Source organism: Zea mays, chromosome 9 (genome assembly GCF_902167145.1).
Source record: "Zea mays cultivar B73 chromosome 9, Zm-B73-REFERENCE-NAM-5.0, whole genome shotgun sequence".
Taxonomy (NCBI): domain Eukaryota; kingdom Viridiplantae; phylum Streptophyta; class Magnoliopsida; order Poales; family Poaceae; genus Zea; species Zea mays.
Window position 1 is genome coordinate 79,267,719 of NC_050104.1, and position 72,089 is coordinate 79,339,807.

General features: G+C 48.3%; 1 protein-coding gene, 1 long non-coding RNA gene and 2 pseudogenes across 2 annotated transcripts; 1 reads left to right on the forward strand and 3 right to left on the reverse strand.

Moving 5' to 3' along the window:
- Nucleotides 1-30,589: 30,589 nt before the first annotated feature.
- LOC103638580 (thaumatin-like protein 1b) lies at nucleotides 30,590-34,598 on the forward strand. The gene is made up of 3 exons (XM_008661453.4): nucleotides 30,590-30,920; nucleotides 31,039-31,753; nucleotides 34,015-34,598. Exons 1-3 carry the CDS (start codon nucleotides 30,869-30,871, stop codon nucleotides 34,199-34,201), a joined length of 954 nt encoding a protein of 317 aa, XP_008659675.1. The 5' UTR covers nucleotides 30,590-30,868; the 3' UTR covers nucleotides 34,202-34,598.
- Nucleotides 34,599-36,179: 1,581 nt separating this feature from the next.
- On the reverse strand, nucleotides 36,180-37,159 carry LOC103640024 (5'-adenylylsulfate reductase-like 3; annotated as a pseudogene).
- Nucleotides 37,160-37,337: 178 nt separating this feature from the next.
- Nucleotides 37,338-39,652, reverse strand: LOC103640025 (isocitrate dehydrogenase [NADP], chloroplastic-like; annotated as a pseudogene).
- Nucleotides 39,653-40,190: 538 nt separating this feature from the next.
- Nucleotides 40,191-40,550, reverse strand: LOC103638581 (uncharacterized). Its single transcript, XR_558891.3, has 2 exons — nucleotides 40,418-40,550; nucleotides 40,191-40,328 (listed from the first exon to the last, which is right to left on the reverse strand). It is a non-coding gene; the product is annotated as an uncharacterized lncRNA (long non-coding RNA).
- Between the last annotated feature and the right edge of the window lie 31,539 nt (nucleotides 40,551-72,089).

A 72,089-nucleotide genomic window follows, 5' to 3' on the forward strand; every position in this document is an offset into this window, starting at 1 on the left:
CAAAAATTAGCCACCACCGCCGATGGAACCTATAAATTGCCGCCCCAGTGAGCTCCGCTAAGTAATCACACACCCAACACATCAGCCCGTGCCTCAGTTTGTCCACTAGAGCGCTCCAATTTTGAAGTTCCCTCAAATCAGTCAAAACTCCGTCGTGAGTGAGCTTACCATGGCTAGCTCTCTACAGGTCCATTCACATCTTCCTCGCTCTCGTTTCAACGTCCCTATGTGCTATAGATGCTTAGCGCCTCGGCCAACTGAACTAGACCACGCTAGATCGCCGGGAACACCTCGGTTCATTCGAAGTTCGCGCCATCACCGTGGACAGCATGATTGTGAGCAAAAACCTTGCAATTGATTGAGGGATTATGGTCATTATGGGTAGAATTAGGTGTCAGCCACATCGGAGCGTCGGTCGTTGCGTTATCCGGCCGGTATAGGCTCGTTGGAGCCGCTGCTCCGCCGTCCATGGTCGAGGACCTCAATTTGCGAAGGAATAGAAAGGGGAGGGTCTATCTGCGACTCTTAGTGACACAAGGATATAGTGCTACGGACTCTTTAAGGGTTTTTCAAATCGCCAGGTTCCTCTGCGCAAAGTGAACACTGCGGGCGCGCGTGCGGGCACGTTTTGCCTGTCGCGGGCCGACTCGGGCTTAGATTAAGCCCGTTACTGTTTATGATTTTCCTTTTTATTTTTCTGACAGACTTAGGAAATCCATAGAAAATTATAGAAAATGATAAAAATATGAGATCAATTTTGTTGGACTCCTAAATTTCTCTAATATTTAATAAAAATGGTTCCAAGATTTTTAGCCCAAACCAGGAATTATTCAGTATTTAAAAGGGCTTAAACCTATACTTTTGGAATTTTAGAAATTATTTGAAGACTCCAAAAATCATAAAACTTTTTGGATAAACTTAATTTGATAATTAGAACCCATGGGTGAAGTTTAACATGTATTGGATATTGTTTGATTACCAAACCCAAAACCCTAGCTCCTTAGGGTAAAACTGTTTAACCCTATTAGGATGTTGACCTAGAAGACCCTAGTTTTTCCCGATGTACCGTAAAGGAAAGTTGTATTTAAGAGACAACTTGATGTATCTCTACTATCATTGCATATTCATAAGCATCACATGAGCATTCATGGTTATATATGGTTATGTATAGAAAACGAAGAAGAAGTAGATGTTGAAGAAGAGGAGACTGCTCCATCAACAGAAAATCCACCTGCCGGGAACTATTTCTATTTTGATATTTGTGGAACAGAGCCCGACTCCCCTGCAACATAAGGCAAGCCCCAGTGCATTTGCCACCTCGTTGTTGTTTTAAATCTTTATCACCTTATATGATGCATTAGGTGATAGGAGTTGCGTGCTGAACCAATTGCTGCATTTCCTTCCTTGAAACTATTTACCATTCCTTGATTACCTGTTTTATTAAAAGGTTTTCTGATGCTTAGTCCTGCTTTAGAAAATAAAATGTTTTGTTTTAAAACAAAAGGTGATGCTTCACAGTGGATGGGATGTTTTCAAAAATAAAACTTGATGGTGGATCCATCATGGCCGTGATGGGTTCAACATCAGAGAAGATGTACCTCTGCCTGGTACCAAACTTTGGGTTTGAAATGATAAAGCTATGACCGGACAGGTGACTTGCATGAGAAGAGAGTCTCGGTGTAGTGCCTCGGGCAGACTAATACCAGAAAGGCCAACACGCAATGGTAGTGGAGAGATGGCGAGAGTAGTGGGTACCCTCCGTGGCAAGAGGCTAGACGGTGGTGTATCTGTACTCTCGGTTGGCGTGAACCCGGTCTGGTCTTAAGAACCCGGTGGCGAGTTGACATATGCAAGGGTTAAGTGCTACATATGTCGTGGGATTAGAGATTCCCAGCTGGGTATTAATCGATTCGGATCACCGTTACTTCTCGGACATGAAGACTTGGTCACCGCCCTACACGTAGCATTCAGTAAAAAGGGATTGATAAAAGATGGCTAGTATAGGCCAAGTGCTTGAACTAGGGTAGAAGGAATTGTAGATTCAGGTAACGACTTAACTTGCTAATAAAACTGGATTTTTAAGGATCCGCTATTAGTAAGCATTTTTGCAAACAGAGTCTTTGGATTTGATCAGCCTTTCCTTGACTCCCTTAAGCTAGCATATCCTTGAGAGTATTTTCTTTTGACGGGTAAGACTAGCGAAAGTACACTTCATACTCAGGGTTTTCGAACCCATGTTGTTGTAGGTGAGGAAATAGCAGACTTTTACTGCTTTTGCTCTATGGTGGTGCCCAAAGAAGAACCTCAACAGTGAAGCCACGGGAGGATGTCAGCCTCCCACTCAAAAAACAATATACTTTTATGCGGGAGGGGTTTTTGCCTCCCAAGTCTGTAATAATATTATTACTCTATGCACTCTCATAACCTGGTAATGTAATAATAACAATCTCTCTATATTTTGATGAATGTAAATTAAGTTATTGTAATTCGCTTCAGCTTATTCGTTCCTCCGATGTGTTGTAATATCTGCATGACGGGTGAAGCGCTCTTGGGTGAGGAAATAAGGATACAGATACCGAACTCATCGAGTGATTATGTGCACCTACGGGGTTGTCCAAAGTTTGTAGGACAAGGACAACCATAGGTGGGCCTAATAACTTGGGAGGTTCCGTCACAATGACAGACTTCAACAGAAAATGGCGACATGTCTGGATCTCACCTACAGTAGGGATGTCAGTACTGCACTGGCAGTGGAAGCCAAAAATGTCGGGCATGGAAAATCAAAGGGGTTTTGAGGTGAAAGGTCAAATCAAGGGCTTGAGAAGAGAACCAGGTTGGTGATCTGGCCTTTTAATCAGAATCGTTCTTCACCTCGCCCACCTTCCTATCCCTTCAAGCAGCCTGTTTTCATTTGTCCCAATACTGCCCCCACTCCTACAAATTAGCCAAGTGCCCCTGGTGCTCGTTTTCCTGCTCTCCCTAGTTCTCTACTGGTTGCTTCAACTGTGGGAAGTCCAGACACTTTATCAAGGACTGCCCATACCCAAAGCAAAATAAAACCAACTTCCAACAGAACTCTGGGAATTCCAACTAAGGAAAGGGAAATATGGCTAATATTTTAGCAGGCAAGAACTTCAAGAAAACATGATGGATATGTTATACCCAAGTTGCTACAACACCGGAGGGTGAGCCGGTAATGATGGGTACGTACCTTGTTGCCAATTACCCATCGGTTATTCTCTTTGATTCTGGTGCATCACACACCTTCATAAGCAAGAATTTTGTGGAAAAGCATTTCATTCCTTGCACTGAATCAAGCGAAGGATTTATTATCCATTCACCTAGGGGACGGATATTTACTAAGGAAGTAGTCTTCCATATACCAGTAACATTGGCCGGAAGTGAATTCCCTACCAACATGATTGTTTTAAAGGCCAAGACATAGATGTAATTCTGGGCATGAATTGGTTTGCCCAGCATAAGGTCATCATCAATACAGACTTAAGGACTATCAGATTGAGCCATGGCCATGAAGAAATTCAATTGTCCGTCCCTGTAGATATTCCAGCCAGACCATCTGAACAAGTTTATGAAGCTATTGTGCAAGAATTCCAGCATATTCCGGTGGTATGTGAATTTCTGGATGTTTTCCCTGAAGATTTGCCTGGGTTGCCTACGAAAAGGGATGTAGAATTTGTGATTGAACTGAAGCCTGGTACGGCTCTTATTTCTAGAAGGTCGTATCGAATGCCACCTAATGAATTGGCAGAACTCAAGATTCAATTACAAGACCTGCTGGAAAAGGGATTCATTAGGCCAAGTTCATCACCTTGGGGATGTCCCACAATTTTTGTTAAGAAGAAGGATCAGACAATATGAATGTGTGTGGACTACAGACCCCTTAATGAGGTCACTATCAAGAACAAGTACCCCCTTCCCCGGATCGATATTCTATTTGATCAACTTACTGGAGCTCGGGTATCCTTCAAGATTGACCTCAGATTAGGATATCATCAGATCCGTATTCGACCCGAAGATATACCCACGACCGGATTCACCACGCGGTATGGATTATTTGAATAATTGGTTATGTCCTTCGGATTGACAAATGCTTTAGCCCACTTCACATACTTAATGAACTCGGTATTTATGCCCGAGTTGGATAAATTTGTGGTGGTCTTCATTGATGACATTCTGATCTATTCCAAAATTGAAGAGGAGCATGCTAAACACTTACGGATCGTGTTAATGCGCTTAAGGGAACACCAATTGTATGCTAAATTCAGCAAATGTGCATTTTTGTTAGGAGAAATCCAATTTCTGGGACATGTATTGTCTGCAAAAGGGATTGCGGTCGACCCCAGCAAGGTCCAAGACATTCTAGAATAGAAACCACCAACTACGGTACATCAAGCACGAAGTTTCCTTAGACTAGCTGGTTATTACCGCAGGTTCATTCCGAATTTCTCCAAAATTGTGAAACCTATCACAAGTTTATTGAAGAATGATACAAGGTTTGACTGGTCCTCAAAGTGCAATGAAGCCTTTGAACAGTTGAAGGTATTATTGACCACTGCTCCAGTATTGGCTCAACCAGATATAGAAAAGTCTTTTGATGTGTATTGTGACACATCCGACAGTGGACTTGGGTGTGTCCTAATGCAGGAGGGCCGAGTCATAGCTTATGCTTCAAGACAACTACGCCGGCATGAGGAGCACTATCCAACTCAAGACATGGAATTAGCTGCAGTTGTTCATGCCCTCAAGATATGGCGTCATTATCTGCTGGGAAATACTTGTCACTTATATACAGATCATAAAAGTCTGAAATATATTTTTACCGAGTCAGAATTGAACATGAGACAAAGAAGGTGGCTCGAGCTGATTAAAGATTATGACTTAGAAATCCACTATCACCCAGGGAAAGCCAATATGGTGGCAGATGCACTGAGTCGCAAAGCTTCCTGCCATTGTCCTATAGTGAGGGTTTCTGACACCACATTATGTTAAGAAATGAGAAGTTAAACCTGGGAATGATACAACACAGAACTTTGACTCAATTAAGGCTTGAGTCAGTCCTTCTATAGAGAATTATTGATGCCCAAAGAAGTGATAAGGGTATGAAGCATATTCATGAGAAAATAGGAGCTGACAAAGCTAATTGCTTCAGAAAAGATGACCAAGGTATAATATGGTTCAATGATCGCATAGTTGTGCCTAAAGATGTTGAGGTCCACCAACAGATCTTGGATGAAGCTCATCTTAGTCGATATTCCATTCATCCTGGAAGTACTAAGATGTATCAAGATTTAAAGCAGCACTACTGGTGGACGAAATTCAAGATTGAAATTGCATGCTATGTGGCAAGGTGTGACACCTGCAGACGTGTCAAAGCAATACATATGAAGACCGCTGGGCCATTACAATCTTTACCCATCCCAACATGGAAATGGGAGGACATTAGTATGGACTCCATTGTGGGATTACCCAGAACAACTAAAGGATTTGATTCTATCTGGGTTATAATTGATCGGCTTGCCAAGATAGCCCATTTTCTGCCCATCAAGACAGATCACCCAGTTGTTGTCTATACCCAGTTATATAGTGCTCGTATTCTTAGTCTCCACGGAGTTCCAAAAACAATAGTGTCGGACCGACCACAATTTGTATCCAAATTTTGGAAAGAGCTCCACAAGTCTCTGGGTACTAAGTTGCTCCACAGTTCGACATATCATACTCAAACAAGTGGACAAACTAAAAGAGTAAATTAAATACTTGAAGATATGTTGCGAGCATGTGTCCTGGAATTTCCACAAATGTGGGATGAATGTCTACCATTGGCAGAGTTTTCATATAACAATAGCTATCAAGAAAGCATTAAGATGGCACCATTTGAAGCACTGTATGGACGACGGTGCTGGACACCCTTAAATTGGTCTGAACCCGGAGAAAGATGGTTTTTCAGGCCAGACATGGTTAAAGAAACGAAAGAAAAAGTCCAACGGATCATACACAACTTGAAAGAGGCACAAGCTCGGCAAAAGAATTATGCGGATAAGCGACGTCAACCTTTGGTTTTTCAAGTTAATGATCATGTATACTTGAAGGTGTCACCAATGAAGGGTGTGAACCGTTTCAGAGTAAAAGGGTAACTGGCACCCTGGTATATTGGCCTGTTTCTTATTCTTGAACGATACAGACCAGTGGCCTACCAACTTCAACTGCCAGAAACATTGTCTGCAGTGCATAATGTGTTCCATGTATCTCAATTAAAGAAGTGCCTTTGGGTTCCTGATCGAACCATCGATGTGGTAGATGTTGCCTTGAAACCCGACTTAACTTATTCAGAACGTCCCATTCGAATTTTGGATCAGAAGGACAGAATTACCCAAAAAAGGACTCTTAAATTCTATAAGGTACAATGGAACCAACATACGGAAGATGAAGCTACCTAGGAGACTCAAGACTTCTTGGAAAAGAATTTTCCTAGGTTTTTAGCTTCATGTAATCTGTAATATATGTACAATTGTTTGTAAAAGTTGGGATGAACCCCATACCACCCCTGCTCTGTAAAACAAAGAAGGAAATAAAGACGTGACACGTTTCCTTTTCCATTACTTACCCTAGAACCTTAAATCTCGGTACGAGATTCTGTTATGGGGGGAAGGATGTAACACCCCTGGTGTTACTAGCACTAAAACTTGAGCATGACATCATGTGCATTGACATTTCATGTTGCTTGTTACACCTAGAATGCATTCACTAGGCAAAAATTTCAAACAAGTTGTGATGATGTGGCTTGAAGAGTGCTTAACCTAGAGTAGGGTACTTAGCCCTAAGTTTGGGCTTATGGAGAAAAGTGAAGCCCAAACAGATAAAGATCTCAAGAATCATTAGAAACATGTACAAGATATCAAAGTTGATGGGCTTTAGTGGCACCAGAACCCTAATGTGCCTAAAACTCTAAAAACAAACCCTAGAAACCCTAATTGAAACCCTAAGGGGTAGATGTAAATTTTGTGCACTTTGGACCAAAGTGCAAATACCAAAGTGATATAACACCACAAATCATGTGTTTTTCACATTTGAGAATTTGCAAGTTAAATAGTGGAATTTAGACTTATTTGCAAAAAGTACCCCATGAACCATATATGCTTAAGTCTGAATTTCAGTAAATGGGGTCAACTTTGGAGCTCTATATTTCTAAATCTGTAAGGAATTTGCCCTAGGTCAACACATGAAATTTATAGAGCTATGTTAGGAGTATAACTTTGCTTATGTGACTGAGCATTAGTGATATACAACAATAGGAGATAATTGAGCTTGGAGTTGGGTTGTCAGTCAGCTCTTAGACTGAATTATAACCACCTGAGATATTGGCAGAACTTTGGGATCGAATTTGAGCATGATCCAATGAGAATTTGAGTAAGGATGCTATAGTCGAATTATAGCTGGACTATAAGGCAACAACTTTGTTACAGATAGATTAAGTAGTTGCTACATGAAAATCAAAGATCCAGGCTCCTAAAATCGCTCTGTCAGGCGCTCTGATGAGAAGTCTGATGGTAAAGTGTCTGCAGAAATATCTCAGGTACAGCCCCCCTCGCCGCCGGTGACCTTGCGCTCGAATTCGTGCTGATTTGCGTGATTCGTGCCCGGTGGCGAGCAGATAACTACTCGGGGTAAGAAATATCGAGTTAAAGATAAACTTGGGCCACTGTTTCGCCCTGTCGCTGTGCCCACTTGCCCGGCGATGTGGCCGCGTGACCATCACCGTCGTGCCACCGTTCCTCGCGGTTATGCCACACCGTCAGCCATCTTACCACGTCGCAATTGATCACAGTAGACAGCCCATCTATCGCCTAGGGCCTTGCCATGGTGACAGCCACGGTCACCCGCGCCAGTATACTTCTCTCTCCGGCCGCCAGCACCTCCCTTCCATATTCGGAGCCGCCGCTCAAAGACTATAAATTTATGCTCAGCTTGCTCCGCTAAGTAATTGTGCACCTAGTGAACCAGCCCTCACCTCCAATCGTCACCCACAGCTCCCCAATTTGGGATTTCCCCCAATTCTGTTCTCTGTGCCACCGTGAACCACCGCGCCGTGGACTGTCGTTTCCAGGTCCGTTCATACCCTTCTGACCCTCGTTTTGGCACTCTTGTGTGCTATAGATGCTTATCGGCCCAGTCAATTGAGTGAGACCCCATTAGATTATCGGGAACACCTTAGATTGTCCTCGGTGTGCGCCATCACCGTGGACAGGGTGATGTTGAGCTAGAACTTTGCAATTGATTGGGGGTTAAGGTCGTTATAGGTGGGATTCGATGTGAGCCAGGTTAGGGCTCTGATCATGAGCATATCTGCCGGTACGAGTTCACCGGAAAGCATGCTCACCGGCGATCTCCATGGGGGACTTGACGTTGTAAAGGAATCAGACTCCGAGGGCCTTTGTGCAAACGTCAGTGAGACAAGACAATAGTGCCCAAGGTTCTTTACTGTTTGTTCAAAAATCCAGGGTCCTCTGCGCAAAGTAAACATTGCGGGTACGCGCTTGGACGCGTTTCCCTGGACGTGGGCTGACTTGGACTGGTTTCAGCCCATTACTATTCATCTTTTTCCCTTTTCTTTTTCTACCAGACTTGGGAAATTCGTAGAAAATTATAGAAAAATGATAAAAATATGAGACCAATTGTATTGGACTCCTAAATTTCTCTAGTATTTAGTAAAAATAGTCCCAACATTTTTAGCTCAAACTAGAAATCATGTAGTATTTAAGAAGGCCTAAACCTAGCCTCTTGGAATTTTAGAAATTATTTAATAACTCCAAAAGGGAAAACTTAATATAATAATTAGAGCCTTTGAGTAAAGTTTGGTATGATTTGGACATTGTTTGACCCAAAACCCCAAAATCCTAGCTTTCTAAGTAATAGTTGCCTTATTCTAGTGGGATACTAACTCAGAAAACCCTAGTTTCCCTGGTGTACCGTGAAGGAAAGTTGTATTCAAGATACAACTGGAAAAATCTATATTACAATTTCATATTCATAGCATCACATGAGCATTCATGTATATGTATGGTTATGTATAGAAAACGAAGAAGTAAGTGTTGAAGAAGAAGAAGAGGCTGCACCACCAGCTGAAAATCCACCTGTTGGGAACTGCTTTTTATTTTGATATTTGTGGAACAGATCCCGTATCCCGTACAACACAAGGCAAGCCCCGGTGCATTTGCCACCTTCTTGCTGTTTTAAACTTTTATCACTTGAATGATGCATTAAGTGATAGGAATTGAGTGTTAAACCAATTGCTGCATTTCCTTCCTTGGCATTGTTTACCATTCCTTGATTACCTGTTTTATTAAAAGGTTTTCTGATGCTTAGTCTTGCCTTAGAAAACAAAAATGTTTTGTTTTTAACAAAAGATGATGCTTCAGATGGACTGGGATGTTTTCAAAAATAAAACTTGATGGTGGATCCATCATGGCCATGATGGGTTCAACATCGAACAAGATGTACCTTTGTCAGGTACCAAACTTTGGGGATTTTAAATAATAAAGTTGAGACCGTATGGGTGACTTGCACGAGAAGGAAGTCTCGGTGTAGTGTCTCTGTCTAAGTCGATTAAGGACCGTACCGATGTGGGCCTGCTGACCGAGGACCCTTTAACTGGTCACATGCCTCATCATGGGTAAGCTTTGCCTCGGGCAGACTAATACCAGAAAGGCCAACACGCAATGGGAGTGGAGAGATGGCGAGAGTAGCGTGTACCCTCTGTGGCAAGAGGCTGGACGGTGGTGTATCTATGCTCTCGGTTGGAGTGAACCCGGTCTAGTCTTAAGAAACCCGGTGGCGAGTTGACATATGCAAGGGTTAAGTGCTACTTATGTCGTGTGATTGGAGATCCCCAGCTGGGTATTAATCGATTCGGATCACCGTTACTTCTCGGATAAGAAGACTTGGTCACTGACTTACACGTAGCATTCCAGTGAACTTAAGGGTTGTTAAAAGACAGCTAGTGTAGGTCAAGTGCTTGAACTAGGGTAGAAAGAACTCTAGATTCAGGTAATGACTTAACTTGAAAATAAAATTGGATTTTTAAGGATCCACTATTAGTAAGCATTTCAACAAACAGAGTCTTTGACTCTTGAATAGCCTTACCTTGACTCCCTCAAGCCAGCATATCCTTGAGAGTCTTTTCTTTTGTCGGGTAAGACTTGTGAAAGTACACTCCATACTCAGGGTTTTCGAACCCATGTTGTTGTAGGTGAGGAAACATCAAACTTTTGTTGTTTTTGTTCTAAGGTGGTACCCAAGGATGAGCCCCAGTAGTGAAGTCCGTCGAGGGAGGATGTTGGCCTCCCACTTTGAAAACAATATACTTTCGTGCGGGAGTGTAACACCCCGGGATCCACAAATACCCCGAGATGCTACTAAATCTCACTACCAATAGCTGAAAACTAAGAAATAAAAAATTCTGCAGCATCTACTTTGTATTTATAAGCATCGCAGAAGCAAAAGAGATATATCAATACAAAATGAATCATACTAGCATGATATAATTCTCATCAAGGACGATTAACCACGAATGAACTAGCTTATGCCTACATCATACTTTAAAGTATGAACCTCAAAAGTCAATAACCCAAGCTAATTATTTGGTTCTTTAAACTATGCGTGCAACGTGCCGCTACTTCCCACTCTCCTTGATAAGCATCAGGCACCTACATTGAGTAATGCAAGAGTGACATGAAACATCTCAGCAAGCAAATTATTTTGACAAGATATTTAAACCACAAGTTGAATTAATCAACATTTTAAAAGAATCTCAATTAAGATGAGAAATACTTGTAGTATAGAATTCAATAGTTCCAATATAACCAATACTATCTCATTTCCTCGAACAACCACAATAGGTTGTATAACACTTCCCTGCGTCAACAATATCTGCAAATATCACTTCAATGTATGCATAGGAATGCAATGTGTATGTCTTCTGCCTTCACACCTCTGATGGTATAAAACCACATCATCTATAAATATCACTTCAATGAATGCATATGAATGCAATGCATATGTCCTCTGCCTTCATACCTCTGAGGGTATGAAGCCGCATCGTACCCCTCCTCGGGCAACGTACGATGCTAAGTTGTACCGGTACGGTCGGACCATAGGTCACGACAAAACTTCAGATGCAAATGAGTCATGCAATGCATAAGGCATGCTGCATTTATCAATATACTTCACTTCCTTCAAATACAATACAAACCTCAAATAATACTTCATCGTCCTTCAGGTGTGTGAATTAATCACATGGGTCATACTCAAACCATAATCATCATCAATATATGATTGAGCATCAATATAATACCATCAAGTAAAGCATCATCATAAAGTTCAATTATGAAAGAATTCAATAATTCTGAATATTATAGTGTAGGTGATAAAAATAACAAGTCAAAACAGTAGCAACCACCGCTACATTCACTTGCCTTTATCGAAGAAGAAAATGTACTAAGCATGATCCGGAGCATAACCACCTGTTGCGGGGCATAAAACTTAGTACAAATATTTCATAAACATTTGCCAACAATCAACAAATCGTTCCTACGCTTGAAACCAAGACCTGGTGAAAAGACTCTCACCCTAAACCACATGTCAAACGGCAGCAACGCTGTTTGTTAATTTTGTATCTTTAAAATTATAACAGTGGTGATATCAAACAAATACTCAAGGAGTATCTACACAAAATACTCTACAACTTCGGTATTCAATGGATAATTAAATTTTGCAATCTATAAGTTCTAAAACATCCGACAAGATAACTGACTGAATCTATTTCAGACAGCAGCATAATTAAATTTAAAATTCGATATCTCCCAAACTACTCAACAAAAAATTATGAAATGTTTCTGGCAGTAAGAACTTTTATCCCTCTACAAAAGTCTCCATAGTTGGAAGAGCCAATTCGGCAATTTACTATATAAAACCCACCAGTGAACAGACCTGCTCGGTTTTTGCCAGGCAAACAGGAACAGCCACAGTAAAACAAACATAACTGGAGTTTCAAAATTCATATGAATACACTCTTTATCAATCTGGAAAGCTTATGAACATATCTACAACTTCTCTTACTAACCAAAAGTTTAATTCTGTTGATAGAATTGTCTAAAGCTCATGAGAACAGATTCTGCACAGAATTATGAGACTGAAAAACTGTTATAATCAAACTGCAATTACTCTCTGACCTGATGTCCGATTGAGGTGTTCTTTGTGGCCACGAAAAGATATATAAATTATCTACAACTCATAGATAGACTTTTTATTTTTTTGAGGCTTCTAAGAGCACGGAAAACTGGCATGAACAAAAACTATCGAATCTATCATTCCGCATAGACTAATTTCGAGATCAAAAATCTAATCCCCCATCTAATCCAACATAAAGGGCTAATTGGAGGGCCTAAAACTCATCCAAAACAAGGTAAAACATCCATCAAGTTGGGAAAATGGAGAGAGGAAAGGAAATCCAACCAATTCTTGAAGAGGAACGATAACGACGACAGGCGACTGCGTGCCCTAATCTTCCCTCTCTTCACTCCCTTGTTCTTCCTCTCTTCTCTTGGGGCAAGGCACAAAAGGGGATGGCTGCTAGGGTGGGAGGACGTGGCTGCTAGGGTTAGGGCGGTATAAATAGAAGAAAACTCCCCCAATCCTAATATCCAATGGCTCAGATCGACCGACACTTGAAAAAACTCATTCGGACTCCAAACAAGGCAAACTAGTAGTCGATCGGAATCGTCTCGACGATATCTATGCATCTACGGTCTCCGATCATCAGTAGGACACACCATATTAGGATTATAAACATGGTTTAGTTTTTAGGGTATTATATTCTACCCCCCTTAAAAGAATTCGTCCTCGAATTCAGCCACTTCTACAAATCAAGACATTCACCAACGGTAAAACTCGGTCAAACACCCTAAATAGACTCATATAGTAGACTAGTAGCCTTGACGAGATCATGAAAAGAGTTTTTCATGAAACAACCTCTAAGTCAGACTAATTTACCAAAGAAAATGACACACCTTGACAACAATCATAAAAAAAATATAAAACGAATTCCCAAGGCATTGTCATAGGTGCAATCAACACTAGGATTTGCCATCATTGAATTTGGATGCAGCTATACATCAAGATCAATGTCTTAAAACAACAGTCTTTTTATGAAGAGGTAATATGCACTAAGCACAACCCTTACGAACTTCAACAATTCATTTTAATTCAATTGTCAAACATCCACACCAGATGAATGTATAAGAAGATCAAACACCTCACATCAAAGCACCACGAAACAAGTAGTTCTATTGAAACAAAACTCCTAATCTTCCTAAACCTTGTTCTTGACGTCATGAAAAAGATAATCATGTAATCTAACGTTCTTTACACCCCACAAAAGGGAGAAAGTCTACAGAACTAATGGAGCAATAAAGCCAACAAGAAGCCAATAACATTCTGTGCGGCATAGTTCATCGATCAAATGCCAAAAACTCCACAAAGAGCACTGACAGCACAGCAACAACACAATACTTTGCTTAACTAATGTCACTATACTTCATCCAACAACTGAACTAAAAAAATATCCAAACTAGTAAGGTTAACCTACACATAATATAAGTCTTCATCTACTGTAGTTCAGAAACTTACATTTCATTCCATCATACGATGCACTCAAAGTACCAGACATACATGGTCATTAATAACCCTGTAATCCTTCACACACATGACAAACATCTCAATCTGATGTAAGAACCACATCATTTAGAAATAGGTGACTAACACACACAACCAACTCTAGGCTAGGTGATGACTTCATTCAAACAAATAGATAAGTGGTCCAACAATGGCTCCACAAGCATACATCGGGAAGAGAACCATCAGATCCTCAACGTTTTAATACATAATCAATGGATCAAGAAAACCAAAGATTTATTCTACAATAAGCATGACTAACATGCAACCACTTTAAACCACACCTAGGTTTTGTGGCTACTAAAAACACACGATAGAAGAGAAACATGTAAGCCATTCTGGCTATGTAAAGACTTCACCCAAAATCCATATAAAAGTACCAATATTCATTTCTTTTAGAACTAGTTTTCTTGACATAAACAATCATTCTTTGCAAAGATAGTTGGAGCTATCCACCAACCGCTCAACAACTTAAATTCAAATTGATGATTACATTGTAACCCAAAACACACAATTCACACTCCTCTTAGAAACATCCTCAATCAAGCATATATAACAATATTATTGTAATAAAGCTCAACCATGAAAACATGGTGAAAAACAACGTAGGCATACTTGTATAACACAAGCATAATAACAACTTCAATCTCACAAAGGACCAGCAATATCAATCGCATTAAGAAAACAATATCAAAATTTAGAAATAAATTATATCAGGCATTAAGTCATAAACAACTTACCACATTACCGTAAAGGAATAGGGAGGGGTGAAATTATTGTCATCTGCACTTCAAAGACACTAATATATATCAAAGATATTTGAACCCATGCCCTTCCTATATGTGCATGTGTGCAATTTCATGTTCAATTTACCTACAATCTAAAGCCTAGGCTTTGATACCAACTGTAACACCCCGGGATCCACAAATACCCCGGGATGCTACTAAATCTCACTACGAACAGCCGAAAACTAAGAAATAAAAAATTCGGCAACATCTACTTTGTATTTATAAGCATCGCAGAAGCAAAAGAGATATATCAATACAAAATGAATCATACTAGCATGATATGATTCTCATCAAGGACGATTAACCACGAATGAACCAGCTTATGCCTACATCATACTTTAAAGTATGAACCTCAAAAGTCAATAACCCAAGCTAATTATTTGGTTCTTTAAACTATGCGTGCAACGTGCCGCTACTTCCCACTCCCCTTGATAAGCATCAGGCACCTGCATTGAGTAATGCAAGAGTGAGATGAAACATCTCAGTAAGCAAATTATTTTGACAAGATATTTAAACCACAAGTTGAATTAATCAACATTTTAAAAGAATCTCAATTAAGATGAGAAATACTTGTAGGTATAGAATTCAATAGTTCCAATATAACCAATACTATCTCATTTCCTCGAACAACCACAATAGGTTGTATAACACTTCCCTGCGTCAACAATATCTGCAAATATCACTTCAATGTATGCATAGGAATGCAATGTGTATGTCTTCTGCCTTCACACCTCTGAGGGTATAAAACCACATCATCTACAAATATCACTTCAATGAATGCATATGAATGCAATGCATATGTCCTCTGCCTTCATACCTCTGAGGGTATGAAGCCGCATCGTACCCCTCCTCGGGCAACGTACGATGCTAAGTTGTACCGGTACGGTCGGACCATAGGTCACGACAAAACTTCAGATGCAAATGAGTCATGCAATGCATATGGCATGCTGCATTTATCAATATACTACACTTCCTTCAAATACAATACAAACCTCAAATAATACTTCATCGTCCTTCAGGTGTGTGAATTAATCACATGGGTCATACTCAAACCATAATCATCATCAATATATGATTGAGCATCAATATAATACCATCAAGTAAAGCATCATCATAAAGTTCAATTATGAAAGAATTCAATAATTCTGAATATTATAGTGTAGGCGATAAAAATAACAAGTCAAAACAGTAGCAACGACCGCTACATTCACTTGCCTTTATCGAAGAAGAAAATGTACTAAGCATGATCCGGAGCATAACCACCTGTTGTGGGGCATAAAACTTAGTACAAATATTTCATAAACATTTGCCAACAATCAACAAATTGTTCCTACGCTTGAAACCAAGACCTGGTGAAAAGACTCTCACCCTAAACCACATGTCAAACGGCAGCAGCGCTGTTTGTTAATTTTGTATCTTTAAAATTATAACAGTGGTGATATCTACACAAAATACTCTACAATTTCGGTATTCAATGGATAATTAAATTTTGCAATCTATAAGTTCTAAAACATCCGACAAGATAACTGACTGAATCTATTTCAGACAGCAGCATAGTTAAATTTATAATTCGATATCTCCCAAACTACTCAACCAAAAATTATGAAATTTTTCTGACAGTAAGAACTTTTATCCCTCTACAAAAGTCTCCATAGTTGGAAGAGCTAATTCGGCAATTTACTATATAAAACCCACCAGTGAACAGACCTACTCGGTTTTTGCCAGGCAAACAGGAACAGCCACTGTAAAACAAACATAACTAGAGTTTCAAAATTCATATGAATACACTCTTTATCAATCTGTAAAGCTTATGAAATTATCTACAACTTTCTTTACTAACCAAAAGTTTAATTCTGTTGATAGAATTGTCTAAATCTCATGAGAACAGATTCTGCACAGAATTATGAGACTGAAAAACTGTTATAATCAAACTGCAATTACTCTCTGACTTGATGTCCGATTGAGGTGTTCTTTGCGGCCACGGAAAGATATCTAAATTATCTACAACTCATAGATAGACTTTTTATTTTTTTGAGGCCTCTAAGATCACGGAAAACTGGCATGAACAAAAACTATTAAATTTGTCATTCTGCAGAGACTAATTTTGAGATAAAAAATAATCCCCCATCTAATCCAACATAAAGGGCTAATTGCAGGGCCTAAAACTCATCCAAAACAAGGTAAAACATCCATCAAGTGGGGAAAATGGAGAGAGGAAAGGAAATCCAACCAATTCTTGAAGAGGAACGATGACGACGATAGGCGACTGCGTGCCCTAATCTTCCCTCTCTTCTCTCCCTTGTTCTTCCTCTCTTCTCTTGGGGCAAGGCACAAAAGGGGATGGCTGCTAGGGTGGGAGGACGTGGCTGCTCTGGTTAGGGAGGTATAAATAGAATAAAACTCCCCCAATCCTAATATCCAATGGCTCAGATCGACCGGCACTTGAAAAAACTCATTCGGACTCCAAACAAGGCAAACTAGTAGTCGATCGGAATCGTCTCGACGATATCTATGCATCTACGGTCTCCGATCATCAGTAGGACACACCATATTAGGATTATAAACATGGTTTAGTTTTTAGGGTATTATAGGGAGGGTGTTTTGCCTCCCGGGTCTGTAATAATCATACTTTATGCACTCATAATACCCTGGTACTGTAATAACAATACTCTCTCTCTATGAATGTAAATTAAGTTATTGTAAATTGCTTCTGCTTATTCTTTTCTCTGATGTGATGTAATATCTGCGTGACGGGTGAAGCGCTCTTGGGCGAAATGATGAAGGTACAGTACCGAACTTGTCGAGTGATTATGTGCATCGACAGGATTGTCCAAGGTCCTTAGGACAACGACAACTGTAGGTGGGCCTAATACCTTGGGAGGTTCCGTCACAGAGATGAAGGCATAAGTAATCAGAAATTTAATAAAGGAAAACCAAGGTAAAGAAGACAAAGGTAAAAGTTTCATACTCAGTCAAGCAGTTTTCGTTCTTCGTCCCCGACCAGTTCACGCCCGTCCTTTGCCCAAATTTGGGTAATAAATCTGTTTCCTATGCTTCGGGCTTCGACTGGAATATCAATTAGATCTGATGTTGAAAGGTTGAAAATTGGCTTATTAACAGTTTTGGCATGATTGCACCCGACCTTCATAAATGCTGCAGCTGTGCCGCGTGAAGCCACCAGTGCACATAAATCTCCGTGCCCGGTTATACTTCATCAAGGGCTTCAACTTCATTTTCAATATGTTCGAAGGTCCCGGGGATATCTTCGGCTGAAGGGTTAATTTCTTCAGAAGTAGCTCCAACCGAGTTAAATATTCCCTTCAGCCGGTTAATGCACCTAGTGGCAAAGTCAGAGCACTTGTTCCGAAGGTTCTCAATAGCTTCGTGTAGCTTCGTATTTCTTTCAGCTTCAGCTTTGACCTTTGCTTTGAGCTCTTTTGTCTCGTGGTCGAAGCGGTGTGACTTTTCGTTTAAAATTTTTCGAGCTTCGTATAGTTCCTCGCTCAACTTGGAATAAAACAGGCTACCGACAATATGTTGTCGTCGGTAGCAACTAATGTTGGTCTCCAACTTCGGGAATCCAACACTCTTGGATAGGGTGCCAACAATCTTCGCCCCTGCGCGGTCGCGAATGCATCCTAAGATTTCCTCATCGACCCCACCGAAGAGCATGGACTCCAGTTGGTAGCCACAAGATATAGCAAATTCTTTTAATTCCAACTTGTCCTCGTCGGAAAATTCTTGGCCACTCAGGTGCCGAAGATCAAAATCTTTCTTGTCCGAAGGAGTATTATCAATTTCCTTTCCTTTATCTGGCACTGTGGCCATGTTCTCCTCTGCAACTACACTTGTTTTCTCTGCAATCACATCTACAACCACATCTGATACAAGCCTGTCGATTTCCGACATCGTGACTGCAAGTTCTTCAGCTTCGGCATTGCCAGCATCTTCAGCATCCGCATGAATTGTTGCTTTCATCGCCGAAGCTGAAGGTGACGTGCGCTCAATTGCTTGCATTACATTCACAATTCGCCATTTCTTTTGCCCTTCAATCTTCTCTTCTGTAGCCGAAGGCATTTCCTTCCTCTGTAAAATTTTTTGTCAGTTCCAATCCTAGAGGACTTAGCAGCTTGAATGGTGGAGATTCAGTCATTACCTTCAAAATTTCGACCACTTCGGCAGCAGACGGCGACAGAGGGGTTTTCTCTGCTGCTTCGTCTACCTTCGGTTCAGTAGAGGGCATCCGGTCAAGCTTTTGCTTCTTAGAAATTGTTGCCTTTGGCTCTAGCGTTGTTTTTGCTTTCTTTAGGGCCTTTTCATCTTCTTTTACGGACCGGGCAGCCTACCTGCTTCGGATGCTGACAACCTGTTTTCTCTTTACACCCCCGCCCCATTCATCAAGCCTCTCATAATCTGGGTATTCGAAGTTCAACGCATCCATTACCCTATTCAACCTTCGTTTCGGTCGGGTACCGAAGGCAGCAGTCATTAGCTGGTCCTCCTTCTTTGTATAATTGCCAAGAATCTCATTGCACATGGTCTCGATCATTTCTAGCCATTCATTGCAAGACTTCTTGAACTATTTCTCAAATTTGAAGCGATAGGGGAGCCGAACAAGTTCATACTTTTTTCCACCTTCCTTTTTCTTCGGCATCCCTAGCCCCTAGAAGTTGGAAATGTTCTATTTGCCAAATATTCCTGCACTAGGTCCCTAGCGCTAATCTCGGTAGCTACCACTCTAAATTCAACTTCGGCCAACTAGCACGGGGAGCCAAGTTGCATGTGGCACAAGGGCATTGTCATTCCGAAGCTTAGTCTCATCGGACTCATGACCATAGTCATCAATTTTCCCTCTTTTTCTCATCAGCTTTTATATAGAACCACTCACTTGTCCACCTGGTCGGCCACATGGTACGATAGCCAATTACCGGGGCTTTGGTATCCTTTCGATACGCAAAATTATAGCAACCAAATTTTTTGTGAAGGCCATCTGCTCTGGCCTTCGTCTGGTAGTACAACTCGTGCACCCAGCAAAAACCTTCGACATTGGCGCTCATGCCCTGGCTTCGGAGAGCCCGTATGTAAACACTGAGTCTGATGATGGCATTTGGTGTTAACTGGTGAAGATATATATCTCAAAATTCTTTAAAACTTCTCCGATCATGTCATATAAAGGGAACCGAAGCCCCACCCTGAAGAAGCTCTTGAAAGCAACAACTTCGTCCTCTTTTGGCTCCGTAACCACTTCCTCCCCAGCAAAGCGGACAAGTTTGCTCTCAGCCTCCCCAAAATAACCCAGCTTGTTCATCATAATCATGTCCTCTGTTGTCACGATAGATTTTCCAAATTTGATGTGGCTTGGCTTCGACGGGCTCAAAATACTGTAGTCTTCACCATCCTCATCATCACTCCCGTCCTCAGCTACAATTTGCTCAACTTCGGTAGCTTCATCTTCGGAAACAACTTTTTCTGATATCACTAAACCTGATCGCCTCATCATTTCTGATATTGGCGTTGTCTCTGTTGTCTCAGTATCATCTCCCTCGCGGGACACTCTAGCGGTGGATCTCACTCAAACCATCTTAAGTTTCGCGGTTCCTTAAGCCGAAGTTGATTCAGAATGACGAAGCGTGTGTCTGCAAGGAACAATCTAGAAAAGCTTCGGCTTTGGTTAAAAATTTTAACAGCACAACTGTACAATTGCAATGAATGTTGTGGTAACTCCTCACCAACCTGTCTGTTTATATAGTGCTACAGGGGAAGAAGGCGAGCTGCCACACCGCTTACACTGGCTGAGTGGTGGACCGTTTGACGTTCAGAATATTTTAATCGTTTTTCGACAACAAGCTCAGGGAAGGTGTTTTTTGGACCTTCGGCATTCCGAAGCCTTTGTGTTCTTCATGGATCGAGCTCGTTGCGAAAAAACGATCTAGCACCGCGAACGGGCTATTGTTGGGGGTCTTCTTCTCCGCCGAAGGTCCTCAAGAAAAAAACACCTTCGGCAAAATGATACAAAGGATCGCCGAAGCCTCCTTCAGCCTCAGTTTAGCTCCTCAAGATGAAGACTCTGTGTAGATACGACAGTGTGAGATACCAAAGCTCAATGGCTTCAGCCCAGGTAAAGCAAAGAAGGAAAAAGGACTAGATATGCCTTCTTGGTTTTAATTACTTATAAACAAGTGTTCGAGTGCACGGATGTAATTTTACCCGGGCTGCGTCCCGTGCCTATAAATAGATGAACAGTACCCTCATACTGTTCACACTGGATTTTAATCACTCGCGTCATTCTCGCACCTTCGCCTTCTGACAAGCCGAAGGTACCAATGTAATATGAATATTATTGATGTTTATTCATGTTTATGAAATACGATAATATATAGATTATTAATACATAATTATTATTACTTTACCTTTATTCCTTTATGTTCTTTTACTTGCTTATTTACATTCACATTACGATAATATATAGATTATTAATACATAATTATTATTACTTTACCTTTATTCCTTTATGTTCTTTTACTTGCTTATTTACATTCACATTTATATGTTGAAATGATGAAGGTGTTGGGGGGTCTTCTTCTCCTCCGAAGGTCCTCTAGGCAAAAACACCTTCGGCAAGACAGTACAAAGGCAGGTGTGACATGAAGATATAAGCCGAAGATGATGCGGACAAAGCTGAAGCTACGATTGAGAAAGCTTCGGGTTGGTATTATGATAAAGGCGAAGGACGATACTGACTTAAAGAGGAAAAGACTATATAATCCTTAATAGTTCGCATTATAATTATAATTAGTTATCAGGGACATGCATGTAATTTTGTCTGGGCTGCGTCTCGTGCCTCTAAATAGATGAACAGTATCCCTATACTGTTCACGCTGCATTGTAATCGCTCTCGCGTCACTCTCACATTTTCACCTTCTGACAAGCCGAAGGTATCAATGTAATATAAATATTGTGAGTATTTACTCACGTTTATGAAATGAGAAAGTAAATAATTTGTCTATATGTCATCATTATTTACATTCTTTCGTATTTTATGTACCTTCATTTACATTTATTTACTGAGATGATGAAGGTATGCCCTTCGTCTGAGGATCATTATACCTAAAAGGAGATAATGTTTCGAAGGACGAAGGTTTTTTATCATTAACAATTGTGTTTCTTTGTTCTTGATGTATAGCATCTGAGAACAAGGGCCAACATTGGCGCCCACCTCCTGTGAACTCACTTCCACAGTTGTGACGATGGCTTCGCACAACAACCAAGTTGTAGCACCTTCAGCCACGAAGCTGGTGCTCCCAATCATAGGCGGCTCAAGTTCTGAACCAGCCAACAAGAAGGAGAAGAAGTAAGCACAAATAAGGGTACAACATGTTGGGGTGCAAGGACCCTTCATCAAATCCATGTGGTCTCACATTCCAATTACCTTCTCTCAGGAAGACCTTCAGCTCAAGGATTATCCTCATAACGACGCAATGGTCATATCTTGTGTCATCAAGGGATTTCTGGTCCACAATGTCCTGGTATCAACAAAAGGCATCGAAGCTAATCCAAGCAAAATTGAAGCTATCCTTCGGATGGAGCCAACAAATTCAAAGAAGGGGGCTCAACAGTTGGCAGGAAGGTTGGCATCATTGAATAGATTTATATCAAGATCAGCAGAGAGGAATTTACCTTTCTTCGAAATACTGAAGTCAGTCGAAGTCTTCTAGTGGGGTCCGGCTCAACAGAAAGCCTTCGAAGAGCTGAAGCAGTATTTGATAGATCTGACAACTCTAACCCCACCTTCATCAGAACTCCGCTACTTCTTTATGTGGCTGCTTCCCATGCTGTGGTTAGTGCGGCACTTGTACAAGAGAAACAAGATGGCCAAATAAAAAAGCAAGCACAGGTATACTTCGTCTCCGAAGTACTCAGCCCATCAAAGAAAAATTACACAGAATTGGAGAAGGTACTGTATGCTGTATTGATGGCCTCCAGGAAGCTTCAGCATTACTTCCAAGCATATCATATAACAGTGCCTTCATCACAACCCCTGAAAGACATAATGAGGAACAGAGAAGCTACCGGAAGGATTGGAAAATGGGCCGCGGAACTTAACGAATTCACCATTGATTACGTGCACAGATCCTCAATTCAATCTCAGGCGTTAGCAGACTTCATTGCTGATTGGACGCCAGGAGCTCAGGGTGAAGAAGCGAGCCAAAGCTTGGACGGTATTTTGCGATGGATCTTGGGGGACCTTCGGCGCACGAGCAGCTGCTGTCCTAGTCGCACCCTCTAAAGTCAGAACATGTTATGCAATAAAGTTAGACTTTAGTAACATTACCGAGTACGAAGCTCTTCTTTTGGGGCTTCGAAAGCTAAAGGCAATGGGAATAAGAAGGGCAATCCTTAAAACTGATTCGCAAGTTATTTCGGTCCATGTGGATAAGAGTAGCAAGGCAAGAGATCCGAAGCTTGAAAAGTATTTGGATGCAGTCCGAAGATTGGAAGCTTCTTTCGAGGGATTTTTTGTAAAAAATTATCCCAAGGGGAGAAAATGAGCATGCAGATTTATTAGCTAAGTCAGCGGCATAGGGGCTCCCTTTGCCTTCGGAAGTATTTTTTGAAACAATAAAAGCACCTTCAATCGAGCTCATGGAAAGAGTAGTGCTCACAATCTCATCTGTACATAGTGAAGACTGGAGGACCTAAATAATATCCTTCCTCCAAGGCAACTGTCTCAGACGATGAAGCTTACAACAAGAGAATGGAAGCAAGAACAAGACCTTATGTAATAATTGAAGGAGAGTTATACAAGCATGGAGTTTGTTCCCCGTTGCTTAAATGCCTATCTAGGAATGAAGGACAGGAATTAATGAAGGAAATACATGCAGGACTGTGTGGAGCCCACATTGGACCCAGACCTCTACTGGGAAAGGTTTTTAAACAAGGTTTTTATTGGCCGAAGGCAGCTTCGGAGGCAGCGGACTTGGTCCAGAAATGCGAAAACTGTCAGAAGTGTGCCAGAGACCAGAAACAACCTTCGTCTCTAACACAATTGATTCAACCTACTTTGCCATTGCAGAGATGGGGCCTAGATTTGTTAGGACCGCTTCCACTAGCACAAGGAAACTTAAAATATGTTGTAGTAGCAGTGAAATATTTCTCAAAGTGGATCGAAGCTAAACCCCTAGCTACAATAACTTCGGCCACAGTCCAGAAGTTCTTCTGGCAAAATATTGTTTGTCGCTTCGGTGTGCCGAAGGCTATTACAGTCGATAACGGAGCTCAATTTGATGCTGAAACGTTCAAGGATTTTTGTGACCAGATTGGTACAAAAATACACTTTGCGTCAGTAAGGCATCTAGAATCAAATGGATTAGTAGAAAGAGAAAATGGAATTATAATAATAGGAATAATGAAGTCAATCTTCAATCAGCCTAGAGGAAAGTGGCCAGATGAATTAATAAAAGTGGTGTGGAACCACAACACTGTTGTCTCAAGGTCAACAGGTTTTACTCCATTCAAGCTCTTGTTCGGTGACAAAGCAATAACACCAGAAGAAGCAAGAACAGGATCAATAAGAAACAAAGCTTCTACGGAGGATGAAGTTGATTGCCAAATAACAAAAGACACCATAGAAGGGACCAAACATTAGGCCATAGAGCACATCAATAAGTACCAGGCCGAAACAATAAAATGGTGTGATAGAAAAGTTCGATTGAAAAATATCAAACCAGACCATTTGGTGCTTCGAAGGATAGCTAACCTAGAAACAGTGGGGAAGCTTCAGCTGAAGTGGGAATGTCCTTTTCTGGTAGTATCTTCGTCAAGACCCGGTTCTTACAGATTGAAGGATATGGGCGACAACGACATACCCAGGTCTCGGAATGCGGATGAGCCTCGGCAATATTATGTGTAATTGATGTAATCTTTTTATTTTTTCCCTATGGCACCCTTTTCCTTTCAGGAGGGGAGAAAGGTTTTTAATGGGGCCATAGTTTGTAATTTTCATTTTTTGTTTAGCCCAATGCAATACAAGGGCCAAATTCCCCCAAAAAATATAACATGTAACACCAAGAATCTGTACCATCGAATGCAAAAAAGAACAGGGAAAGCTCAAAAGATGTCCCTAAGGGGATGCAGAGCTGCAATGTCACTCCGGAGGCAACGAAGCTACAAAAATCATTCCTGAGGGAGCGCAGAGTAAGTTCGAAGCTCAAAAGTCGTTCTTGAGGGAGCGCAGAGTAAGTTCTGAAGCTCAAAAGTCGTTCCTAAGGGAATGCAGAGCCAAAATACCACTGAAATAGAAGGTGAAGAAGCTCAAAAGACGTTCCTAAGGGAATGCAGAGCTTAAATACCACCAAAATAGAAGGTGAAGAGACTCAAAAGTCGTTCCTAAGGGGATGTAGAGTCTGGGTGTGGTTTCGTGTGTGTTCGGGTCATACATTCGCATATTTCATCGCATCATTCATTGCATTCATACAAACATTCATTAGACTTTTGTAGGATCATCATTATCATAGCATGAGACATGGACAATAATATGAAAGAAAGAGTTGCCCGGCTTTGGCGACAAAATGCTTCGTTGATTACGAAGAAGCTTCGTCTCAGACAAGACGAACACAGAGACACTTTATACAATGAAAAATGCTTCGATGTGCACGAAAAGAAGGGAAGGTGTTTTTCGCCTTCGGCTCAAAAGTTGTAACTGTGGGTTTCGTCCACAACAAAGCAATTTATACATGGACGAAAAGGTAAAATTATATTACAAGGTATGGACAAATATGTACATTGTTTTGTTTAGCTCTCAATTACAATCTTTTGCAAAAATAATGCAAAGAGATCCTAAGCTTTTTACAGGTACAAAAAGAAGCTTCAGCCCAGCAACCTTCGGAACACGCTTCGGCTTATTGATCTTCGAAGCCACCATCCTGCAGAAAGATGACGGTATAAGCTAAATGCAAGTATAATAAAGAAAACTCAAGGTAAAAGACAGGTAAAAGTTTCATACCGAGCCAAGTAATTTCCGAGCTTCGTCTCCAGCAAGCTCTCGCCCGCCTTTAGCCCAAATTTGAGTGATAAATCTATTTCCAATGCTTTGGGCCTCATGAGGAATATTGACTAAGTCTAATGGTGATAGGCTGAATTTTGGCTTGTTCACTATTTTAGCATGCATGCACTCGGCCTTCAAAAATGCAGCAGCCGTGCCACGAGAAGCTAACAGAGCACAGAAATCCTTGTGCCCAGTTATAACTTCATCGAGCGCATCAACTTCATTTTCAGTATGCTCGAAGGTTTTCGAAATATCTTCAGCCGAAGGGGCAATTTCTTCAGAGCTAGCCTTGACAGAGTTGAAAAATCCTTTTAATCGATGCATGCAGCGGGTAGCAAAGTCCAAACACCTATTCCGAAGGTCTTTCAGTGATTCCTGCAGCTTCGTATTCTTAGCAACTTCAGCTTCAGATTTCTCTTATAGTTCTTTTCTTTCTTGATCAAAGCGCTCTATTTTTTTCCTTTAAAGTTGCTCGGGCATTGGAATGTTCTTCGCTCAATTTAGCATTCTCAGCTTGAGCTTCCACGAGAGAACCTTTGGTTGCTTGAAGCAAAAAATCTTTCTTTTCAAGCGAGGCTTCAAATTCTTTAATTTTGTTCTCCAAGCCTTCAATTATTATTTCATTCTTCTTATCTTCAAAATCTTACTGCATTCTTAGCGCCTTGCTTAGCAGCATGCTCTGTGAAAACAAGTTAAGGTTAGAATATTTTAATCCATCACGAGGATAACAAGAATCTAGACACATATTTCACCTTGAAATTGGAGTCAAATAAGCTACCGACAATGTGTTGCCGTCAGTAACCGCTAATGTTAGATTCTAGCTTCGAGAAACCAACACTCTTAGACAGAGTGCCGATTATTTTTGCCCTGGCGCGGTCGCTGATACATCCCAAAATTTCTTCGTCAACCCCACCGAAGAGCATAGATCCCGGCTGATAACCACAAGATATTCCATATTCTCTTAGCTCCTCTTTATCTACCTCAGACAATTCCTGACCACCCAGGTGCCGAAGGTCAAAACCTTTTTCTCCCGAAGAAGCATCAACAACTTCTTTTCCTTTGTCAGGCACTGCGGCCATGTTTTCCTTTGCAGTCACAACTGTCTCTTCTGCGACCATATCTGATATGAGCTTGTCAATTCCTGACATTGTGGTCACAAGTTTAGCAGCTTTGGCAGTAGCTTCGGCTTCGTCACTTGCAGCAGGAACCATTCTGGACGCCGAGGCTGAACGCGGTGTTCGCTCAATAGCTTGCATTACGTTGACAATTCTTTGTTTCTTTTGACCTTCATCCTTCTCCTTTGCGGCCGAAGGTTGATCCTTGTTCAATAAAAATTTCATCAGTTCCGGTCCCAGAGGACTTAGCAGCTTGATGGGCAAGGAATCAGTCATTACCTTTAAAATTTCTGCTACTTCGGCAGCAGAGGGCGTTGACAGAGCTTCTTCTCTTGTCTCAACCACCCTCGGCTCAGCAGAGGGAGTCATGTCAAGCTTCCGCTTTTTAGAGATTGCCGCTTTTGGCTCAGGGGCTGTTTTTGTCTTCTTCAAAATATTCTCATCCTCCTTTACCAGCCTAGCAGCTTGCCTATTTAGGATGCTCACAATCCTTTTTCTTTTCACCCCTTCGGCCCCTTTGTCAAGCCTTTCATAGTCTGGGTATTCGAAATTTAACGCGTCCATCACTCGATTCATCCTTCGTTTTGGCCAAGTGTCGAAGGCAGCAGTCATTAACTGGTCCTCTTTCTTGGTGTAGTTCCCAAGACTTTCATTGCACATTGTTTCAATCATTTCTAACCACTCTTTGCATAGCTTCTTGAATTGTTTCTCAAATTTAAATCTGTAGGGGAGCCGAACAAGTTCATGCTTTTTGCCCCCCTCCTTCTTCTTAGGCATTCCCGAGCCACTAGAGGTCGAAAATACTCTATTTGCCAAGTATTCTTGCACTGGATCCCTAGTGCTGACTTCGGCTGCTACCACTCTGAATTCTACTTCGGCTACCTGGCATGGGGAGCCAAGCTGCATATGGCACAAGGGCCTTGTCATCCCGAAGCTCAATTTCAATGGACTCATGACCATAGTCATTAGCTTCTCCCTTCTTTTCTCGTCTGCCTTTATGTAAAACCATTAGCTTTTCCAACCGGTCGACCATTTTGTACGATAGCTGAGAACCGGAGCTTTCGTATCCTTTCGATACGCAAAGTTGTAGCAACCGAAGTTTTCATGAAGACCATCCGCTCCGGCCTTCGTTTGGTAATGCAGCTCGTGCACCCGACCGAAAGCTTTGGCATTAGGACTCATACCCTGGCTTCGGAGAGCCCATATGTAGACACTAAGTCTAACGATTGCATTGGGTGTCAGCTGATGAAGGTATATTTCAAAGTTCTTCAAAACCTCTCCTATTATAACATATAGAGGGAACCGAAGCCCTGCTCTGAAGAAGCTTTTAAAGGCAACAACTTCATCCTCCTTCGGCTCTGGAATCACCTCCTCGCCAGCAAAACGAATAAGTTTACTCTTAGCTTCTCCAAAGTAGCCCAATTTTTTCATCATAACCATATCGTCTGCCGTCACAATAGATTTACCAAATTCAATGTGGCTGGGTTTCGCTGGGCTCAGAATAGTGTAATCCTCTTCATCTTCGTTCTCACTCCCTCTTTCAACTGCGATCTATCAGCTTCAGCAATCAAGGTACCTTCTGCAACAACCTCCTCTGGCACAACAAGACCTGATTGCTTCATCACTTCTGAGATGGGCGCTGTTTCGGCAGCTTCGGCCTCGTCTCCCTCACGAGAAACTCTAGCAGTGGATCGTACTCTGGCCATTTCAGTGTTTACGCTTTTTTGAGACGAAGCTGATCTCAAGTGCCGAAGCGTTTGCTCGAAAATGCAATACAGAAAGCTTCGGCTATGGTTAAATTTTTTAACAGTGCAACAGTGTGATGGTAATGAATGTTGTGGTAACTCCTCACCAACCCGTCTGTTTATATAGTGCTACAGGGGGAAGGCGAACCGCCATGCCGCTCGCACTGGCTGAGCGGTGAACCGTTCGGCATCCGGAATATTATAATCGTTTCTCGGCAACGAGCTCAGGGAAGGTGTTTTTCGGAAGGTGTTTTTCAGAAGGTGTTTTTTGGACCTTCGACATTTCGAAACCTTCGTGTTTTTCGCGGATCGAGCTCGTTACAAAAAAACGATCTAGCACCGCGAAGGGACTACTGTTGGGGGTCTTCTTCTCCGTCGAAGGTCCTCTAGGCAAAAACACCTTCGGCAAGACAGTACAAAGGCAGGTGCGACATGAAGATATAAGCCGAGGATGATGCGGACAAAGCCGAAGCTATGACCGAGAGAGCTTCGGCTTGGTATTATGATAAAGGCGAAGGACAATACCGACTTAAATAGGAAAAGACTATATAGTCCTTAATAGTTTGCATTATGATTATAATTAGTTATCAGGGACATGGATGTAATTTTGTCTGGGTTGCGTCCTGTGCCTATAAATAGATGAACAGTACCGATGTACTGTTCACGCTGCATTGTAATCGCTCTCGCGTCACTCTCACATTTTCACCTTCTGACAAGCCGAATGTATCAATGTAATATAAATATTGTGAATATTTACTCACGTTTATGAAATGAGAATGTTAATAATTTGTCTATATGTCATCATTATTTACATTCTTTCGTATTTTATGCACCTTCATTTGTATTTGTTTACTGAGATGATGAAGGTATGCCCTTCATGCCCTTCGTCTGAGGATCATTATACCCGAAAGGAGATAATGTTTCGAAGGACGAAAGTTTTTTATCATTAACAATTGTGTTGCTTTGTTCTTGATGTATAGCATCTTTGAACAAGGGCCAACAGAAGGTATATCCTTCATGACCTTCATCTGAAGATCATTATATCCGAGAGGAAATGATGCTTCGAAGGATGAAGGTCTTTAACCATTAACAATTGTGTTGCCTTGTTCTTGATCTATAGCATTTGAGAACAAGTGACCAACAATTCCTATTTAAACAATATCCCAAATACTTGGGTGGAGTGATTATAAATGACTTTTCATCGTATGACTCCACCATGGATAATTCTCACCATCAAAGTGAGGTGGTTTACCAATAGGAATGAAAAATAATTGGGTATTTGAATTGTAAGGAATGCGAGAATAATTAAATAAAGTGCGATTAAAGTTATATTTAACTATCTTTTGTTGGTGATGTTTGGAGGTGGAGTAGCTGCTACTTGATGTTGATGGAGATGTAGATGAGTCGGTCTTGTAGTAGACGACCTTCTTCATCCTTTTCTTTTTGCCATCCTTCTTGCGGTGCGAGTCGATGGGCTTTTCATCTTGCGTCTTATCCACTTCCTTCTCCTTATGGTTGTCCATCTCCTTCCCTTGGGATTCTTCTCCCGACATCGCTTCAGATTGTTAGACCCTCAAATCAAGCGCCGAGCACCAACATCAATTGATAGTTGTCTAGAAGAGGGTGAATAGGCAACACCCTGAAATTTCACAACTTAAAGCACACTTGACTTCCAAATTAGATGTTAGCTCAAAATCTTAAACAATATAAAGTAAGGAGAGAGGGAAGTTCTTGCACTTGATGCTCTTCTTGATTGCGAATTAATACGATAGCAATATCACAAGTCAAGATTATAGAATGAACTTATAGAGAGAGGAAAAAACAAATTGCAGAAAGTAAAGAGTACAAGACACAACAATTTGTTTCTCGAGGTTCAGTTCTAAAGAACCTACGTCCCTGCTATTCAAAATTTAATAGCAAAACGATTTTAGCCTCCTCAATTCTCTCCAATCCCCCTACTCCCAAACATGCCCTAAACCTTCTAAAAATATCATCCTCTCTAATCCCCTTCTCCGAGACATACCCTAAGCCTTTCAAAAATGTCATCACGGTTCGTTATCTTCATGATCCTGTCTTTGACCACTAGCTAGCTTGAGACATATATACCGCGTGAGCATCGCTTACTTGTCTTGATTGGTCGATGTGTTGATGCTAAGGTTGAGGTTGCGTGCAACATTTATTGACTTCGCTATTGTTCACCATTCTTGACGTGGACGGGTCATCTTGATTTTTGTTTGACATATGCGTGCTTGGTTCAAGTTAATACGGTAGCAAAAATCGGAGTGTAGTAGTGGGTCCCGTACCAATTTGCGCTTTGTTATAAATATGAGCGGCTCATGCCCACACCGTTGACAACAAAAATCACGTTTCCATCCATCCTGGCGCACAAGAGGAAGCGGAGAGCGCTCTCTCTCTCCCGCCCGCAATATCATGGCGAGAGCACACCTAGCCCTGGTCAGCTTCTTCGCTGCCTCAATTATTGGTAAGCTAGGCTGCTGCAGGTCTCTGATCCGTTTCTTTCTATTCCAATCCAATGCATGCATGTTTGGTAATCTAGCTAGCTGCGCTGTTTGGTTCGGTGCCGGTTGGAAATGGAACAGGTGCGGCGTCCAAGTCGTTCACCATCGCCAACAACTGCGAGCACACGGTGTGGCCGGGGATCCTCTCGAGCGCCGGGTCCGCGGGGGTGGACACCACAGGCTTCGCGCTGGCGCCGGGGGAGTCGCGCGCTCTGAGCGTGCCGTCGGGGTGGTCGGGCCGGCTGTGGGGCCGCACGCTCTGCTCCACCGACGCGGCCACGGGCCGGTTCGCCTGCGTGACCGGCGACTGCGGCTCGGGCAGGCAGGACTGCGGCGGCGGCGGGGCCGCCCCGCCGGCCACGCTGGCCGAGTTCACCATGGACGGCAGCGGGGGCATGGACTTCTACGACGTGAGCCTGGTGGACGGGTACAACCTGCCGATGCTGGTGGCGCCGCAGGGCGCGGCCGCTGCCGCGGGGGGCAGCTGCGTGCCCACCGGCTGCATGGCGGACCTCAACGGCGCGTGCCCCGCCGACCTGCGCGTGGCGGCTTCGACGACGTCCTCCGGCGGCGGCGGCGTGGCCTGCAAGAGCGCGTGCGAGGCGTTCGGGTCGGCGCAGTACTGCTGCAACGGCGACTACGGGAACCCCAGCACCTGCAAGCCGTCGGCGTACTCGCAGTTCTTCAAGAACGCGTGCCCCCGGGCGTACAGCTACGCCTACGACGACGCCACCTCCACCTTCACCTGCGCCGGCGACACCGCCTACGCCATCACCTTCTGCCCCAGCACGACCAGGTAATACATGCGCATACGATAGATACGACGTTTCATACGACATATATCTATCTATCTACTGAACGACTGAAGCCGGCCTAGCACTTATTATTAATTAGGGATCAAATCACAAGTTTCTTGTTCGTCACTAGTGTAGTGTCACGCGAGAAAAAAAAGATTCACTTTTTATTATTATTATTTCGTGTGCGTAAGCATGCCTATGCGAGCCAAGTTACATGAAACCAAAACGGCTGGCTCCAGAAGCTACAAGTCAGGCACCAGCTCATCACCATTTGTGTCACGGACCCGGTCGGCAACAGAACACACCGCGCAAGGTGCTCGTTGGCGCTCAGTTTAGGGTCTGTTTGGTTGGTTTCTCTTGCCAATCTGGCTGTGTGAGCCAGGATCACTGGAGCCTGGCTCTGGAGATGCGATCAATCTGCTCGTATCTGGTGAGCCTGGCCCAGGGTGCTTTAAGGATTGTGCGAGCCTGGATCTAAATCTACATGCAGGCAACCAAACACAGAGCTTGCACGCGTACAACCTGGCTCACAGCAACCAAACAGCAGCTACTCGCATCCTATGATGCAAGCACGCGCAGATGCAGGACGCGCACCGGTGAGGTGAGGTCCAGCCCAGGGGCGAGCCACCGCGTGCAACCGTGTCCGCGTCAATGGCCATCCGTGTCGGCAGTCGGCAGCAACGGCGGTGCCGCCCGCCCGCCTGCCTGCCCACCCCCATATGCCGAGCGGCGCGTACGCGTCCGTCCATGTCCATGTCCATGTCCATGTCCATGTCCATACTGCAGGCGCCTCACGTCCACATCCCACGAGTCAGCATCGATCCACCGCCGCTTGGTTTGTGTTGTTGGTTTGTGTTGGCCTTGGCCCTGGGTGCAGGTCCACGAATTGATTTTGGTGTTGACCACACTACTTTGTGTGTGTTGCGAAATCTGCACGATACACGCCTCCTTCCCGTGTTCCGTGTATTTTTTTCTTTCTTTCTTTTGCATCATGTGTTGTTTTCTGCACGAGCCCACGCCGTGACTCACTTTTCCTCGAGAATGTCCCGATTCCGTGTAGTTCTCTCCTCTTCGGATCCTACGCTCCTCCCAAACCCAGCCCGCACGAGTCACGACGGCTCCCCCTTCCTCAGATCACCTACCCTTTTACCCGTTTTTACTATCCTCTACAGAATATAAATATCACTCCCACTATTTAATTTATAATTTATTTGACTTTTTTACCCTAAATTTGATTAACTTATCTTATTCAAAAAAATCATTATTTTTTACTGTGATGTCGTTAATGTGATGTCATTAAGCATATAATGTACTTCAAATATGGTTTTTATTTTTTTTAACCAAAAAATTGAATAATAAGAGACGGTCAAACTTAACATAAAAAGTTAAATACATTATAAATTGGAACATAGAGATTAGCACATATAAAACATGAGATGTGAGTCACGTAGATAATTCAAGTCTAAATAGATCCAAGATCTCTCAAGATACGACTTTCTTCACTTTCCTCTTTAACTCTTTCGCAGCTTATTTAAAAATGTTTATATGACATTTAACAAATGAGTACGTTACTATAGATTAAGGATAGCCTTAGGAGAAAAAATGAATTCTCTACTCTTTTAAAGCAATAGTTTTATACGATGAAGGTGAAGAAGTACCGATGAACATTAGATCAGATGTTGTCATTCTTCTCTTTTTATTTATGTGGCCTAAAGGAGGACCGCGACTAAGGTGGTTATTATGCCTCCAAAAAGGATAGGAGAGGTCTAACTTGGTTTCCTGGCCGAGTTCAGATGAGATCAATCTAATAAATCTTGCCTCACTAACTACAAACTTTTTCCAAGGCAACAAGATGCCCTAAGAGCACCCCTACTTGACCACGTACTTTTTTTTTCTAAACTACTTTATACCCATGGTTTCAAGTTTTCAACCCCCTGTTAGAATCACTATGATGACTCTCCTATGATGTTATTTGAGGCTTATGGCCTGTTTGAAAGTACCCAGTTTTTTAAAAAAACTGATTTTGGAAATTGAGGTGATTCCAAACATATCTATTTATGCCTCAGTTTATAGAAATTAGATTCTCAGCTTCTTAAATACCAAGAAGTTGGTCTCTCCTAGCTAAAAACTAGGTTGCTTCTACACATGTCTTTAATTAGGGTCCTAGCTACTCTTTGTACTTGGTTTCAGTGGTTTGTCATACATGTGTGATTACAGACTGTGTGACTTCTTTGTGTCTGTGTTTCCTGTGTAACTGCAGCGTCAAGGCGGCCGGAGGTAGCCCGCAGGCGCAAGGAGCCCTGCCGCTGATGAACGCCACCATGGTGTACCTCGGCGGCGACCAGGTCGGATCCGCCACAGCCGCGGCCCGGCTGCCGAGCGGCCTCCTCCACCACGTCGTGGTCCTCGCCGTTGTGTCCCTCGCGCTAGCAGGGGCTCTGTACTGATGGTGAGCCCCACTGCACAGTGACGACGCGACGCCACGCGGGAGACAATCGTGCTCCTACAGATCGAAGAACAAAAATTGCAGGACAGAAACGAGAAATGGACGCATCACCTGCCTGCCGGTGTGGACGGCGGTGGTCCTCGCGGTCCAGCGAGCCCCGACGACGGTGTGATTATTCACCCGTGCCGAGAGAGACGTGTGTAGCGGCGATGCAGATTTGATTGAAGACATTATTGTGCGTTTTCTTAGATATTTATTAATTACACGATAATACAAACATGTATTTTTATAGCAGTTGAGCTCTTTTGTTTGTGTAAAGGCTAGACATCCTCTTTTTCTTCCATTTTCTATATATAAGTCAGTGGTTACGATAATAATAAGGATACTAGGTATATGCCCGTGCTTCGCTACGTAAGTTAACAATTAGTCCACTTATTCGGTGCTGATTTAAGGACGGTAGCAGCTGCAAATGCTACAATATTTGCTTTTTATATAAATGGCAGATACACATATACCTTCCTTTCTAGGAGAAAGCGCTCTATGGCGGTCTGATGACAACATACAAGAAGCCTGCCAAGAAATACAGCACCCTGCATCCTAATTAGCAACACATGTACGTGCATGCTCTATTCCACAAGCTCTCAAGCACTGGCTGGAACGGATGCAGGGTCGATCATCCCAGCCAGAAACGCGACGAAGATGCACACCATCAGCAGCCCGATTATCGCAGCCCTGATGGCGTTCTCGCAGCTATAAGGTGATGGGATCTCTTCTTCATTCAAGTCGAAGTCCAAGTCTGTGACAGGTGACCCGTCATACGCTGACCAAGCGGGGCTGCTTCTTGCTCCCTTCCCCTGCCTGTATCACTGAATCATCACGAGGACTCTCACATCGCAGGCAGCTGTATTTACCGCCCAGAAACGCTGGCACAGCCTGCAGGAACTCCGCCAATGCCTTCTTGTACGAATCTCCCTCAAAACGCAACTTCTGCTTTGTAGCTGGTTTCAAGACCTGTGTAGAATTTAAGCTATGAGTACCATGTGATATTGCAATCTACCAGCAAAAAGATAAAGTCAAACTGATCCTTCCTTTTTACAGAGCATCTTTAACTTGTAGTCAGCCTTGGTTGGTTTGTATCCTGATTAGGTTACCAATTTTGGTAAAAAAAAAGTGTTGCAGGAAAATTTTGGCATCATACAGAAGTTGAAGTAGATAAATAGTGAGGTTCAAAATTTACAACATACATGCTCATGAAGGAATCAGGTACCAGTCCCACTAACCATAACTGACCAAACAAGATCATGAAAAGCTAATTATTATCTTATCTATACAACATCACAAGACCATGAAAAGCCAATTAAAATATTCATCACCTAAATAAAACATCGGTGGGGCAAGTCTGCAAAGTCCAATCAAAAGTCACATAAACTTCCATAAGACTGCCTTACCTCATCTACGAGAGATTTTAACATGGACACAATTTTTATTTAGCTCATTTTTTCAAGGTCCCGCACGCCAGCCCACAAATGCCTCCGGGGTGCGCACGTGACCCATGATGCGCCCCGGGGAGTAAAGGAACATTTTTATGAGTAGATAATAATGATAATGCCTAAAAATAATGAATTATAAGAAGCACTTAGCATAGGTTAAATTCAAACTATTGACGTGTGTTGCGACGACACACAAACTATACGATAAAATATGTTAGTGTACAATGATTACATGAAGACAAATAACAAAAATTATTTGACATGAGAAATACTATCTCGGTTCTCGAATATTTATCGCTAGTTCATTTTTGAACTAAAATGTGATGGGTCGTAACAACAGCAAAACAACACCAAATCATGGGTGTACTTATTCTAAGGAGGAGAAGATACAAAAGTAATATAGTGGTTACAATAGATTCTGGGTGTTCATATCCTGATGGCTATACTGTACTGTAGATATATCCCCACAGACAGAAAAAGGGTTACACTTCATCTTAGCTCGCTAGTACGGTTTGTCCACCCAATCTCACTTGGTTCTCCAATCTAAACAGATGCTAATGATTTGGAGGCCCAAGCAATAGCGTTCATTGTCCCCTCCTACAGATTTCCTCGCTTCAAACTTGAAAGGTATAACCTATGAAACTTCTGGCTTCCTTGCTCAAGGTAGGTGAGGAAATATCCATGTGCCCCCATCAAGTTTGCAAACTGATTATGCCTGCTCCATGCCCTTCTAGCAAAGAAATATTTGGAAAAAGACGATACTACAACCTTAAAATAATAAATACAGTTGCCAATGCTAGATAAGTATACTGCAGAAGTATTTTCTCTAGCGATCGAGCCCAACAGAACATGCGATTTTCCTGTTCAACATCCTTTTTATGCTTAATATCATCCAATGGATGTACCAAGGCCTCCCCTGCAGTTCACTTAACCGAGACATTGATACCTTCATCACATAAATTTATCTTTCATTAATGACTCAAAGTATAGCAAGTTAGCAACCACCAAGAACAAGGTTAAAATTTCTAGAAAACATAAACCACAAGCAAGCTAGGAAAAATGACGATCTGACAATCATACTTGGATTAGTTGTTGAATATGCAAAGCAATAGGTATAACTTACAGCAATCATGCTACTAAAAACATTCCCAATAAAAGAGAACAAGAGTCATCATTAAGGAAACATTAGTGTAGAAAGCTGCTAGTGATTTTTGAGAAACCATGGATGTGATATCTTGAAATTCTGCTGTAGTTCCAGCATCAGATTAGTATTCCACCAAAATAGATGTATTGTAATAAGAAACCGTTTTTCTTTACACTATATGAGGACAAACCTTGACCTAATTGCAGTTTCCTCAAATGCAAAATGTCGAATAGTTGTTATCTGATCCAAGCTCCGTGGGTTGTTCTTGTTAGCCAGAAGCGGGCAGGAGTTGCTGGAGATCTACTTGCAATGCGACGACGGGCATTGTGAGCAAGGTGGGCAGGAGGCGAAGGTCGGCACAAACGCAAGCGAACAAGACAACCAAGTTATAGCTATCAAGATATGCACTAAAGCAATTATCTCCAAACAAGCCACTTAGGCCAGAAATCGTTAGAGCACTGATCAAACTAAATGTCCAAAAGGGATGATGCCTATAAAGAAATCTAATGACTACCACCAAACTTTTTTTTCCTATAAAGAACACAAACGGGCACATTTGTATGCTGCAAATGGTTAATTGAGACATATGTCATCAAACAATATACTAAAACAGGTACTCACACGCTGAAAACGATGCATCACTTGGAGAACTGACAGTTACCAGTACCGAAGTCATCAAACCCAATGAGCCAAAACCTGCAGTTAAAGAAAGACTCATATAATCAAATACATCACTTTTTTAACTAAGAGCAAGAAAGTAGCAAGTGTTACTCAGAACTTGAGAGTCCAGACTGTAAAAACTGAAGCAAATTGTAACCTTGAGCTAAGAAATCGCTCTGCACATCTCCATCATAATTCTTGCAAGCCCAGACATACCCTCCTTCACTCTTAAGTGTGTATGCTACCATGTCATCGATAAGGCGGTGCTCATACCTACAGGCATCAAAGACCAAATGACAAGAAAAACCTTGGGACTCACACCTTATTAAAGAAAAAGATGGGATATGAAACGGGATTTGAAACTATACCATATGCCGGCAGCTTCAAATTTGGTTTCCAACCAGCTTCATACACCTCCTGGAAAATGTCCTTGAACCTGCAAACAAATCAAATACACAGGTAAACATGCTGCGCCAGAGAAAAGGCACCGTCAGTAAGACCTGAAAAATAATGAGAAACAGTTTAGCAAAACCCTTACATGCCATCATATTTCTTCAAAATATTGTTTTTGGTGCTAAGATACAATGGCCATTTCTTTTCATAAGCAGTGGCCATAGAAGCGTCAGCAAAGGCATGGATGGACTGCATAATTACACAAATACTGAAATGATAAATCACAAGAGGAGCACATTATATATGTCAAGTAGTGGAATAGCAGCAAGCACCAACTGCACCTCGTCAGTGTTGTACATTGATAAGGCAACTCCTCCTGCACCAGTGAAGTTGAACACCTCTAGCTCAACTTGCTCTTCTTTTCCCTCTATCAGTAACAACAAAGGACAAAGGGGAAGATGTCAATTATTTATAGGATTCTCTCAGCAGAATTTTAGAAAATGAATCATAGGACGTTTAATAGGACAAGCATTTCATTGATTCTCAAATGCTGAGTGATTCATACATACATACATACCAAAAACTAATTTAAGCTTCCCTGGCCCCTTGATAACTGCATCAGTTGCCCGGTACTGATCGCCGAATGCATGCCTCCCGATGCAAATGGGCTTTGTCCACCCTGAATTCACAAACAGTTCAGTTTACAAGGCAATTTCATAAATTAGTACTCCTATGATTATGGTCTTCCTTCCATACCTGGAACAAGCTGTGGGATGTTTCTGCAGATGATTGGTTCTCTGAACACATTGCCTACACGCAGCGAGCACATGAATAAAACTGTCAGTCCCGAGGACCCAAGAAATGTTACACTTACAGGCTGCAGCAGCATCTTACCATTCAGAATATTCCTAATTGTGCCATTTGGGCTCTTCCACATAGCCTTCAAGCCAAACTCCTTTACCCTTGCTTCATCTGCCATGGATTTGATGCGATGTCAGTAAATCTAGAATCTATTAAAACTTTGTCAGCAGAACAGTAACCCAAATGTACCTGGTGTAATGGTGGCACACTTGATAGCCACATTGTACCTACAAATAATGGAGAAGCATAGAAAAGATAGGTGCACGATGCAGCAAAATATTCAAAGCCCGCAATACCAGACTACTGAAGCAACAACAGATAAGCAACTGGCTGAGTAGCAAAAAGGCCCTTAAACACGCCACTTTCTCAAGGAAGTCTTTTCCAGTGATTAAATGACTCATGGAAAAAAAGGTTAAATCGATTATGCATATTCCACCACAAACACTTGTTAGACAACGCAACTAAACACAAACTTGAGCATCTGGATTTGATATAAATAACACTGAGCCACAACACTCTTTTCTGTGCTTTGCTTTCCATTTCCACCTTCTTAAGGAAGTGACAGTAACAGTAACATGCAATTCTTACTTGAGTGTGGCCTCCGCAGCCTCCACTGTGACTTTGTCGTCGGTAGCATCACGGTGTGGAAGCCCGAGGTCAAAATATTTGATGTCGAGGTCTACGAAAGGGAATATAAGCTGCACGAAATTCAATGGAAGTGATGCTATCCGCGGCAGGAGCTGTCAAATATTACCACGCAGAACGCGATCCAGGCCTTGGACACGCGTCTACTCGACGACGACGGCGGAGAAGGGGGTGCGGGAGTAGGCGGCGGCGGCGAATCGTCGCAGAGGGCGTCGCAGATCCTGCCGGAGCCTCCGCAGAACTTCTGCGACTGCGACATGAAGCCGCACCCGCGGTAGGAGCTGTCGTCGCTGACGCAAACGCCCGGGCGAATCCTCGGGAGCGGCACCGGCGCAGTTAGGGGGTGTAGCGTTCACAGTATATATCGTGCTGAACTGTTGTGGATTTACAGTTAGGGAACATTATAAGCCCAAAAGGCTCACCTCTTTATCGGCGAGAATTTTCTTGCTGTAAACATTCCGCGATTGATTCATAAGATTCGAAGTCATGGCACTCCAGAATCCAATCCTGTTTTCTCCTAGTATTAGAATCAAATACACAATATTGCTTTGAGTAAATTCTTTGACGCTTTAAAGCAATAAATTACCAGTTGAATGAAACTTCAGTCATCGACGCCAATACAACTCCACCAACAATAGGGACAAGAGAACCCAACACTGGTAGAGAAGGTGTCTGTAGAGACAGAATACAGAAACAGATGTTTATATGAAGGATTCCACCTTTGAGGACAAAGAACAGCACTGCGCTCTCATGCACCGCCGCGCAATTCCATGGCAAATATGAAGGATGCGGTGCAATTCCATGGCAAATATCTCCAGTCTATTTTTATCAAGCAAATGGCAACGGATTAGGACTGAAGTATGATGGGGTTATTACACCAAGAACAGCACTGCGCTCTCATGCACCGCTCGCATACAGGCGAGTCCACTCCTTGGCTGCAAATCATATGAAAACTCCCATTGTCAGCTATGGAAATCGGGGGGCAGAAGCGACAACATTGACTGATTTGTCACCTTCAATTTACCTGTTTCAACAGCTTCTACCTCATTGGATTTCCAGTGCTTTGCAGTGTTATCGGAGAGAGGGTCATCTGGATTTGGTGCACTCAGTAGAGCCTGTATACTGAAAGCCAGAATAGTGTCAGAATAGCAAGCATGTTCATGGATATAACAGGCATAGTAACTGAACAAGGTTTATAAAGTCGTATTTCGGTGCTGCACAAGAGTCGTCGGAGGGGCGGGCGGCACGGTCACCATCAACACTGTCAGCTTCAGCGGACCGGAGGGCCTTGTTGGCATGCGAGAGGAGCCCAGCGGTGGCGGCACGGAGGTCGTCAACGACCTGGCCGACGGACTCAAGCCTGTTAGAGACGACAGACACACCGGCCTCTAGCGCGTCAGGTAGCGCTGAGGCAGCGCGGGCGGCGGCGGCCTAGAGCGCGGCCGTCTCGAGGCGGAGCCCTGAGCCGAGGTCCTCGAGATCGCGGCGGTAGCCTCCCAGGACCGACTCCGACCGCGACGCGAACGTACTCACTAGGCCCCCGAAGCTTCACCCGCCGTCTGAGCTTTCCCCAGCCAGTGCCCCCTCCTCCACATCCGCCGCCGCCACTTCCGAGAAGCTACCCTACCGAAGGGGAAAGAAATCAAGAACCGGGAGGGCAGTGGAGATGGGGTGGAGGCGGAGCACTGATAGGAGGGTGCAGTTGCGGACGGAGCCTGCGACGTCTAGGGTTCACAGGCAGATGAGGACGGGCTCGGGGCTGTCGTCCTCCTCCTCGCATACGGATCGACGGGGTTCTGAGGGAAATGAGGGGATGATGCGACGGAGCTCGGGAGGGGCGCGGGGTTCGGGGGTGGGCGGGGATGATGAGGCAGACGCGGGCAGGGGCATGGTAGGATGGAATGGGGCGCGGCTGGGGTGGATCCGATGATTGCGGCGCCGATGGCGTGGGGAGGAGGGTGGGGCGAAGGAGAGGTCGGCGTGCGTCACGGAGAGGATATCGGCGTGCGTGTGGAGACGATGGCAGAACCGTGCACCATGACAGATGTGGACGTCTACACTACCGTCTTATAGAGTAGTAAAGATTTGCACGGACAAGGAGGGGTACCACAGGTCGCAGTCGACATGGGATTGAATTCTGTGGACATGTACACTATATGCAGTCGGTAATAACCATCAATCAGTAATAATTCAGATAATAGCATCAGTAATATGTACAGTAATCAGTAATAATGATGAATAGTCAATAATATATGACTACAAACATTTTTTATGAGATGTTTTATGTTTTATTGTCGCAAACAATGTCTACATCATCTGACCGCACGCATTCAGACACTCCACGGAACCGGCGGAAATAATCACGCACCTGATGTATCAGGGGACAGGGGAAAACAATCGAAGGTTGAAAAAAAATCCCTGCAGTCGATGTTTCAAGCGGAGATGACTCAGATCTAGAGTTCCCGCCATCGCCGCTTCGGAGGCCCACGTGGGGGAAATCTTCTAAGCGTCGTACAACCAGTAAATCTTTGAAAGGTCAAAATCCGACAAAGCGGCGAGCAGTTGAGAAGGAGGAAAACGTTGCTAGCAGAAAACCCGAGGTAATCTTATTTTTTTGTATGTTTTAGGTGTTATTAGTACGTACATTATTATATACATTTTTTTGTTTTTTCATGAGGGGGAGGAGATGCATGGGTGTAACATTACAATGAGATGTTCTCCGACGACTATGGACAATGCAACACTTATGATGCCAGATTAGTTGAAACAAAGGATAATAGAGTTAGGTTTCAGTACTTTAATGCAAATGGACATTGAGGGACCGGAAGATAGGCACCTGGGGGCATTTCTGTTGTCTAGTGTTAACGATGATCCACTGCATTGAAGTTGGTGACTGCTCCCTATAACAACTGGGGATGTGCATCTTGTTACTGGTTTTCCTAGAGGACATGAGAAGATTCTAGAGCTGGACTATCATTCGATGAGCACCGCCAAATACAGTTTCATGCCAGGATTTTTTTTTAAATGGTTTTTTGTATGTTTTGCCACATGTTAAGTAATTTTTCTTTTTTATTGTTCCTTTCATAGATGACTAAGCGAGGAAACTGACATCGTTAAGCTCTTCAGTGATGATCGCACAAAGCGCATGCCTGCATATAACAAGCTTCGTTCCAATGAGGTCCCTCGCTGGGTTGTTGAAATAATGAGAACCCACAGTGATGATTGGATTATACACTGTTTTTTTGGTTCCTGTAAGCAACTCTCTTTTGTTGCCTTCGGCTAGCTTGAATATCTCGGCGAGCGATTACGCTCCTATTGAAGATTTGGAGGCAGCAAAGGGATATGAATATGATTGGTGTCAAACTATTTATGATTATCTGAATGTAAAGGCAGTCAAATTAATTGAGGACTGACCGCTCCAAAAAACAGTCACACCCACAATACAAAGATGCATATTTTGATAGTAAGTAGTTTGCATCAGTAGTCCTATGCTTTTTTCATACTTCAAAACGGTTTTTTTGATAGATTATATACATTGCGAACAATTTTTTACCTAGTAAGATATTTTTTACAGTTACTTTTTTTAGGTGTATTACCTTGTCACACCCGGATTTAAAGGATAAAGGCGGGTGCATCTCATATGTGCGTCGAGAAAGAATAACGCACATAATAACAAAGTGCATAGAGATAAATGTCAGAAATATCATAAATATACTTATTACATACCGAAAGTCTTACAAAATAAATGATAAAATAAAGTGCACTAATTATTATTCCCTGGTGCCACAAAGCTGACTGGAAAACGCCACCTAGATCAAGTCGAAAGCCTCAATGTTAAGCGGCTCCTCTTCGACTAACTGTTCTTCTCCTGTGGGGGGTGTGAGACAGCAAGAGTGAGCTCACATACGTTCATAGCTCAATAAGTTGTGGTGAATAATGTGCATGAACTCACCAAAGGTGGGAGTTCATGTGAAGTGTAAGACTGATCAACAAAACAAAAGTTGAAGCTGAGCATTGCTTTTATAAGTTGGTCAAAATTTTATTAGCAGTTACTAAGTGTAAGGGAGTACCAAACCATAGTAATAATAAATAAAGTAATAAAAAAATAATCCCAATGCGATGCAAATGACAAATTGAGTTTTAATTCCATAGATTAATCATGTGAGGATCCGAGCTGCTCATAACCGTGAGCACGGCTAGTATACCAGTTTTACACTCTGCAGAGGTTGCGCATCTTTACCCGCAAGTCATGTTACCCATATGCCAAGAGACGGTCAATCCCATACACCTCTACCGAGGAGGCGAGGAAGTGTAACACTACGAGGCCTTTACAAAGTTCCACTAGCTTCAGAAAACCCGCTACAATTTATAGGAAGCTTCAGTGCAGGGATCCCTCGTCTGACCGCCATCGCAGCAAATCAACCCAAGGACCTCCCTACACTGACCACTCCCCTACTGCTCTTGCCCCTATCGGGTAAGGTAGTCATCCACTAGCTTTCCTAGTTAATCAGCCAAGGGCATCCCATACTACCCTTGTGGTAGCACTGTTTTTGGGTGGTCGCTCCATGTTCCCATTAACATAATGATCTTAACATGAACAATAATAATAAACTGATAATAAAAGTGTAATCATGAATAATGTATGTCTCTGTACCCAGAACCACATAAAGCAATAGTGTCGGGGACCATAATTAGGGGTACCCTCAAGGTTCCTAATTCTCAGCTGGTAACCCCCATCAGCATAAAGCTGCAAAGGCCTGATGGGTGCGATTAAGTCAGGGATCAGCCCATTCGAGGGACTCGATCACGCCTCGCCCGAGCCTAGCCTCGGACAAGGGCAGCCGACCCCGGAGGATTTCCGTCTCGCCCGAGGCCCCCCTCCAGCGGCGAATATATTTCCGGCTCGCCCAAGGCCCTGTCTTTGCCAAGAAGCAACCTTGACCAAATCGCCGCACCGACCGACCAAATCGTAGGAGCATTTAATGCAAAGGTGGCTTGACACCTTTATCCTGACGCGCGCTCCCCAGCCGGCAGAGCCGAAGTGACCGCCGTCACTTCGCCGCTCCACTGACCGGCCTGACAGAAGGACAGCGCCGCCTGCGCCGCTCCGACTGCGGTGCCACTTGACTGAGTGAGGCTGACAGGCAGTCAGGCCCGGCCGAAGGCACCAAAGGAAGCTCCGCTCCGCCCGACCCAGGGCTCGGACTCGGGCTAAGTCCCGGAAGACGGCGAACTCCGCTCCGCCCGACCCAGGGCTCGGACACGGGCTAAGTCCCGGAAGACGGCGAACTCCGCTTCGCCCGACCCAGGGCTCGGACTCGGGCTAAGTCCCAGAAGACGGCGAACTCCGCTCCGCCCGACCCAGGGCTCGGACTCGGGCTAAGTCCCGGAAGACGGCGAACTCCGCTCCGCCCGACCCAGGGCTCGGACTCGGGCTAAGTCCCGGAAGACGCCGAACTCCGCTCCACCCGACCCAGGGCTCGGACTCGGGCTCAGCCCCAGAAGACGACGAACTCCGCTTCGCCCGACCCCAGGGCTCGGACTCCGCCCTGGCCTCAGCCGACGGCCTCCGCCTCGCCCGACCCAGGGGCTCGGACTCGACCTCGGCCACGGAAGACAGACTCGACCTCGGCTTCGGAGGAGCTTCCACATCACCCAACCTAGGGCGCAGACCAGCCACATCAACAGGAGGCGCCATCATCACCCTACCCCGAGCTGACTCGGGCCGCAGGGAACAAGACCGGCGTCCCATCTGGCTCGCTCCGCCAGATAAGCAATGATGGCGCCCCGCATACTCTGTGACGACGGTGGCCCTCAGCCCCCTTACGGAAGCAAGAGGACGTCAGCAAGGACTCAACCGCTCCGACAGCTGTCCCTCCGCGAGGCTCCATCGCTCCTCCGACGACCACGACATCACACCAGCTGGGTGCCAAAATCTCTCCGGCTGCCACGACAGCATCTACTTAGGGCGCTAGCTCTTCTCCGCTAGACACGTAGCACTCTGCTATACCCCCCATTGTACACCTGGATCCTCTCCTTACGCCTATAAAAGGAAGGACCAGGGCCCTGTTAAAGAGGGTTGGCCGCGCGGGGACGAGGAAGAGACAGGCGCTCGCTCGAAGCCGCTCGCTCCCTCTCCTGCGTGGACGCTTGTAACCCCCTACTGCAAGCGCACCCGATCTGGGCGCGGGACGAACACGAAGGCCGCGGGATTCCCACCTCTCTCACGCTGGTCTCCGGCCGCCTCGCTCTCCCCCCTTCGCGCTCGCCCTCGCGCTCGACCCATCTGGGCTGGGGCACGCGGCGACATTCACTCATCGGCTCAGGGACCCCCCCGGTCTCGAAACGCCGACAGTTGGCGCGCCAGGTAGGGGCCTGCTGCGTGTTGACGAACAGCTTCCCGTCAAGCTCCAGATGGGCAGCCTCCAGCAACCTCTCCAACCCGGGACAGTGCTCCGTTTCGGGAGTCTTGAGTTCATGTCCCTCGACGGCAGCTACGACATGATACTCATTCCACCGCCGGGCGACAGCGGCAATGGCGGCCGACAGTCCGCCCGCCGGCGGCGGAGTCGACGACGTCTTCCCCGCGTGGTGGAAGAACAACCTTCGAGCTCATCCCGCCCTCTTCCCCGCCGACGGAGGGGAAGGCGGGGCAACCAAGGCCAAGCAGGAGGCAGCGCCTCGTCGGCTGTCGAGCGAGTCGACAGCGTCGGCACCCCAACGGGGGGCGCACCGGGTATCGACTTCGCGCTTGAGACGAAGACGAGCGCCGTCTCCCCGCGACACGCCAATCCCGAGCAAGCGGACGACGCCAGCACGCTCGCGAAAAGCTTGCTGGACGTCACCCTCGTACCTGAGACAGCGGTGCATTCAGTCCCCGACGTGACTTCATCACCGCCCGCCGACCAAGAGGTACCGACCGATTCTCATCCCACGTCATTTGGATTCAGCCTCAACCCGCCTAGCGACTTCGCTTTGGCGGGCGTTCTCGTAGAAGCGAGTCCAAACCCTCTGGGGTTTCGTATGCAGTCACCTTGGGACCGGCTGACGGACGTCTCGACCTACGGACCCTCCGGGTCCGAGGAAGACGACGAGCCCAGCTTCTGTTGGGATTTCTCTGGACTTGGCAACCCCAGTGCCGTGCGGGACTTCATGACCGCATGTGACTACTGCCTCTCCGGCTGTTCCGACGGTAGCCGTAGCCTCGGCGACGAGGACTGCGGCCCAAGTCGCGAATGCTTCCACGTCGATCTGGGGGGTCCCTCCGAAGGCAACCATCTCGGCATGCCGGAGGACGGTGATCTCTCTAGGCCGGTGCCTCGCGTTGACATCCCACGGGAGCTAGCTGTGGTCCCCGTTCAGGCGGGGGGCCATGACCCACAGCTCGAGCAAATCCGTGGGGTGCAGGCCAGGATCGACGAGGGAGCAGGAGCGCTTGAGCCGATCCGCCAGGACGTCGGGCAGGCATGGGCGGGTCAGCCTCCGGCCGGAGAAATACGTCATCTACCCTAGGGCTTCCAGCACCGCATCACCGACGACGTCAGGGTCAGGCCACCACCCGCATCTAGTGGGGTCGGCCAGAACCTGGCTGCAGCAGCAATGCTCCTCCGCGCGATGCCGGAGCCATCAACCACCGAGGGGCGGCGAATCCAGGGAGAGCTCAAGAATCTCCTGGAGGGCGCCGTGGTCCGACGGGCCGAGAGCTCTGCCTCCCGAAGGCAGGGGTACCCCTCGGAACCTCATGCCGCGACTTCCCGGTTCATGCGGGAAGCCTCGATCTACACCGGGCGCACGCGCAACACCGCACCTGCGGCCCCGGGTCGCCTCGGCAACGAGCACCATCACCGCGACTGTTGGGCCCACCTCGATGAGAGGGTTCGCCGAGGCTACAACCCCAGGCGTGGGGGACGCTACGACAGCGGGGAGGATCGAAGTCCCTCGCCCGAACCACCTGGTCCGCAGGCCTTCAGCCGGGCCATCCGACGGGCGCCGTTCCCGACCCGGTTCCGACCCCCGACTACTATCACAAAGTACTCGGGGGAGACGAGACCGGAACTATGGCTCGCGAACTACCGTCTGGCCTGCCAACTGGGTGGAACGGACGATGACAACCTCATCATCTACAACCTCCCCCTGTTCCTCTCCGACACCGCTCGCGCCTGGTTGGAGCACCTGCCTCCGGGGCAGATCTCCAACTGGGACGACCTAGTCCAAGCTTTCGCCGGCAATTTCCAGGGCACGTACGTGCGCCCCGGGAATTCCTGGGACCTCCGAAGCTGCCGAAAGCAGCCGGGAGAGTCTCTCCGGGACTACATCCGGCGATTCTCGAAGCAGCGCACCGAGCTGCCCAACATCACGGACTCGGATGTCATCGGCGCGTTCCTCGCTAGCACCACCTGCCGTGACCTGGTGAGCAAGCTGGGTCACAAGACCCCCACCAGGGCGAGCGAGCTGATGGACATCGCCACCAAGTTCGCCTCCGGCCAGGAAGCGGTCGAGGCTATCTTCCGAAAGGACAAGAAGCCCCAGGGCCGCCCATCGGAAGATGCCCCCGAGGCGTCAACTCAGCGCGGCACCAAGAAGAAGGGCAAGAAGAAGTCGCAAGCGAAACGCGACGCCGCCGACGCAGACCTTGTCGCCGCCGCCGAGTACAAAAACCCTCGGAAACCCCCCGGAGGTGCCAACCTCTTCGACAAAATGCTCAAGGAGTCGTGCCCCTATCACTAGGGGCCCGTCAAGCACACTCTTGAGGAGTGTGTCATGCTTCGGCGCCACTTCCACAGGGCCGGGCCACCCGCGGAGGGTGGCAGGGCCCGCGACGACGACAAGAAGGAAGATCACTAGGCAGGAGAGTTCCCCGAGGTCCGCGACTGCTTCATGATCTACGGTGGGCAAGCGGCGAATGCCTCGGCTCGGCACAGCAAGCAAGAGCGTCGGGAGGTCTGCTCGGTGAAGGTGGCGGCGCCAGTCTATCTAGACTGGTCCAACAAGCCCATCACTTTCGACCAAGCCGACCACCCCGACCATGTGCCGAGCCCTGGAAAATACCCGCTCGTCGTCGACCCCGTCATCGGCGACGTCAGGCTCACCAAAGTCCTCATGGATGGAGGCAGCAGCCTCAACATCATCTACGCCGAGACCCTCGGGCTCCTGCGTGTCGATCTGTCCTCCGTCCGGGCGGGCGCTGCGCCCTTCCATGGGATCATTCCCGGGAAGCGCGTCCAGCCCCTCGAACAACTCGACCTTCCCGTCTGCTTCGGAACACCCTCCAACTTCCGAAGGGAGACCCTGACGTTCGAGGTGGTCGGGTTCCGAGGAACCTACCACGCGGTACTGGGAAGACCATGCTACGCGAAGTTCATGGTCGTCCCCAACTACACCTACCTGAAGCTCAAGATGTTGGGCCCCAACGGGGTCATCACCGTCAGCCCCACATACAAACACGCGTTCGAATGCGACGTGGAGTGCTTGGAGTACACTGAGGCCCTCGCCGAGTCCGAGGCCCTCATTGCCGACCTGGAGAGCCTCTCTAAGGAGGTGCCAGATGTGAAGCGACATGCCGGCAACTTTGAGCCAGCGGAGACGGTTAAGTCTGTCCCCCTCGACCTCAGCGGCGACGCCTCCAAGCAGATCCGGATCGGCTCCGGGCTCGAACCCAAATAGGAAGCAGTGCTCGTCGACTTTCTCCGTGCAAACGCCGACGTCTTCGCGTGGAGTCCCTCGGACATGCCCGTCATACCGAGGGATGTCGCCGAGCACTCGCTGGACATCCAAGCCGAAGCCCGACCCGCCAAGCAGCCTCTGCGCCGATTCGACGAGGAGAAGCGCAGAGCCATAGGCGAGGAGATCCACAAGCTAATGGCGGCGGGGTTCATCAAAGAGGCGAAAGGCCTCAAGCTCAATCCCGAAAAGTGTGTCTTCGGGGTGCCCCGGGGCATGCTCTTGGGGTTCATCGTCTCCAAGCGGGGCATCGAAGCTAACCCGGAGAAGACCGCGACCATCGCGCAGCACCCCGAGCCCTTGTGGGAGACACCCAGGGGCTACACGCACCCCTGGGAAGGGCCGCTTGTCATCGCCAAAGTTCTGAAGCCCGGAACGTACAAGCTGGCCAACAGTCAAGGCGAGGTCTACAACAACGCTTGGAACATCCAACAGCTACGTCGCTTCTACCCTTAAGATGTTTTCAAGTTGCTCGTATACCTCGCTCCCACGCAAGTTTTAGTCGTCAAGGAAGGGTCAGCCTTGCCTCGGCAGAGCCCGACCCTCCCTCGGGGGCTAAAAAGGGGGGAACCCCTCTGCGTCAAGATTGGGGAACCCCTCTGCGTCCAAAATTTTCAATCAAAAAGGCTTTTGCGTTCCCCGGCTATGTCGGAAGCAGGACCCCAAGGAGCGAACGCGGGTGCATGTAAGTGGCAAGGCCGACTGAGCCGAGGTACTCCTATGCCTTCGGGTTACCAACACCTCACTCGTCACCCGCCACGAAAAGTGACCCCTACTTGGGGAAGCCACCCTGTTACTAACAGGTGAAGCCGGACACGCAAGATGAAAGGGAAAGGAGTACGACTTCATGCAACGGTAACAAAGTGTTCAGGCCTCAGCGGCCGCAGAAAGACACACGTGCATCCAACAGAAACTGTCCCAACAGAGTTAGGCGTCGCCTCGGGAAGGAGCTGCGCCTTCGGCTTCGTCCCCACCTTCGGCAAAGTCCATCCCGGCTTCCGACGACGGCGCAGGTGGGAGGATCTCTGCCTCAAAGGTGGTCGCCAGCACTGCGCTCGGACCCGAGGCGGCCGCATCAAGCCTCTGGACTTCTGCCAGGGCGGCTTCATCTTCGTCGGGAAGGCAATACCCCTCGCTGACCCGCTCCAGGTCCACAACGTAGTGGGAAGCAAGCACGGCGAAGGCCCGCCTGACGCCGTGGTGTAGCGCCTCGCGGAGTCTGCCGCGCACATGATCACCCAAGACTTGAAGGTGACTTTGAGGGGAGCTTCCTGAGGGGACGTCGCCGGAGCCAAGGACCCAGCAAAAGTCTGAGACGGCCTCGGACATGGCCGCGTGGTCGGCCTCCCTCTGCTCGGCCGCCCCGGCAAGCGCCTTGGCGGACTCATCAAGGGCGGACTCAAGCTCTGCGAACAGCCAGAAGAAAGATCTCAAAGACAAGCAAAGGAAACAAGCAGGAACGAAAATCGAAGATGGCCAAGGCGTACCTCCGGCTCGGGCACGCAGCTCCGAGGCTGCGACCTGGGCTACGGTTAGGTCGGCTGCAAGGGTTTCGGCCCGGCTTTCGGCCTCGGCAGCCCGGCCCCGAGATTGGTCCCGCTCCTTGACGACCCGGTCGAACTCCGACTGCTGTCGTTGCGCTTCCGCACACGCCGCGGTCGCCTCCGCGCGCGCCGCTGCCGCCTCGGCTCTCAGATCGGTGCAGAGCAACCGAAGGTCCACCACTTCGGCACCCTGCTGAGAGAGGCGCGCAGTAGCCCCGGCGAGCGAGGTCCTCAGGGATCGCAGCGAGCCCCAGACGTCGACCTCGCGGCGGATGAACGACGACTTGGCGGCGCTCCGATCCGTCAGATCCTGAGGGAAGGAAGCGGGGCGTCACGAAAGACGCCTTGGTCACAAAAAAGAAAAGGTATGCCTGAAACCGTTACCTGGAGGATTTTGGGGACGTCCCTGCAGAAAACCTCCAGCGACGACCGGAGCGACCCCACCGTTGCTTCGGCACACTCGCGGAGCTCGTCCTAGGACTGGTCCTCCCGTTCATCGTCGAGAACGAAGACGGGATCCGAGGCCTCACGGGTTCGGAACCGGAGCAACTGGCGCCGGCCCTCGGAGCTCCGCCGCACAGCGACGAGGCTGCCGCCCGGCGGGACGGATCGCGTCTCCACGCCCCCCTCTTCCGAGGCACCGAGCGCCGACGCCTCAGCTGTCTCAACGTCGGCAGCAACCGGTCGCTCCCTGACTGGGACGGCGGCGACTTCAATAGCGACAGGTGCCGGCATCGCCGGCACGTCCAGTGGTCCCGGGGCCACGCCCGCGTTGGCCGCCTCCCCTATCACAATGGCCGCCTCAGAAGAAGAGCCAGCCTCGGGAACCCGCTCCACGGCGACTGGTGCCGCCTGAGCCCCCTGCTATGGAGCACCTTGCGAGAAGGTCAGCTGAATGGCAAGGCCCGGAGCGGCGCTGGCCGCGCAAGCCGGCGCCGTCTTAAGGGCCTTCCGGGGTGCCAGGTCAGTCAGGCCATGGCTTCGCTTGCTGAAGGAAAAAGAAAAATCACGGCCGGGACATACGAATGAAAAGCCAGGACGAAGACATTCCAAGATACTTACCCGCTCCGGGCCATGATCAACCGTGCCTGGGGGGAGGTCTCTCGGATCTCGACCCCCGGAGCCACCGCCGAGGTCCGCTTCACCGGCAGCTTCGGCACCACCCTTGCTTTGGGCGCCCTGGACGCCCGGGGGGCGGGCTGCCCAGGCACTGCCACGGCGACCTGAGGGTCGCTCTCCTGCGCTGCCGGCGTGGGCGGCGGCTCTTGGGAAGCAGACGCCTCGGCCTGGCTCCCCGGGGTCACCTCAGCTCCTCCAGCCGAGGGGTCAGGTACCCTCTCGGATTGCCCCCACTCCTCGGGCCGGGACCCCGGCGTCCCAACTCCGGGGACTGACGGCATCAGCCCGCTCGGGGGCTGGCTTGACGGCTCCTGGCCTAACCTCAAGCCAGGGCTGAGGCCAAGGCGGGCAGCCATGTCGTCTTCCTCGTCATCATCTTCATCATCGTCGTCGTCGTCGGGCGTTTCCGGCGACGGCTCCCTCGGGAGCCCCTCCCTCTCCTGCTGGCGATGAAGCTTTTCCAAGGCGTCTCGAGCCCGCCTCCGCTCGTGGGCCCGGGCCTTCTCCGCGTCCTTCTTTTTCTTCTTCTCCTCCGCGGCAACCCGCCGCGCCGCTCGGTCCACCGCATCCTGCGGGACCCGTGGCAGGGAAGGCTTGTGCCATCCCACCTCCTAAAGAAGGGGGAAAATCCCAATCGTAAGAACCAGGAGCAACCCGATGCAAGAGAAAGGAAGGAGCGGGCACTCACCAGAGTCACACACTCCTGGTCTGGGCGCATCAAAAGCTGGGAGAAGGCGCTGGGGTCCGGTTTCCCCAACGCGACGGCCACCCGCCCATGGAGGACGTCGAAGGGAAGAGGGTCCGAGGACATCCGCGAGCCCTCCAAGTCAGCCTCCGGTGTCATCTCCCAAAGCGGCAGCCGTCGCTCCGCCAAGGGAAGCACCCTCCGGCAGTGGATGGCCGCAATCACTCCCGCAGCGGTGAGTCCCCCCTTCCGCAACGCCTCCAAGGCCTTGAGAAGGGGTTCGAGGTTCTTCTGTCTTTCATGCGGGGTCCCGTGGCGCCAAGCGTCGGCGGCGGTGGTGACTACTCGCTGGGAGAACGGCGGGAGCAACTCGCCGTCATTCCAGAGGTAGAACCACCGGCGCTGCCACCCCTTGTTCGAGGACGCGAGGATGGAGGGAATATACAGCGACGCCCACGACTGCCTCAGCAGGAGGGTGCAGCCGCCGGCCCGCACTGCTGCGTGGACCTTCCTCTCCCCCGTCGGCGAAGCGAAGAGCTCCGCGAAAAAGAGATGGGTCCACAAATCCCAATGGGGGGCGATCCCCAAATACCCCTCACACACCGCTACGAAGATGGCGGCCTGCGAGATGGAGTTGGGGCTGAGGTTGTGCAACTCCACCCCGTAGTGGTGCAGGATCGCGCGCATGAAGCGGCTCGCCGGCACACCAAATCCCCGCTCGTGGAAGGAGACGAAGCTCACGATGTACCCCGGCGGTGGGGACGGAGCAGCTCCGCCCACGGGGGGAATCCATTCCGGCCGCTGCTCATCGGTGAGAGGGCGAAGCAAACTCTCGCCAACCAGATCCTCCAGATCACTCGCTGTCACCGTGGAAAAAGGCCATGGGTCACGCAGCGAGATGATGGTCACCCGGTCAGCCATCACTGAGCGAAAGGGGTGGCGGCGCAAGGGGCAGGGTGGGCGGTTTCCTCTTCTCTGGCTAAGTCTCTCGGGTTGCGAAAACCTAAGAGGGAGGCAGGAAGCGGAGCAAAGAACCATCGCCAGACCCTCTCCCGAGTATATAAAGACCAAGGCGAGACCGGTTCAAACGTTTCGCCCGGACCGGACGCAGGATTCAAAAACGCAAAGCGAAACAGCCGTTCCCCGAACGGCTCGCGCACGCGCAACGGCCGCCCTGCGAACCACTCGCCCCGTCGCATTAACTCCGTGGCGGGACAGGCGGCGCCTCTGGCAGGAGAAGCGGGCGACGCTTCGCCTTCGCCATAATGACCGCGTCAAAAAAGGTACGCCGCGTCGTTCGATTTCATATCCTTTTCCTTTTTCCTCTTTCTCTCTCTTGCAACAGGGATCGGGAAAGGGGGAAACCCCGAAAAGGATCCTTCCCCGTGAAGGAACCAGGCTCCGAGCCTCCCTACTGATCAGAGGTTCGAAGGCTGGCCCCTCGGAAGGGTTCGACAGCCGCCTCAGATCACGTGGGCCCTACACCCACTACTGGTCAGAGGTTCGAAGGCCGGCCCCTCGGAAGGTTTCAACGACCGCCTCAGGCTACTCGGGCTCCGCACCCACTACTGATCAGGGGTTCGAAGGCTGGCCCCCGAAGGGTTCACAGCCGCCTCAGACACAGAGCGAGGGATGACCATGGGTACGTTCGATACATAACCGAGGCTCGGGCTGCGCTCCCGAGGTACCCTAGGACATTTCCGAGACCAGCGGGAACGATCTTGTAACGGAATCCCATCAGAGGGAGGCATCGAGCCCTCGGACCCCGTCGCCAGGGGACCAGGTCCGGCAGATCACCCGCAGGTACTTTTGGGCATGCCTCTGGGCCCCTAGCCGACCCCTAACGAACGGGGCACGGACGTCCACTCGGATTATCCGCCTGCAGCTCACCGGAGACACCATGTTCGGCGCCCATCGAGGGCAACATGGCGCTTTCCCCCCTCCTCCTTGCGGAAAGGCGACGCAGGGGCGTATATAAAAAAGTCGAGTCTGTCCCTGATCGCCCTCTCGCCCTGTGCAGAGGCTCGGGGGCTGCTCTCGCAAACCCGGCTCCGGCCGAACCGTTGACAGCGTCAACATACCAGCCCGAGAACTTGAGACCCGACCGTACACCCGGGCTACGGCCAGCTCGCATGAGGGAACGACCAGACCAGCAGAAGCATTACGCGAGGCATTAAGACCTCGAAGGAGTGAAACCACTCCTCCGAGGCCTCGGGGGCTACACCCGGCGGGTGCGCTCGCGCGCACCCACCGGAACAAAACGCAACCGAGAAAGGCTGGTCCCCTTGCAAAAAAGTGTGACGAAAGCCTCCAAGCGAGTGCTAACACTCCCTTCGAGGCTCGGGGGCTACTGTCGGGGACCATAATTAGGGGTACCCTCAAGGCTCCTAATTCTCAGCTGGTAACCCCCATCAGCATAAAGCTGCAAAGGCCTGATGGGTGCGATTAAGTCAGGGATCAGCCCATTCGAGGGACTCGATCACGCCTCGCCCGAGCCTAGCCTCGGACAAGGGCAGCCGACCCCGGAGGATTTCCGTCTCGCCCGAGGCCCCCCTCCAGCGGCGAATATATTTCCGGGTCGCCCGAGGCCCCCCTCCAGCGGCGAATATATTTCCGGCTCGCCCGAGGCCCTGTCTTCGCCAAGAAGCAACCCTGACCAAATCGCCGCACCGACCGACCAAATCGTAGGAGCATTTAATGCAAAGGTGGCCTGACACCTTTATCCTGCCGCGTGCTCCCCAGCCGGCAGAGCCGAAGTGACCGTCGTCACTTCGCCGCTCCACTGACCGGCCTGACAGAAGGACAGCGCCGCCTGCGCCGCTCCGACTGCGGTGCCACTTGACTGAGTGAGGCTGACAGGCAGTCAGGCCCGACCGAAGGCACCATAGGAAACTCCGCTCCGCCCGACCCAGGGCTCGGACTCGGGCTAAGTCCCGGAAGACGGCGAACTCCGCTCCGCCCGACCCAGGGCTCGGACACGGGCAAAGTCCCGGATGACGGCGAACTCCGCTCCGCCCGACCCAGGGCTCGGACTCGGGCTAAGTCCCGGAAGACGGCGAACTCCGCTCCGCCCGACCCAGGGCTCGGACTCGGGCTAAGTCCCGGAAGACGGCGAACTTCGCTCCTCCCGACCCAGGGCTCGGACTCGGGCTAAGTCCCGGAAGACGACGAACTCCGCTCCGCCCGACCCAGGGCTCGGACTCGGGCTCAGCCCCAGAAGACGACGAACTCCGCTTCGCCCGACCCCAGGGCTCGGACTCCGCCCTGGCCTCAGCCGACGGCCTCCGCCTCGCCTGACCCAGGGGCTCGGACTCGACCTCGGCCACGGAAGACAGACTCGACCTCGGCTTCGGAGGAGCTTCCACATCGCCCAACCTAGGGCGCAGACCAGCCACGTCAACAGGAGGCGCCATCATCACCCTACCCCGAGCTGACTTGGGCCGCAGGGAACAAGACCGGCGTCCCATCTGGCTCGCTCCGCCAGATAAGCAATGATGGCGCCCCGCATACTCTGTGACGACGGTGGCCCTCAGCCCCCTTACGGAAGCAAGAGGACGTCAGCAAGGACTCAACCGCTCCGACAGCTGTCCCTCCGCCAGGCTCCATCGCTCCTCCGACGGCCACGACATCACACCAGCTGGGTGCCAAAATCTCTCCGGCTGCCACGACGGCATGTACTTAGGGCGCTAGCTCTTCTCCGCTAGACACGTAGCACTCTGCTATACCCCCATTGTACACCTGGATCCTCTCCTTACGCCTATAAAAGGAAGGACCAGGGCCCTCTTAGAGAGGGTTGGCCGCGCGGGGACGAGGACGAGACAGGCGCTCGCTCGAAGCCGCTCGCTCCCTGTCCCGCGTGGACGCTTGTAACCCCCTACTGCAAGCGCACCCGACCTGGGCGCGGGACGAACACGAAGGCCGCGGGATTCCCACCTCTCTCACGCCGGTCTCCGGCCGCCTCGCTCTCCCCCCTTCGCGCTCGCCCTCGCGCTCGACCCATCTGGGCTGGGGCACGCGGCGACATTCACTCGTCGGCTCAGGGACCCCCCGGTCTTGAAACGCCAACAAATAGCAAGTACTACCCAAAAATATTCAGTGGTAAAACAAGGTATAAAGATAGTCAAAACGGTGGTAGCCTATTGGATCCCATCAAAATTAACCTATGCAGATCATTATGATTAATAAGAACATGGCTGGGTAAAAATCTGTGATCAAATAAATGGATGTAATCCCTGCCATGAATCTCTAATCCAATGGCCAGAATCTCTCTGTACCCCTTCGCTGAGCGACTTATGCATAAGAGACCCTGCCTTTTCTTTGTATAAACCCGCCGTCCTTGGCCACATACACAGCTTTACCCTAGAATTCTAGAAATTACAAATTAGTTCCTGGGTATTCACAAAAACACCCCTAGAATAGAAGAAGGTTTCAGAAATTCATAATTAATTCATTTTAACTCCGAATTGATCCGTTCGAATTGCGTTAGCTTCATAAAAATATTGTCTACGCAGTGGCAACATTAATTGTACCATAGAACATATTTTTATAATTAGATATTTGTTTAGCCTATGTTTAGTAGATTATACCTTTTAACCAAAGTTAAACTAGACCATGATAGTGATTTGACTATAATATGATTCCTAAACAAGTTATAATCTGGATTAAATTTTACTTAACTATTTGGAGTATATTTTCTCATATGATGTATATTTACCAAATTATAATATAGTTTAATATTTAAATCACATTTATCTTCCATAAAACATAACTCCTTAACCGTAACTCTGAATTTAATGATTCTCGAACACACGATCTCGTAGTGACATGTAGATTATTATTATACAGTTTGTTCTTATGTTTGGTGTGATGTTAATTTTTCCTATACATTGTTTGTTTTTATTGCTATGTTTAGCAGTGAGGTCATGAGTCACCTGAAGAGCAAGTTGGTACCTGGAATCTCAAGTCTCACGCAAGTTGTGCCCTTGATCACTTCTTTTACCTAATCATGTTCTTATTAATCATAATGATCTGTATAGGTTAAATTTGATGGGACCCAATAGGTTACCCTAGTTTGACTATCTTTATACCTTGATTACCACTGCACTTTTTGGGTAGTACTTGCTATTTCTTTATGTGGTTTTGGGTATGGAGATACATATTATTCCTGATCATACTTTTATTATCAGTTTGTTATTGATTGTTCATGATAAGATCATTATGTTAATTGGAACATGGAGAACCACCCAGGAAAAGAGTGCTACCACAAGGGTGGTATGGGACGCCCTTGGTTGACTAATTAGGAAAGCTAGTGGAGGACTACCTTACCCGAAAGGGGCAAGAGCAGTAGGGGAGTGGTCAGTGTAGTGAGGCCCTTGGGTTGATTTTGCTGCGATGGCGGTCAGGCGAGGGGTCCCTGTATTGGAGCTTCCTAGAAACTTTAGCGGGTTTTCTGAAGCTAGTGGAACTTTGTAAAGGCCTCGTAGTGTTACCCTGCCTCGCCTCCTCGGTAGAGGTGTATGGGAAGTCGCGATCCCTTGGCAGATGGGTAACATGACTTGTGGGTAAAGATGTGCAGCCTCTGCAGAGTGTAAAACTGGTATACTAGCCATGCTCACGGTCATGAGCAGCTCAGACACTCACATGATTAATTTATGGAACTAAATTCAATTTGTCATATGCATTGCATTACAGGTGTTGTTATCACTTTTGTTCTACTACTTAATTGGGTTGGTATTTACTTATACTTAGTAACTGCTAATAAAATTTTGACCAACTTTAAAAGCAATGCTCAGCTTTAACCAAACTCTTTGGTAAGCCTTACAGTTCACATGAGTTCCCACCTTTGGCGAGTTCATGCACATTATTCACCATAACATGTTGAGAAATGAACATATGTGAGCTCACTCTTGCTGTCTCACACCCCCCACAGGTCAATAACATGTACCGCAGGATGAGGCGCATGGAGGATGATGTGACGCGTTCGTGAGAGGTCTAGGCCGTCGTCTCCCAGTCAACTTTGGGTTGCTGGATCGTTGTCTCCTTATGATGTAGTTATTTATTTATTTTGTACAGAAATCCTATTATATAGTAAAGATGTGACATTCGTTTCTGTACCATGATTCATCATATGTGTGAGACTTGGTCCCACCACATCTGATGATTATTTCGCGTCTGGGTTTTGGACCCCTAAAACCCGGGTGTGACAGAGTCTTCCTCTGAAGCCTCTAGTCATCTCAGAATACATGTAAGCTTCCTCCCTTCTTTCACGGAAATCATTGTCAGCTCGGATGTACTCATCCATCTTCTAGAAAAGCTTCTCCAAGGTTTGTGGTGGCTTCCTTGCAAAATATTGTGCTGTCAGTTTTGGTCGGAGCCCCTTGATCATGGCTTCGATGATGATCTCGTTAGGCACCATTGGTGCCTAGGCCCTAAGTCACAAGAACCTTTGGATGTATGCTTGCAAATACTCCTCATGGTCTTACTTTCACTAGAATAGAGCTTGAGCAGTCACTGGTTTAGTTTGGAAACCCTGGAAGCTTGTGACTAGCATATCCTTCAGCTTCTACCACGATTTAATTATTCTCAGCCGAAGTGAAGAATACCAAGACTGAGCCACACTCCTGACCGCCATGACAAAGGATTTTGCCATGACAACAGTGTTGCTACCATATGATGATATGGTTGCTTCGTAGCTCATGAGGAATTGCTTCGGGTCAGAGTGCCCATCATACATCGGTAGTTGTGGTGGCTTGTATGAAGGTGGCCATAGGTAGCCTGCAACTCTGCTGCTAGGGGAGAAGCATCATCAAAAGCAAAATTACCATGGTATAGGTGAAAGTCGCCTAAATAGGGGGTGGATAGGCGAAAACTGAAATTTACAACTTTAAACACACTACAAGCCGGGGTTAGCGTTAGAATAAAAACCACGTTCGAAAGAGAGGGAAAACAAATCAACCAAGAAATAAAGCGGATGAACACGGTGATTTATTTTACCGAGGTTCGGTTCCAAAGAACCTAGTCCCCATTGAGGTGGTCTCAAAGACCGGGTCTCTTTCAACTCTTTCCCTCTCTCAAACGGTCACTTAGTGTCGGGTACCGTAATTAGGGGTACCCCCAATACTCCTAAGCATGGCTGGAAAACATCTTCAAAATAGACCAGAAAGACTGGTAAGCACAGCTCAAAGTTAAAGCCTCATCTACCAAGGGACGCGATCTCGTCTCGCCCGAGCCCGGCCTCGGGCAAGAACAGTAGTCCCGGACGGATTCACGCCTCGCCCGAGGGCCTCCTCAGGCAGTGGGCGCACCCCCGGCTCGCCCGAGGCTAAGCTCGGGCAAACTTTGTCGTATAGCAACCTCGGCCAAATTGCCTTACCACCGACCGTATCGCATGCGCATTTAATGCGGGGATCACCTGACACCTTATCCTGACACGCGCGCCTCAGTTGGCAATGTCGAAATGACCGCAGTCACTTCGCCTCTTTACTGATCGTTCTGACAGGAAAACAACACTATTCACCCCGTTCCGACTAATGTGCCAACCACCAGGGTAAGACTAACAACAGTAATTCATGGCCTCTTCCGAGTTCAGCCTCGGGCGCAACAAGGAGCTCCTCCTCGCCCGACCCCAGGCCTCGGCCTCGAGAGAAGGTCTCCGCCTCACCCGACCCCAGGCCTCGGCCTCGGGAGAAGGACCCCACCTCGCCCGACCTCAGCCTCGGCCTTAGGAGAAGTCACCGTCTTGCCCGACCTCGGCCTCGGACCGACTACGCTACAGGCGATACATCATTACCCTACCCCTAGCTAGCCGCCTCAGGCTACGAAGGAACAAGACCAGTGTCACATCTAGATTACTCCGGCAACAGGTAATGATGGTTCCCTGCACGCGTCCATGACGTCGATTGTTCTCAGCTCTCTACGAAGGCAAAGAAACGTCAGCAGAACCCACGGCCGCACCGCCAGCTACGCTTCTACAGGGCTGAAGCACTTCTCCGCTGGCCACGTTAGCACATAGCTACACCCCCATATGTACAGCTGGACCATCCCCTTGTATCTACAAAAGGGGATGCCTAGGGCCTTCCCAAGGCACGTGGGAGGAGGCTGACTCAGATGGCTCACTTCAAGGCCAAACCCTCTCTCGCGAAGCTTGTAACCCCTACTATGAGCACACTGGTGCAAGATAATATAAGCCTCATCCCCCCTCTTGTGTTTCATCTTGCATCAATCCATCTGGGTAGGGACACGCAGCGTAAAATTCACTAGTCGGTTGAAGGTCCTCGCGGGTCCAAAATGCTGACAGTTGGCGCGCCAGGTAGGGGACCAGCTGCGTGTTGGCAATAATTTCTCGTTGAGTTCCAGATGGACAATCTTCAGCAACGACCTCTTTGGCCCGAGACGGTGCTCCGCTTTGGGAGTCTCGAGTTCATGTCCCCCGACGACAGCTACGACATGGTACTCCTCCCCCCGCAGCACGACAACAACGACGGTCGTCGGCTCACCCGGCGGAGGCGAACTCGACGACGACATCTCCCCATGGCGGAAGAGGAACACCCGGGTTTGCCCCGCCACCCTCCTCGCCGGAGGAGGAGGAGACGGAGCAACCATGGCCAGGCAAGAGGTGGCACCTCGTCGGCTGTCGGACCAGAGCGAGCCGACGACGCCGGCACCCCTGCGGGAGACATGTCGGGTGTTATCCTCACACCTGGGACAACGACGGGTGTCGCTTCCCAGCAATGTGCCAACCCCAGGTGGACTGATGACGCCAACACCCTTGCGAGGGACTTGTCGGGCATTAGTCTCGCACCTGAGATAACGACACATTCCATCTCCGATGCAACTTCACCACCATCCATCAACCAGGAGGTACCATCAGTTTTCCATCCTGTTCCCTTTAGATTTAGCTTCGATCCACCAAGCGACCCCACTTCGGCGAGCGCTTTTGCAAGGGCATATCCTGACCTTCCGAGGTACCATATGTGGTCAACTTGGGACCTACTGACGGCGGTCTCAACCTCCAGACCCATGGGTTCCGAGGGAGAGGACTACCCCGACTTCAGTTGGGATTTCTCCAGACTCCGTGATCCCAGTGCCATGCGAGACTTCATATCCCCATGTGACCACTGCCTCTTCGGCTACTCTGACGATGGCCACAGCCTTGACGACGAGGGTTACGACTCAACTCGCGAGTGTTTCCACATCGATCAGGGGGATCACGACGAAGACAACCACCTCAGCATGCCAGGAAACGACGACGCCCCTGTGCCTGAGTCTCGCGTTGAGATCCCGCGGGAGCTAGCTGTGGTCCGGGTCCCTGCGGGGGGTCAGGGCACACAACTCGAGCAACTCCGCGAGATGTATGCCAAGCTCGACAAAGAAACGGGGCGACTTGTGCAGCTCCAACAAAACATCGAGAAGGGGTGGGCAGGTCGAGCACTCGCTGGAGGAGCGCGACATCGGGCCTGGGACGTCCAGCGACGTATAATTGACGATGCCAGGGCAGGGCTGCCCCCGGCCTTCAACGGGGCCAGCCAGAACCTAGCTGCAGCGGCGATGTTACTTCGAACCATGATGGAGCCATCCACCACCGAGGGGCGACGTATCCAGGGCGAACTCAAGGACCTCCTGGAAAATGCCGCTGTCCGACGAGCCGAGAGCTCTGCCTCCCGAAGGCGAGGAGGCCCCTCGGAGGATCACGCAGCATCCTCCCGATGCATGCGCGAGGCCTCGGTCCACACCGAGCACATAGGAGACAGGACACTTGCAGCCCTGGATCGCTTCGGCAACGAGCAACACCGCTGCGACCGTCGAGCCCGCCTCGAGGAAAGGGTGCGCCGAGGCTACCACCCCAGACGTGGAGGACACTACGACAGTGAGGAGGATCGGAGCCCCTCGCCCGAACCACCAGGTCCGCGGGTCTTCAGCCGGGCCATACGATGGGCGTCGTTCCCGGCTCGGTTCCGAGCCCTGACTACCATTACCAAGTACTCAGGGGAGAAGAGGCCAAAGTTGTGGCTCGCGGATTACCGGCTGGCATGCCAGTTGGGAGGGACGGACGACGACAACCTCATCATCCGCAACCTCCCCCTTTTCCTCTTCGACGCTGCCCGGGCCTGGCTGGAGCATCTGCCTCCTGCGTAGATCTTTGACTGGGACGACCTAGTCAAGGCCTTCGCTGGAAATTTCCAAGGTACGTACGTGCGCCCTGGGAACTCGTGGGATCTCTGGAGCTGCCGCCAGCAGCCAGGGGAATCCCTGCAAGAGTATATCCGGTGGTTTTCAAAGCAGTGCACCGAGTTGCCTAACATCACCGACTCGGACGTCATCGGAGCATTCCTCGCCGGCACCACTTCCCGGGACCTAGTAAGCAAACTGGGACGCAAGACTCCCACCAAGGCGAGCAAATTGATGGACATAGCCACCAAGTTCGCCTCTGGTCAGGAGGCGGTCGAAGCCATCTTCCGGAAGGACAAGCAGCCTCAGGGAAGGCAGAAGGAAGACGTCCCCGAGGCGTCCGTCCAGCGTGGCACGAAGAAGAAGACCAGGAAGAAGGCGCAAGAAAAACACAACGCCGTTGACGCGGATCTCGTCGCTGCTGCTGAGCACAGGAATCCTCGGAAACCTCCTAGAGGGGCCAACGTGTTCGGCAAGATGCTCAAGGAGTCGTGCCCCTATCACAGGGGTCCCGTCAAACACACCCTTGAAGAGTGCGACATGCTCCGATGTTACTTCAATAAGGTCGGGCCCTCTGCAGAAGGTGGCAAGGACCAAGGCAACAACAAGAAGGGGGCGATAAGGAAGAGGAGTTCCCGGAGGTCCACAACTGCTTCATGATCTACGGTGGGCAAGTAGCGAATGCCTCGGCTCGACACCGCAAGCAGGAACACCGGGAGGTCTGCTCGGCAAAGGTAGCAATGTCAGTCTACCTAGACAGGTCTGACAAACCCATTACCTTCGACCAAGGCGACCACCCCGATAGCATACCGAGCCCAGGAAGGTACCCACTTGTCGTCGACCCTGTCATCGGCAACGCTAGGCTCTCCAAGCTCCTCATGGACGGAGGCAGCAGCCTCAACATCATCTACGCCGAGACCCTAGGGCTCTTGGGGGTCGATCTGTCCACGATCCGGGTCGGTGCAGCACCTTTTCACGGGATTGTCCCCGACAAGCGTGTCCTGCCCCTTGGGCAACGATTTGCCCGTCTGCTTCGGAACTCCCTCCAACTTCCGAAAGGAAACCCTCACTTTCGAGGTAGTCGGGTTCCGAGGGACCTATCACGCGGTGTTGGGAAGACCGTGCTACGACAAGTTCATGGCCGTCCCCAACTACACGTACCTCAAGCTCAAGATGCCAGGCCCCAAGGGAACCATCACCGTCAGATCGACATAGCGCCACGCTTACGAGTGCGACGTGGAATGCGTGGAGTACGCCGAAGCCCTCGTCGTGTCCGAAGCCCTCATCGCCGACCTGGATTGCCTCTCCAAAGAGGCGCCCGACGCGAAGCAGCACGCCGACAACTTCAAACCAGCCGAGGCGGTTAAGTCCCTCTCTCTTGACCCCAGCAACGACGTCAGCAAGAAAGTCAGGATCGGCTCCGAGCTCGACCGCAAATAGGAAGCAGTGCTCGTCGACTTTCTCCGCGCGAACGCCGAAATTTTTGCGTGGAGTCCCTCGGACATGCCAGGCATACCGAGGGATGTCGCCGAGCACTCACTGCACATCCGAGCCGGTGCCCGACCCGTGAAACAGCACCTGCGCCGTTTTGATGAAGAAAAGCGCAGAGACATAGCCGAGGAGGTCCACAAGCTAATGGCTGCAGGGTTCATCAAGGAAGTATTCCATCTAGAATGGTTAGCTAACCCTGTACTTGTAAAGAAAAAAGGTGGGAAATGGAGGATGTGTGTAGACTACACTGGGTTAAATAAAGCATGTCCAAAGGTTCCCTACCCTCTGCCTCGCATCGATCAAATTGTGGACTCCACCGCTGGGTGCGAAATCCTGTCTTTCCTTGATGCCTATTTAGGCTATCACCAAATCAAGATGAAAGAATCCGACCAGCTCGCGACTTCTTTTATCACACCTTTTGGCATGTATTGTTATACTACTATGCCATTTGGCTTGAGGAATGCAGGTGCAACATACCAAAGGTGCATGAACCATGTGTTTGGAGAGCACATCGGCAGAACGGTCGCGGCTTACGTCGATGACATCGTTGTCAAAACAAGGAAAGCCTCCGACCTCTTCTCTGACCTTGCGGTGACATTTAGGTGCCTAAAAGCGAAGAGCGTAAAACTCAATCCCGAGAAGTGTGTCTTCAGAGTCCCCCGAGGCATGCTCCTAGGGTTCATCGTCTCCGAACGAGGCATCGAGGCCAACCGAGAGAAAATCGTGGCCAACACCAACATGGGACCCATCAAAGATTTAAAAGGAGTACAAAGGGCATGGGATGCCTTGCGGCTCTGAGCCGCTTCATCTCGCGCCTTGGCGAGAAAGGATTGCCCTTGTACCGCCTCTTAAGGAAGGCCGAGCGCTTCACTTGGACTCCTGAGGCCGAACAAGCCCTCGGAAACTTAAAGGCACTTCTTACTAATGCGCCCATCTTGGTGCCCCTCGCTGCGGGAGAGAACCTCTTGATTTACGTAGCCGCAACCACTCCGGTGGTCAGCGCTGCGGTCGTAGTCGAGAGACGAGAAGAGGGGCATGCACTGCTCATCCAGAGGCTAGTCTACTTCATCAGCGAGGTGCTATCTGAGACCAAAATCCGCTACCCGCAAATCCAGAAGCTACTGTACGCGGTGATTCTAACACGGCAAAAGTTGCGACACTACTTCGAGTCTCATCCAGTGACTGTGGTGTCATCCTTCCCCTAGGAGAGATCATCCAGTGTCGAGAGGCTTCGGGTAGGATAGCAAAATGGGCAGTGGAACTCATGGGGGAAACACTTTCATTCGCTCCTCAGAAGGCCATAAAATCCCAAGTCTTGGCAGACTTCCTAGCTGAATGGGTCGACACCCAATTGCCGACAGCTCCAATCCAGGCCGAACTTTGGACCATGTACTTTGATGGGTCGCTTATGAAAACCAGAGCAGGTACTGGCTTGCTCTTCATCTCACCCCTCGGGAAACATGTGCGCTACGTGATACGCCTCCATTTTCTGGCGTCAAACAACGTGGCCAAATACGAGGCCTTGGTTAATGGGTTGCGCATCGCCATCGAGCTAGGGGTTCGGCGCCTCGACGCTCATGGTGACTCGTAGCTCGTTATTGACCAAGTCATGAAGAACTCTCACTGCCGCGATCAAAAAATGGAGGCCTATTGTGACAAAGTTCGGCGCTTGGAAGATAAGTTCTATGGGCTGGAACTCAACCATGTTGCTCGACGATACAACGAGACTGCGGATGAGCTGGCTAAAGTAGCCTCGGGACAGATGATAGTTCCCCCGAATGTCTTCTCCAGGAACATATATCAACCATCCATCAAACTCAACGACGCACCCGAACCCGAGGGGAACTCGGCCCAGCCCGAGGTACCCTCGGCCGACGAGGGTGAGGCCCTGCGTGTCAAGACAGAGCAGGATGGGGTTACGCCAAACCTAAACTGGCAGACCCCGTACCTGGAATATCTCCTCCAAGGAGAGATGCCCCTCGACAAGGCCGAAGCTCGGCGACTGGCTCAGCGCGCCAAGTCGTTCGTTTTACTGGGTGATGAAAAGGAGTTGTACTACCGCAACCCCTCAGGCATTCTCCAACGATGCACATCTGTCGCCCAAGGACAAGAGCTGTTACAAGAAATACACTCAGGGGCTTGCGGTCACCATGCAGCACCTCGAGCCCTCGTAGGAAACGCTTTCCGATAAGGGTTCTACTAGCCGACCGCGGTGGCCGACGCCACCAGGATTGTACGCTCCTGCCGAGAGTGTCAATTCTACGCGAGACGGACGCACCTATCCGCTCAGGACCTACAGACAATACCTATCACTTGGTCGTTTGCCGTATGGGGTCTGGACCTTGTCGGTCCGTTGCAGAAGGCACCCGGGGGCTTCACACACCTGCTGGTCGCCATCGACAAATTCTCCAAATGGATCGAAGTCCGACCCCTAACCAGCATCGGGTCCGAGCGGGCGGTGGTGTTCTTTACAAATATCATCCACCGCTTTGGAATCCCAAACTCCATCATCACCGACAATGGCACACAATTCACTGGGAAGAAGTTCCTAGACTTCTGCGAAGGCCACCACATCCGTGTGGACTGGGTCGTCGTAGCTCACCCAATGACAAATGGGCAGGTGGAGCGTGCCAATGACATGATTTTGCAGGGGCTAAAACCAAGGATCTACAACGACCTCAACAAGTTTGGCAAGAGGTGGATAAAAGAGCTACCCTCGGTGGTTTGGAGTTTGAGGACGACGCCGAGCCGGGCCACGGGTTTCTCGCTGTTTTTTCTAGTCTATGGGGCCGAACTGTCCTACCCACGGACTTAGAATACGGTTCCCCGAGGACAAAGGCATACGACGACCAAAACAACCAGACCAGCCGAGAAGATTCACTGGACCAGCTGGAAGAGGCTCGAGACGTAGCCTTACTACACTCAGCGCGGTATCAGCAGTCTCTGCGACGCTACCACGCCCGAAGGATTCGGCCCCGAGGCTTCCAAGTGGGAGATTTGGTGCTTCGGCTACGACAAGATACCCGAGGGCGCCACAAGGTTACTCCTCCCTAGGAAGGGCCATTCATCATCGCCAAAATTTTGAAGCCTGGGACATACAAGCTGGCCAACGATCAAGGCGAGGTCTACAGCAACGCTTGGAACATCGAACAACTACGTCGCTTTTATCCCTAAAGTGTTTCAAGTCGTTCATGTATCTCGGTCCCTTTACATGTATAAATAAAAAGTCTAACTGTCAAGGGAGGATCAGCCTTTTGCCTCAGCAAAAACTGACCCTCCCTCGGGGGCTAGAAGGGGGGAACCCCCTCTGCGTCAAAATTTTCCTCGGAAAAGTTTTTTTATCAAAACGACTTTCGTGCCTTTCGACTATATCGATAACGGAATCCTAAAAACGAGCGAGAGAGACCTTGAACGGCAAGGCTGACCGAGCCGAGGGACTCCTATGCCTCCGGGATACGGATACCTCACTCATCACTTTCCGCGAAAAGTAACTCGCGCTCGGATAAGTGATTCTGCTACCGAACAAGTCCTAACGCTCAAAACAAGAGGAAAGAAACACAGCTTTATACTCTGACACTAAAATGTTTAGGCCTCAGCGGCCGCAATAAACATACACATACTTAAAATAAGTTGTTCCCTGCAGGCTCAGGTGTCGGCAGGGGGAGGGGCAACACCCTCGGCGTCGTTCCCACCCACGGTGGAATCTGGCCTAGCCTCAGACGGCGACACGGGCGGAAGGATCTCCACCTCGAAAAAGGAAGCCAGCACCGCGCCTGGGCCCTCGGCAGCCGCATCAAGCCTTTGGACCTCGGATAGGGCGGCCTCCTCTTTGCCGGGTAAGCAGTAGCCCTCGCTGACCCGCTCCAAATCCACATCGTAGTGGGAAGCGAGGACGGCGAAGGCCCGCCTAACACCGTGGTGCAGCGCCCCGCGGAGTCTGCTGTGCACGTGGCCGCCCAAGGCCCGCAGGCGACTCTAGGGGGGAGCTGCCCGAGGGGACGTCGTCGAGGCCAAAGGTCTGGAAAAAAGCCGAGATGGCCTCGGACATGGCCATGCGGTCGACCTCCTTCTGCTCGGCTGTCTGGGCAAGCGCCTTGCAGTCCTTGACAGACTCGTTAAGAGCCGTCTCAAACCCTAAAGACAGCCGGACAATATTCTTCAGACACGAGGAGAAGAATTAAGCTAAAACAAAATCACAAAGCAGGCAAAACGTACCTTCGGCCCGGGCACGCTGCTGTGAGGCCATGGCTCGGGCGGACAAGGCAGACCCAATGGCCACGGCCAGGCCCTCCGCAAGGGTCCCGGCCCGAGCGGTCGCCTCGGCTAGCCGCTCCGTAACCTCAGCCAGCTGTCCCCTAAGGGCCTCTACCCGGCTCACGGCCTCAGCAGCTTTGCTCCGGAATTGGTCCCGCTCGCTGGTGACCTGGCCATGCTCCAGCTGCCGCTACTGCATCTCCTCGGCCTAGGAAGCCACCTGCTCCCGTGCCGACGAAGCCTCCGTTCGTGCCGACGCCGCCTCTGTCCACGTCGCCGCTGCCTCCGACTTCAGCTCATCACAGAGCAGCCGAAGGTCCACCACCTCAGCGCTCCGTTGGGCTTGGCGCTCATTGGCCTCAGTAAGCGCGGCCCACCGGGACCGCATCGACTCCCAAACGTCGCTATCGCGACGAATGAATAGTGACTTAGCGGTGCTCACGTCCGCGAGCTCCTGAGGGAGGAAAATAGAATATCACAAAGAGTGCCCTGATCACGCGAGGTGTACGTCTAAATTCTTACCTGGAAGACCCTGGGAATGTCCCTAGAAAGGATTTCCATGGTCGTCCGAAGCGACCTCATCGCCGCCTCGGTATATTCACGGAAATTATCCCGGAACTGCTCCTCCAACTCATCGTTAAGGGAAAGGAGGGGCTTCGAGGTGTCGTGGCTCCAGAACAGGAGCGGCTGCCCACACCTAGGCTTGCAAATGGGGTGGGTGTAAGCGGGTATTTTAGGTGGGTTTAAGAAATGAGTTTATTTTGGTGGGTTGTGATGGGTTTTAATTGTGAATGGGTTGGGTTGGGTGGGTTTATTTTGTATTGTGGGTCAAAATGGTTGATACCCATGGGTGTAGATGGGTTTACATAAGCGTGGGCTTCAATGGATCTTCACCCATCTGTAGACCGTAGGACTGTATTCAAGTCGACTCTCAACTTAGTCCCAAGTATAGATGGCCAATAAGCACGAGGCCCGCGAGCCCGGCACGAAGCCCGCTGTTTGGGCCCGGTCCGAGCCCAGCATGGCCCGGTTCTATGTGGGCCCGGGCCGGCACGTCACTGTAACACCCCTGGTGTTACTATAACTAAAACTTGAGCATGGCATCATAAGCATTGGCATTGCATATGTTTGACACACCTAGAGTGCATTCACTAGGCAAAAATTTCAAACAAGTTGTATTGTTTTAATGTTTTTGCAAATAGAACCCTGGTTAAAGGGCTTAACCCTAAATGGTGGTTAAAGGGGTAAAACTTAACCCAAGTGAAGAAAACCTAAAAGCTTTAGGGTGAAAGCCATAAAATGACCCCAAGAATAAACTTGAATCACTTTTGTACCCCTGGGATACCAGAAACCCTAATTGGAACCCTGGAAAACCCTAAAACCAAACCCTAGGGGCTTATATGCAAAATTGGTCCACTTTTGGACTAAAGTGCAAAAACCAAGCTAAATAAGTATTTTAAGTCCTTTGGTTCACAAATATGTGGACTTGAAAGCCAAACCCTAAGTTTTGGAATTAAATGCAAAATGGACCTCATTTGAGTTCTATTCTAAGTCTGAAAATCAGAGAATTGGCTCAACTTTGGAGCTTTGCATCTTTCAAATTATAGGGTTTTTGCCCTAGGTCACCACATCAAAGTCGAAGGCCAATCATTGGAGAACAACTTTGTTTAAGGATTCAAGCCATGATCTTAGGAGAAATTTGGAGAAAAACCCAATCAAAGATGGGCTGTCAGACTGCTTGAGGTTTGAATTTCAGAGTAACAGTGTTATGAGATGAACTTTGAACTCGATTTTGAATGGGATCTAGTGACTTTTTGTGAGAGCACATTGTAGCAAAGTTGTAGAGGGATTATAGTTCTACAACTTTACTACAGAAAGTTGGCTTAGGTTTCACATGAAAATTTGAGAAAACTGGGCTCCAGTTTGATCTGTCAGTCAAGTCTTTTACTGAATCCAAAGCACTGTTCATCGTCATCAGATAATATCGCGCCGAGGATAAGTGTTAGCCCTCGCCGGCGATAAGGACGCCACGGCGGTCGGGATGGGCTGGCGGCCGCGGTAAATACCCCTGGCAACGTGGCAGCGAATCACCGAGGTGTCATGCTCCGGTTAAACGGCGACCACCGCGCTGTCACCGGAATTCGCCGTCTGAAATCCGCGATCCTCATCCGTCGCCGGCCAGCCGCCTATAAATTAAGCGCGGGCACTGCGTCGTCACCGCATTCCGCACATCCGCAGCTAAGCACTTGACTCGAGCTCACCAGGAATACCCGCGCAGCCCCAATTCCCTCTCTTCTTCGTTCTTGCTCCGCCGTGAAGAGCTTCTTCGTAGCCAGCGCTCCTCTGGTCAGTAATGATCAAATTACTCTTTGTTTTAGTTAGTATGTGATCTATTATTGCCCCTGGATGCAACAATTTGGAGTTTGACCGAAGCCCCTTACCGGAACGCACCTATGCGCCGTCAAACACCGCCGTGACCCCCCCACCGTCGACCCGTTCTTCGGGCCTTGTTCTACCCAAATCAAAGAATGTCCGTAGACCCTAGTGCACCCATGAACCTTTCCCCAGCCTTAATTCGGTCGTCCTCGCCGTCGTTTGCTCGGAATGCGTTCATCCTCTTACCCATCCGCTCGGTCACCGTGGACCGATTGATTCGTAGTCCCAACCATAAAATTGATTTGGGGGAAATGATCCGTAGGAGTTCAATTGTGTTCCTGTCGCTTGGGAACTTCAGCCGTCGCGTCATCCGGCCGGTCTAGCTCGCCGGAGCTCGGCCTCCCGTGCGGAGCACCGTCGGGGACTTGGTGTGGTAAATGAATAGAACGCGAAGGGTTTTTCTGTAAACGGTCAGCGACTCATAAAAACAGTATGAGAACTTGTTTCCTGTTATCCAGAAACGCGGGGGTCGTTCTGCAAAACCGCCAGGGCGCGGGCGCGCGCGGGCGCGTTTTGCCCTGGACCTGGGCCGTCTGGGCCAGAACCGGCCCAGTCCTATTTAATCCTTTTCCTTTTTCTTTTTCAGCAGAGCTTTAGAAATATGTAGAAAAATGTAGAAAAATGCTAAAATTGTGAAACTAATTTTCCCAGGCTTGTTATTTTCCCTAGAATTTAGTAAAAATAAGTTTGTGATTTTTAGTGGAAGTAAGAAATTTTAGGGTATTTAAAGTGGTTAAAAATGTTGGTTATGGATTTTTAGAAAACAAATGGTAATTCCAAAAATGCTCAAAATTTTTATATGAGTTCCTCATAATATTTAGAAGCCTTGGGTAGGATTTGAATTGATTTGGACCTTGTTTGATCACCAAACCCCAAAACACCCCCCTGCCCTATGAACTCCTTTACCGACTCCGGAAACCCTAAGTTCCCGGAACTCCGTGAAGGAAAGTTGTATTCAAGACATAAATAATAAGTTTATGCTATCTTTGCATCCTCATGAGCATCCCATGGCATCCATTCTTATACTTATGTATGGTTATGATTAGAACGTGAAGAAGAGATAGAAGTCACCGAAGACAGGACACCACCACCTTCGGAATCCCAGGCCGGGAATAGTTTCTACTTTGATATCTGTGGATCCGAACCCGAATCACCTGTAAACGAAGGCAAGCCCCGGTGCATTTGCCACCTCCCTTGATACTTTTAAAATCTTTCTCACTTGCTTGATGCATTAGGTGATAGGAGTTGATTGCTAAAACAATTCCTGCATTACCTTCCTT

Excerpts from the sequence above, each read along its gene's own strand:
- LOC103638580 (XM_008661453.4), top strand. The coding sequence starts at position 30,869 with ATGGCGAGAGCACACCTAGCCCTGGTCAGCTTCTTCGCTGCCTCAATT. Across the intron at positions 30,921-31,038 it reads CTTCGCTGCCTCAATTATTG|GTGCGGCGTCCAAGTCGTTC; the intron begins GTAAGCTAGGCT and ends GAAATGGAACAG. Across the intron at positions 31,754-34,014 it reads TTCTGCCCCAGCACGACCAG|CGTCAAGGCGGCCGGAGGTA; the intron begins GTAATACATGCG and ends GTGTAACTGCAG.